General features: G+C 32.8%; 4 protein-coding genes and 1 non-coding gene across 9 annotated transcripts; 2 read left to right on the top strand and 3 right to left on the bottom strand.

Moving 5' to 3' along the window:
- Positions 1 to 26,429: 26,429 nt before the first annotated feature.
- Positions 26,430 to 30,498, bottom strand: NAC074 (NAC domain containing protein 74). The gene is made up of 3 exons (XM_007050205.3): positions 30,183 to 30,498; positions 27,800 to 28,065; positions 26,430 to 27,020 (listed from the first exon to the last, which is right to left on the bottom strand). Exons 1-3 carry the CDS (start codon positions 30,349 to 30,351, stop codon positions 26,640 to 26,642), a joined length of 816 nt encoding a protein of 271 aa, XP_007050267.1. The 5' UTR covers positions 30,352 to 30,498; the 3' UTR covers positions 26,430 to 26,639.
- A 9,125-nt stretch (positions 30,499 to 39,623) lies between these two features.
- On the bottom strand, positions 39,624 to 56,356 carry LOC18613120 (Serine/Threonine-kinase). Of its 3 annotated transcripts, none has more exons than XM_007050200.3 (10): positions 56,057 to 56,356; positions 55,875 to 55,948; positions 54,546 to 54,626; positions 53,765 to 53,857; positions 53,404 to 53,523; positions 42,980 to 43,051; positions 42,470 to 42,547; positions 41,545 to 41,807; positions 41,392 to 41,462; positions 39,624 to 40,072 (listed from the first exon to the last, which is right to left on the bottom strand). In XM_007050200.3, the coding sequence occupies exons 1-8, from the start codon at positions 56,142 to 56,144 to the stop codon at positions 41,616 to 41,618; spliced, it is 798 nt and encodes a 265-aa protein (XP_007050262.1). In that variant the 5' UTR covers positions 56,145 to 56,356; the 3' UTR covers positions 39,624 to 40,072; positions 41,392 to 41,462; positions 41,545 to 41,615. The 3 variants fall into 3 exon arrangements, with proteins under 3 accessions (XP_007050262.1, XP_017976810.1, XP_017976808.1); XM_018121321.2 differs by lacking the exon at positions 39,624 to 40,072 and adding an exon at positions 40,098 to 40,377; XM_018121319.2 differs by lacking the exon at positions 39,624 to 40,072 and having other exon boundaries at positions 41,244 to 41,462.
- Positions 45,784 to 45,876, top strand: LOC148764740 (small nucleolar RNA snoR8a). Its single transcript, XR_016024352.1, has one exon. It is a non-coding gene; the product is annotated as a small nucleolar RNA snoR8a (small nucleolar RNA).
- Positions 56,357 to 56,437: 81 nt separating the features above from the next.
- On the top strand, positions 56,438 to 61,374 carry LOC18613119 (putative methyltransferase PMT3). 2 transcript variants are annotated; one of them, XM_088807626.1, is made up of 9 exons: positions 56,438 to 56,711; positions 57,394 to 57,448; positions 57,570 to 57,881; positions 57,986 to 58,150; positions 58,259 to 58,441; positions 58,554 to 59,148; positions 59,844 to 59,956; positions 60,039 to 60,259; positions 60,777 to 61,374. In XM_088807626.1, exons 3-9 carry the CDS (start codon positions 57,636 to 57,638, stop codon positions 61,093 to 61,095), a joined length of 1,842 nt encoding a protein of 613 aa, XP_088663752.1. In that variant the 5' UTR covers positions 56,438 to 56,711; positions 57,394 to 57,448; positions 57,570 to 57,635; the 3' UTR covers positions 61,096 to 61,374. The 2 variants fall into 2 exon arrangements, with proteins under 2 accessions (XP_088663752.1, XP_007050260.3); XM_007050198.3 differs by lacking the exon at positions 56,438 to 56,711 and adding an exon at positions 56,965 to 57,130.
- A 1,661-nt stretch (positions 61,375 to 63,035) lies between these two features.
- Positions 63,036 to 70,889, bottom strand: HAP6 (ribophorin II (RPN2) family protein). Of its 2 annotated transcripts, none has more exons than XM_007050194.3 (20): positions 70,771 to 70,889; positions 70,458 to 70,602; positions 70,003 to 70,195; positions 69,816 to 69,905; positions 69,522 to 69,584; positions 69,201 to 69,270; positions 68,947 to 69,011; positions 68,068 to 68,122; positions 67,717 to 67,844; positions 67,509 to 67,624; positions 66,453 to 66,522; positions 65,964 to 66,068; positions 65,748 to 65,837; positions 65,516 to 65,664; positions 65,212 to 65,323; positions 65,049 to 65,132; positions 64,641 to 64,721; positions 64,327 to 64,551; positions 63,515 to 63,637; positions 63,036 to 63,417 (listed from the first exon to the last, which is right to left on the bottom strand). In XM_007050194.3, exons 2-20 carry the CDS (start codon positions 70,598 to 70,600, stop codon positions 63,301 to 63,303), a joined length of 2,079 nt encoding a protein of 692 aa, XP_007050256.3. In that variant the 5' UTR covers positions 70,601 to 70,602; positions 70,771 to 70,889; the 3' UTR covers positions 63,036 to 63,300. The 2 variants fall into 2 exon arrangements, with proteins under 2 accessions (XP_007050256.3, XP_017969398.2); XM_018113909.2 differs by having other exon boundaries at positions 65,748 to 65,849; positions 70,771 to 70,834.
- Positions 70,890 to 72,089: the final 1,200 nt, after the last annotated feature.

The raw sequence follows: 72,089 nt of genomic DNA, 5'->3' as shown, positions 1-72,089 counted from the left end.
AATGTCCCTTCTTTCCACAGTTAAAGCATTTCAACTTGGACTTATCCTTTTTCCCACCACGCTTGCCTTTTTAGTGCTTGGTGACTCCATCACTTTTGAGCCTTAGATTTCTTGTCATTCCTTTCTTTTGTTGTCTTTTTTGCTGGGGAACATGCCCTTTGCGATTTTCAGCTTGAACTATCAGGACAGTGCTATAGATAGCTTTTTTACGCTCTGCCTCGAGCTTTAAATGGCGAGAAATATCATCAAAAGTTTTTATCCCTTCATTATGTGTTAATACAAGTTTAACATGTCCCCATGAGGACTCAAAGAGTGACCTGATGACAGCTAAGACCTACTGCTCATCTATGAGATCATAACCAGCTACTTTCATCTCTCTTATCATGGTTGACATAGCCCTTAAGTGTTCAACCATAGTGTGCTTGGAGTCCATCACATTGATTGAACTTTAGTGTCAAGGCACGAAGGCTCGTAACTGTGGTTCCACCATATTTGAATTTTAGTTGTTCCCACAACTGTTTGGCAGTTAGGAAGTTCTTAAACTCCTTAATGAGATCATCATGCATGCAACTTAACATGGTAAAACATGCACTACGGTCTCTCTTATACCAAGTGTCATAGGCTTCTTGGTCATGGTGATGCTGGGCTGTGTTTTCAACTTCAGGTGGGCTCATCTCTTTAGTCAGATGATTAAGCAACTCTTGCTCATTGAGAAGATACTGAACCCTTTTATGCCAGATATCATAGTTTTTGCCATCAAGTTTGGCACCTTTGGTCAAATCAGTAATAATTTGTTTTGAAGCCATATAACTACATCATTGCGTAAGATTTAATTAGGCACATATCTAATTTTCTAATTAAGATTAGACATATTTAATTTCTACCTATATTACTAGTTCAAAAATTTTGCATGCATGCTAGTAATCATCACCAATAGTATACGCATAAATTAAAATGTCTAATTTAATTTAACCTTGGATTATGGGAGCAACTCCCATGTACCACATAATATAATGAGTTCTACTAAGGAACCCTTATGATATTTATAGGTGCCCATATCCAAAAAAAATTATGCATACAAAAATAGCACTAAGTAGATCATATTTTCAAATGCTTCCAAGAAAGACTATAATAGTTTCCTCGACAAAGCACTCTACTTCCACAGTAATTTCTAGCAAAAGTTGGAGGAGCCACAAATGGTCTCTTTTAAAACGCAATCTCCTTTGACAAAACTATTGAGATATATAATCACTGTGCTGTCTTTTTACAAACAAGTTTACTTAACAAATAAGTAAAATAATTACACTATGCATTTTATAAATTTTACCTAACAAATAAGTAAAATAATTACACCATGCATTCCATAAATTTTACCTAACAAAAAAGTAAAATAATTACATTATGTATTTTATAAATTTTACTTAACAAATAAGTAAAATAATTACATCATGCATTTCATAAATTTTACCTAATAAATAAGTAAAATAATTACACCATGCATTTCATAAATTTTACCTAACAAATAAGTAAAATAATTACATCATGCATTTTATAAATTTTACCTAACAAATAAGTAAAATCATACAAAATATATTTATATGGTACATAGTATTTTACAACATATGTAAAATAATTGAATTAACAGACATTTGCTAAATTCATATATATATGTTTTGGAAGAAAAATAATTTCTAATATACAACATATAAGAAAAAAAATGTGGTTAATTAACATATTAATTAACTATATTTAGAATGCATGTAAATTTAATAAAATAGTAACATGATAAAAGCATAAATAATATTCTGAATTTTTTTAAAAATTTACCAAAAAAAAATTTTTTTGGATCATTCTGTAAAAACAGAAACTTATAGGGTAAAAATGTAACTCAAAAAAATATATCCCTTAGTGTCATGTGGTTGCCACATGAGGACTTTTATGGTAGTATCTGGATCCTTTTGGTCTTTCTTATTTATAGAACTTTTATCTCAAGAATGCTTCCTTGGTGTAGTGGTTGAAGGATATTTTAAAGTCTTAATGACAGTTAGAATCCTGCTAGTTGCATTTTCTTTTCCCATCTTTTTTGTTGCCATCCATAAGGCATCGCGTGGCCTTAGACCAATACACTTATTTACACTGGATTGAAGCATACTCTTTTTCATATCAGTTTTAAAATTAATCAATATCGATAATCATAATCAAAACAAGCTTTCAAAGTATACGTGAATTAATAGGATGAAAGTAAGCCAAAACCTGACTCTGATACCACTGTTGGAATGTGGGCTTACCTTTTCAACAGAATATATCACTCCCTTTCTGATCGAAGAAGCTTGCCTTATAAATATTCTTTCGTGCACACAATAATTTCTTCACTCTCATTGTTATGGAGTGACTACTAAAGTCCTCCACAAGGAATTACACATTCCAAAACTCTTTGACCTTTGATGGTGCCTCAAGAATAAAGAGAAAAAAAAAAGGAGAAGAATTTTTTGATTTTTTTGACTTACAGAAAAACTAGCATTCACTATTTTTTTGTGTGTTGAAACTAGTATGTCTATTCACTATTTATGGACGTATTAGGGATATAGAGATAGGATATTATGTTTAAATTTAAATAAATTAAATTTAAATATAATTAATTCTTATTTAAATTTAAATATAATTAATCCTTATTTAAATTTAAACAAATAAATACAATGGATAGATAATTTAAATTTAAACAAATTAAATTTAAATTTATCCTATCTCAAACATTTATTATTAATTATTCAATTAAGTTATATCAGAATAATATCTAATATTAATTAATTGAATATTAGTTAATTATCCACAAATAATTAATAAAGTTGCATGCTATGTGGACGCACCACATTTAAATGCAACATCTACCATTAAGTTACCTTCTCTAAAAATATGCCTCAAAGAGATACACTAAAGTGAGATGATGAGAGCATCAATTTCGTTAAAGACACGTCAGTGCTCCCAAAGGCGTTGAGTGCTATTGGCAACCTAAGAGAGAGCTGTTTTTGAGTCAGACTCGATGGTAACTTGGGTGCCTGTATAGTAAAAAGATGAAAACAATCGAAGAGCATGCAATATAGCCATAAGTTCAACTAGGTTGGAATAGAGATGATCGAAGGGACCAACATAAAGCCCAAAATAAGGCCGTCTCAATTATAAAGCACATCCTTGCATCTCGTAGGACTAGGTTGACCTTTGGCCAACCCGTCAACATTAAGCGTGAGGCTACCCTCAAGTGGTGGGATTCAACAAGACATAGGGTCGGGTTTGATAGGATTCCTCAATGTTGTATTTGCCTCTTTATATATATTAATAAATTGAATTAACCCAATTACTTTTTTAGCTCATCCACTTGTTAGAAAATCCTCCACCATTTTCGAGGTTGATTCAAGGGATTTAGAATCCAACTTATTACCACACTTGAATTTGACTCTACTATCATAGTCTTTTTTCTTATCCATTTTGATTGATAGAACACCTCAAAGGTTACTTTAACGGTAATTAATTTTGCATAATTAGATGCACAAACACCAATAGGAACTAAAAACATAGACAACATATTGTCTTCTTTATCTCTCAGCATTCCTTCCATTTCCCCTTGATATGTAACCCAAAAATATTATTTTTCTAATTTCACACCCTAGCCTTACTTTTAAAAGTTTTTGATTTTTATCTCACTCCTTCACCCATCTCTCTATCAAGTTCTGCCTCCACATTGATTCCTTATTTCTTTTAGCTACCTATAGTTCTTCATTAAACATTTTCCTTGTTCCATCTCTGTTTCCTTAAGTTCTCTAGTATTACCTATTTAATCTAATTTCCTAATTTCTTTCTCAATTCTCTTTATGTTTTCCTCCACTCTACTAAACAGTTCCATATTCCATCATTTCAAAAGCATTCTTATCATTCCCAATTGGAGTTTCAAACAATACCTTAACCTCCATTCTACCCTAAAAGGCTTGCACTTTTCTTCCACACCTCTCATAAACCTTATGAACCAACAATACCTTAAAAGGTTTCGACCCCAATTAACTTATTTCGAACACATCATAATCGAGCAAAGATTTAATGTGGACTTATTCAAGGCAAATTGACCTAACATATTATATGTTATTAACCATTCCTCTATAACTAAAAACATAACAATACTACTTATTTTTAAATAACCATTCCTATGTGAACCTTTTCCTTATTAATGGGAGATTGATAAACTCTCTTTCCTTTATCATACTATTGAACTCTTCTACTCTTTCTCCCTCTCCCAAGTGCCTGCAATTCATCCTTTATATTTCACCCCTTACTATGTTGAAATTAATCTCTCCATACATACCATCCCCCTTATTGTTCTCCTTTAACCGAAGAATCTCACTTCATAATATTTTTTTTTTTACTTTCCCTTGTGGTGCATACACATTCACAATCACACACTTTAGATTTTTTTTTTCTTTCTACACACCCTTTAGACATATAACATTATTCAAAATTTCTATACTAGTCTTCTCAAAAGCACCACCCTTCCAAATCACAATAAAACCTCTTTGATCTTTCATTTGAGGTGCTACCACCCATCCCATTTTATTTACTATTCCTAGATTTCTAACTTCAATTTCCTTTCATATCTCTACTTTTTCTGCTTTCTTTACTTTTGTTTCTTGCACATCACCATTTGAATTTTATTCTTTCTCACTATTGTCCACAATGCCCTTTTTTTTTCTTCATTGCCTGAGCCTCTCACATTCCAACACAACACTTTTATTTTATGCACATAACAACTAGTACCACCAAACAAACAAATAAACAAATACAACAAACAAATAGCACCACCAAACAAATATCACAAACAACCTTCATTCTTTCTTGGACTAACAATACAAAAAATGGAAATAGTTCTTCATTCTACTTTATAAACTCATCCTATTCCATTTTTAATCTTATTACTATAACTTTTCTTTTTCTTTTTTTTATCTATTTTTTTTTCATTTTTCTTCCTTTAACTTTTTTCCTACTTTTTCGGTTTATATTCAACTAAGTAGCTAAAGATGAGTGATAAAACTTATCTGTTGAAACATTCCTATGCCATTTAAAATTGCTTAATCCTCTCTAGCATTTGAAGCCATTTTAGCACTGCTTCTTCATCTTAAGATGCCTCCAAGCCAAAATTCTTGATTAATTCTTAAATCTCGTGTGCCTCACCTTTAATGATTTTATTCCTATTGGCCACAACACTATATGTAAAACTCGACCCTATAAACACATGTCATGACATACATGCACTGAGTAGCATGTTATTACGTTAGGAAAGCACCTAACAATAGACGAAACCCGATATTGTACCTAACAGTACACTTGAGTTGATTTAATCTCGAACTAGTTCAAATAGGAATTATAGGATGAAATTTAATATTGTATAGTCTAGGAATGACTAAAAATAATTGTTCGGAGTTCGAAGGTTCATTTGGGGTAAAATTGAAAATTTTGATGTTTAGGGACAAAATCGTCATTTTACCACCTAAGATAATAATTTGATCATGGAGTGAAAATTTTGACCAAGATTAACTATTTAGAGTATAATTTAATGATAGGAAGTGAAAATTTTCAATTTTGGTAATTTTCAAAACATAGGGGCAAAACGGTAATTTGTCACCTCGGGGTAAAAACCATAATTTTCACCACCCAAAACTTGTCAAAATCATAGGATTTATTTATTTTTGGTATGAATAACTATGGTATTTTAAGTGGTGAAAATTTGAAGTTTAAAGGATGAAATTTTAAAAACTGGCCAATGGAAAAGTGACACATGGCACTTTTTAATGATTTAATATTATTTTAATGAAAAGTCAGCCCATTTAAACCTCACATCAGGTGATGGCAGGCCATAAGGAGAGAACAAGAGAGAAAATAGAGAGGAAAGGAAGAAAAGAGAAAAACCAAAGGAAAACTAGAAAATTCAAAGGGGAAATCGTGTTTTTCGTCCGTTTACGTGTCTAACGGTAAGATTTTTCAACTTTAGCTTGATTTCTACCTTTTTTATGCCTTTATTTCCATTTAGCATGGTTGAGGAGAGAGATCAAAAAGTGAAACCAAGGGCTGGCCGAAATTCAAGGGGGAGGATTTTGGAATTTTTAGGTTTTGATTCTTAGTTAAATTGGTAGTTTTAGTTAGTTAAATGTGTATAGAAATCAAATTGGGCAAGAAAGCATGAAATTTTCACAATACCCACCCTTGGCTGAATGTTCAATGATGATGAACTGATTTTTATTCTAAGAGAGATGAAGAGAAAATGATTAAAAATGGTTAAATGTGATATAAAAACAAAGTAGAAGATTTACCGAATTAATGTCTCATTTTTTGCCGAATTTTTCAAGGAGAAAAGTGAGCTGATTTTGGTGATTTTAGTGAGTTATTGGCTGATATTTAATGGTTAGAAACGTTGGAGAGAAAATGGGACAATTTAGAGCTAAAATGGAGCGCGTTAACAATTTATCGAGTAAAGTGCCAAAAATAAGTTAATACTGCGTTTAAGCCATTTTATACTATTGCATTTCATACCATGCATTAGTATAGGATTTAAGTCAATTATATAGTGATTTAGCATCAATGTGGTAAATTATGTAATTTTTGCAATGTATCTAGGAGGAGAGCCTTCCGGTAAAGGCAAAGAAGTCGTACCCGACGAATAGTGATCGGGGCACCTATAAAGTATTTAGTTTGTACAAACAGTGAGTAAACCTATTATTATTGTAAATTATCTAGAGTTTATTTTTAAATGCTTTGTATGTATTTTATGAAACGAAAATGAGATTAAAATGAGATTTTTGATGTTTTAGAAATAAATGTGACAAATAAATATATTATGTTGATTATCTGAAATAACAAACTTTTGATCATGAAATTGAGTAATTGGAGGCTGCCAATTGTTTTGAAAAATATATTTTCCTATGAATGGCTTATGATATATGAGTATATGTGGTTATATTTTATAATTGCATTGGGAATTTATGTAAGCTATCTTTTACTATGAAAGCTGGGTAAATAAATTAAAGCCACGTTATACTGTCGAAATTTTATTAAAATTGGTGGGTTTAGTCACTGCAGTGACGGGTTTTCGTGAACTACCTATTAAAGGGGTACGGTAAACCCAGTTACATAGTTACTTCGATTGTAAAGACGATGAGAGTAACTCTCGGGGTAGTGTTAGAGCTTATTTTACGTCGAACCCTCACGTGAATGTGTAACTCGGTCAACTCCAAAGAACGACTTGTTTTCAAAACTAACATGTGTTTAACATGTAAATATCTTAACAACATTGACGGACTCGGTTAGATGCCTCGGCCAAGGTATCCCCGAGAATTAGTTTTTGACTTGACCCCTGTTTTTAATAAAAGTCATAAGCCTTAACAATTGTTTTGGTAAATTACAAATATTTTATGGTTTAAGGAATAAATGGAAAACCTTATGAAATGGTTTGTGATTTGTTGTTTAAATTTACCTCCATTTTACTCGCATTTAGATATTTATGATAATGTCTGTTTACTCATTGGGATTGCAAAATCTCACCCACCTCCTTTCCAAATATTTCAGGCCTGTGGTAGCTTCTAGATACTGATTTTGTCAAGGATTTCAGTTGACCCCTCTATCTCACAGATAGTAGGTTTCTATCACCAACACTTAGTGTATTTATGGGCCACTTGTCATTGTAATTATTATTGTACATTATAACTTTATAAATTATTGTATGTATAAATTTATTTTACTTCCACGTTACAAAGGATTACTTACACGTGTTTCTATAAATATTGTTTTATATAAAAATGCTATATTTTGATCAATATTTTGAACAGTAATATTTAACTATAAATTTTTTTAAAAAAATTATCTTTTGATTTACTTGAGCCGAAAATGACTGGTAATTGTTTAAAACGTAATGTTTAACAATGATTGCTCACAGGAAAGGTAAGAAACTGAAATGTAAGCCTTGCGAGATTTCGATTGGCATTTCAGGTAATGAGTGTCAATCGGGATGTCGCGGTGGTTGTCATGGGCCCGAGGGAGGTTCCGGGTCGTGACACTATATGTTAGTGATGCTTTAACTACCTCAACCTTCTTCTTCTCCTCCATTTATGTCTTTTTTTATTCCATTTTTTCTTCATGACCCTTACACTCAATCTGACCTCAATCTCATTAACGAAACCTAATTTTCAATTTCTTAGCTTACCATATAGTGTGAGATTTGTCAAGTTCTTTACATTTGTACCCTTAGTCTCTAAATCATCTCCATTTAGACTCTTCTGATCAAACTGTATCACCCCATTCTCATTTATGTTTTGCAACTTTAGTTTTTTTCCTTCTTTTCTTTTTTTTCTTCCTGTTTTTGTTTCTGCCCTCCCCACGATTTGTCCCATACAATTACTTTCATGACTTTTTTCTTCTTTATTTCTACATATATCTTTTCTTAACTTATTTGTTTCTTGTTGGGCTTCTTTTTAACCTTTATTACCTTTCTCTATTTTTGACCCAACACTATTTTTTTTCTCTTTTTTTTTCCAAGCTCCTTTCCTTTATTTTTTTTTTGTTGATTTATTCATTCAGTTCACCTTAGGCCTCTATCCCATTGTGCTTTCTATCTTTACTCTCTCTAACCTTTTGGTTCGTAGCCTCTATCCCTTATCTTTTTTTTCTCTTAGTCCTATGCTGACTTCTAATTTGCCTTTTTTTTTTCTACTTTCTTTTCCTAAATTCGTTTTGCTCAATCATCAAATTTTATTAAGTACCAAAAACATGGGTACAAAAATGTCTAGATCACCGTGAAGTTAGGAAATCCATAGCATAAAATAAAGCAGAATGTTTAGTAAATATAACATCTTTCAAAACCCAAATGTCACGCCCTATAACAATAGAATAAAATGCCTAAAAAGACACATTAGCCACAGTTAATCAACACAATCATACGTTTTGAGCAACTAGTATCACCACCAAACAAAGAATATTTCTTATCTATCCACCCCAAATTTAGCAAGTCCATCAGCAAATGAATTAGCCTACCTTAACATATACTTGAACTCAAAATCCTCAATCTCTCTAAAGTAATTATCCACGATATTAAAGATTTTCCAATAAGTCCAAAGTCTTTCTTTTGGTTCTGTTACCCATGCTAGGGCCACTCACGAATCAAATTCAATCACCAACTTTTTTAGTTTCAACATATGGTGACGACAAAAACAATTACAAAGCATATTTAATTGCCATCAACTTAGCATTGTTTGATTCATTGACTCCCAATAGTCCAAAAAAAATCCCTATTATTGAGCCTTTATCATTTTCTTAGTAAACTAGAAAATTTGCCTTGCATGCTTTTGGTTGTTTTGTCACCAAATCCCTTTCATATGTGTCTTACCTTTCATCTAATTTCAGCATACCCTTGTGCCTCGTGCTAACCTCCTTAAGCTTTCTTTCAAATATAAAAGTGTTTTTCCTTCCTTTTCACTCTCATTTGCCATGTTGTCCCGTACTTGCCTATCACACTTTGCCACATCATCCTTATATGCCACATCATCCATTAAGGCCATATCATCATTTTCCTTACCATTTCCCTTACCTTATTCTTTATGTGGCCTTTAACCATCTGAAACTCCATAACAACTATCTGAAAAAATATGGTTGGTCATATGTAGTTCAATCATTTTTTTTATTTTCGCATCATCTTTGGTTGACACCAATAATATGCCCACATTAAAACTACTTCAATAAGAGGTTTTTTCTTCCATTTTAACCAGCCCCCTCCAACATTTAGTTATATTTTTGAATACCCCACAACACCACACATGCACCAAAATCCCTCTAATTGCTACCTACTTGTAATGCATTGGTGTTTCAAAAGCTTCATTCCACTCCTCCACCAATAAAAACCAATTCCAACCCCTCTCAACTTCCTTTCTTTATTCTCACAATTCCTTATTTACATTAAAAGACATCATATAGTGTTTTGGTACCGACCTTCTAACCATAAACTTTCGTGGTAATCTTATTTACAGATATGTTTGGAATGTGTCTACTCCATGTGATTCTCAACCTTAGCAACAAGACTCTTTTCCAACCAATGTAGATTTTCTACATGTACAACAAAATCACATTTTCTTCCTTTTTTTAAGTTTTCCTCTTTCTGTCATGCCAACTATAATGTCATTTCTTTCTTTCTTCCAACTACCTAAGTATATGTCACATTCTCTACATTTCTCTCAACCCCTACCTCTTAAGACCTTGTTGTCCTTCTTTATTTTCTATCACATCCCTCGTATCTTGCTAATTAAGTTCATTTTTATTTTCTATTTTAGCAACCATGTTCCATTCAAATTCATAAATGCCTTTTAGTTTCTATACTTCCACCATATCGTATAAATTCGAATTGTCTCCTGACCTTACTCCTTTGTGCACTAAATATACCCTTAACCTCTCCAAATCTCTCAAAAACTCTTTTCAACCAACTTCCATCGACTCTATCTAGTGTATTGTTTACAAGCATCATCACAAATTACTAATCAAACTTCACCATAACTATTTCTTAATCAAAGAGTGGCATCAATTCTACTTTAACTTTATCACTTAAGTTAGCTATCAATAACTGCAAAGACTTTACAATTTTATATAAAAGTGATGGGATTTGTCACACATGCTTTATCTTTTCATTTTGAAAAAAATAGATGAAGTTATTACTTAATTGTTAACCTTTTCCTTTTAGTTTTTATTCAATTTTAATAGATTATTATAGTGGAAACATAATAAAAATTTTTATAAACACATTAAATTTTTTTCCAAGGTTCCAAATGTATTTTTAGGCTTTAATTAAATGATGATAACAACATGAAAGTAAGGCATATGTATTATTTGCATAAAGTAAGATTCTAATAACCTTTTTCTATTAGAATCTCTAATAAAATAATATCATGTGTTAAAATTGTTCACTTAAGTTATTAGGGGCCAAACTAAGAAAATTAAATTAAGTATAGCTAGTTTTAACACATTACGTGATTTATTATTAAAAACCTTAATAATGAGCTTCAAATGAACTTCACCTAAATTTTATCTTGTATATAATCAGTTTATGTTTTGAGATATCAAACTTTGTTTAATTCATCCATTGTGTGACCACAAATTTTTATATTTATTTATTGGTTTATGTAAAAGGTAAAAGTAATAATCATCCATAAATCATAGATATTTTAGATTTAGACTTCAAAAGACTATTGTTTTTTCAAAAAATGTTGGAAAGAGTTGTTTTCAAGCCATCAAGACTCTTTGGATGAATGGATAAATCAAATAGTAGTATATTTGTTGCCAAAAATAAGAATGTTACTAGTTTTTATCAATAGTATACTAGAAAGGGTCAATTGGCGGAGGCTTTAGAGGATTTTTTACCTATATGGGAAGGTTAGAGACATTTTCATTTGAAGGAAAAGAAGCAAAAGTTGAAAAAGGTTTGGGTTCATCAAATATGACTCCGTAATAGAAGCAAGGAAACTTGTAGTTGGACTAATTGGTGGATAGCTTTTGAATCATAAACTTGGTGTTAATATTGTTAGATATATTGATCGAGACACATACTGAAGACAAAGGGAATAAAAAAATAAAAGTAACCAAAATCGATGAAAACATTAAGGGATCGGCCAATGGAAACAATGAATAGAAGTAAGCTCAAAACTTAAAACCATCTTATGCCTAAGTGTTGAAGCAAACTACAAAGCTACGATAAGGGGATTCAAATAATGAAGGGAAAGGTAATTTCAAAACTATGAGAAGGTGCATAGGTGAATTGAACATGGATTAACTCTATTGGCTTGAGATGAGCATCGTTGCAATGGCAAGTTATCATACAAATGCTAATATGTTAATAGAGTTATTTAAAATGGAAGGCTCAATATAGTTGAGTATGAAAAGTTTATCCTTTAAACAGTTTTGAATCACTTTTAATAAGATGCTAATATTTGATGAGATTAAAATGAAAGAATGGGATTGGCTAAATAAATGGTTTATTCATGTTGAATAATAGAGTGAAAATTTCAAAACTAAACTTAATAACATGAGGTAGATAAACACGAGTATTCCTATCCATGCTTGGACACTCAACATTTTTTCCAACTATAGTCGAAAGCTAGGGGGAGTTGATATAAGTGGATGATAAAATGTTGAATGAAGGAAAATATTAAATATGGGCTAATAATAATCTCTACATACAAAATAGAAGTGACTGTTGAATCCATTGAGTTAGTGGTGGCAAGCAAGTTTTTCATGGTCTAGGTAAGAGAATTTTAAAGGGTAGAAGGTCTTGTTCTTGTCCAAGAAAACGTAAAGATAGTCCTATTAAATACGTTAAGGAGTTTTAGACATTTGAAATGAGTTTAATGCAAAGTCTTTGATATGTCGTAGGATAGGAAAACATGGAGGAGAAAACTACATTGATAGCTTGCAGAATGGAAGAAAATAATGAAGAAAGATGTGAGCGATAAATTTCAAATTCAAACGTAGTGTGTTCAACTATACCTAGTGAGTCCTCATTTGCCAATGATAAAGTCAGGAGAAGATTGGGAACAAGGGAGTTTTTGTTGCTTGAGTTAAAAGAGAAAAGAAAAAAAAATGAACAAGAGGGTGAAAGATTAGTAGATAATGAGGATTGATGAAGATAAGATACATGGCCTAAGACTAGTGAGGAAAAACAATTAAATGAAAGGGATTGTGAAAAGGCCTATGCAAAAATTGCATAAATAAAACAAGTCATGAGAAATAAAAAAGGTGAAATGGGCTTTAGTGGGATGTTAATAGTGGGTGAAGTAGGCCAAATAAAGATCCTAAGCGTGGAAAAAGCCTTTGAAGCCTTTAGTGAACAAAATGAAAATTGATGAAGTCAAATTCCTTTAGTTCAATCAAGTTTGGACAAGATTTTACCCTTTCACATCAACTTCCATGAACTACTGAACTCAAAAAATCACAAATCATATTTGCTCAAGGAAACTGATGATCAATTATGTGAAGGAAATATTTTGAAGCTTAATGACAAAAACAACAAAGGCAAATAGAAGAAGAAAATAAGGATAATCTTGTAACCTTAGCAATAATAAACCAATCATTGTCAAATAATGACATAAAATATAGAAATAAATTGATTGCAAATGAGGCAAATGAGGTATGAAAGTTGGGAAAAAATCTCGATCTAATAGTAATTTCCAATGAAAATGAGATTTTGAAAAGATTAAAGAAGATGGAGGGAATCTCCTCAGTTGGAAAGTAGTAAAATAATTAGATAAGCCCAACTATGAACATGATGTCAATGTTGAAATTGATGCTTGAATTGAAAAGATTGAGCTTGTTCCTTTTATTACGTGCTGGTGGTGATAATTTTGGTTTTACTATTTTTTATTTTGATGTTTAATTATTTTATGTGTGCTAAATGGTGATGTTGATTTTAGAAGTTTTTTATTGATGCTTGGAAATTGAAGAGTGAGGGCTAAGTAAGAAGAACATTTTTTTTTTTGGGTTTATTATTAATTGGGATTTATACATGTGATAAAATTAGTAGAAAAGATGAACTATTGCACATGAAAGATAGAGAGAGGAGGATCTCTTTTATTTCTTTTAAAAAGGCTACTTAATGGACTTATACTATGTTGATAATTTGCATAATTAAAGGTAAATAAGGTTAATTTCTTACTTGGTTATGAGAAACAAATGCTTTGTAACTTGATGGTTTATGTCTACTCTTTTTTTAGGTAAAGTGTTGGCTTTTGGAATTGTGTTGTTGTTTTTTCTTTTTTATCTTTTTCTCTCTCTAGAAGAATACTATGTTTTAGATTCGAATCAATAGGTTTAGTGCATTGATGATGGTACTATTAGATGTTCTATTCTTATGGTTGTTTCCATTTTATAACTTGTTATTATGTTTGATGAAGGCTTGATGTTTGTTTAGATTTAGCTTAAATTTTTTTGTTGCGCAGTTTGTGATAATGTGCTAATTAAGAATTTGAAGACAATTAACTGTATTCTTTTCTATTAAATAGAGGAGTTAGGTAGGTTCCTTGTCTTTGACCATGGGAATTATTTTTTATAGAATGAAAATCTTAGCATGAAATGCTAGAGGATTGGTATATTTTATGAAGTGCAATGTGTCGAGGAAGTTGGGGTGGAATGTTAGAAATTTATGGTGTTGTCATTGTCGAGGTGATGTGCCTATCAGAAATTTAGGCTATTTAGAGTACTTCAAGAATGTAAAAATGATGTTTTGTGTCCAAGAAGTGGTTACTGTTTTAGAAAGGTGTGTTTTACATATAGTGGTTGGCATTTCACAAAAAATAAAGAAAGAACTACCTTGATATTTAGAAATATTTTGCTCTCTAGCTTAGTGATGTTGTGGGCCTGTTAATTGAATATGATTTTTTTTGTAACTTAGTTATAGGTAGCTTAATGTTGCTTGCTATGCTAAGGGGATTGAGCTATTCATAAGTGTATGCGTGATGTCAAGTGGGAAGGCTTAATGCTTGTTTTGACATTATACTTTTTGTTGACAACCAAGATGTTACGAGGTGGTTGGCTTGCTATTTTGATTTGGTGTTCATTATTAAACATATTAATTAAATGGTGGCTTAACCAAATAAAAAGAATAAGGAAAAGGTAAGAGCATTACGCCATAAACCTAAATTTTTTTTTAAAGAAAAACTTTAGGAATTCTTCATTAATTTAAGTAACTTTACAAAACTTACCCTATTTGGTAGTGGTACATTACACTGCCAAAATCAACTTAAGCCAACCAATTCTAGTGTAATATGTATACAAAACTGGAAAAGCTTATTCCCAACAAGTTGCATATGTGATCAAACAATCGGCAACTTTTAAAAATATACCACTTGATCCCGAAACCTAAAATATCAACACCTATACACAATATCATCACATAACAACCCAAGAACCACTAACCTGTATAGCAAAAACCAATTTGTAAAATGTGTAGCATTGTTTTACTCATAAATCTATAATATCTCATATAACCTATCACTTCCATGTCTAGTTAACAGATTTGCTAACCTGTTTGCTTCCTTTTGTGTGTGCTGGATTGTTCCACACTGTAGCATTTGTAATGGTTGCTTATGGGATCACACAGATCTAATTTTAGTACTTAGAATCCATAAAAAAAAATGTCCAAAATATAACAACCAACCCTATATACATTGGACACAATAACACAGTATTCATTTTGTTTCGACAGTTAGGTAAAATGTTGCCTGATTCGAACCTCCCCTCCAATTAATGCCTTTCTTATTGACATACTCTCGGCTCCTAAATTTAGCATTTAACAACTTGCCTTTAATATTTCCAACTTTGCCATATTTTTTTTTAAACAGAAAGACAAAAACCAATTCGCAGTCCACGTAACAACCAATCCAAACTCATGTAATGCAATACCGATTATACCTTCTTGAAACAAACTTTTTCTTTTCTCACCACTAGTTTATCTATTTACCAGAAAACACAGTATATTAAGAACACAATCTGATGTGGTAGTCAAACGTATTTTCAATTATTCTCTAAGTAAGATACTTGTAAAAACTCAACAACGAGCCAACACAATCCTATAGACTAATTTTCATTTGATAACCCATACTAAAGGTTTCCAAATCAATGTCACTTGCCAACTTTATCTTGTAGATAGCCCAATTTATCTCTATCTTATTTGTATCTTGTTTGTATAATTTTTTTTCTTTTTTTCTTCTTTATTTTCTTTTCATTTTATTTTAATGAATGAGTGATTTTGTCCTAAGCACTCTTCCCCCACTAACTCTCACCACTCACAACCTCACATAAGACACTCACCTTCCCCACCCAATAAGTTTTCAAAAAAGCTGTTCTATTAATTTGATAACTATTAACCTTTATTTAGTCCAAAATCCCTACCCTGCTCATCTTATACTAATTTCTCTATCTAGGCCAACAACTATCGTTTAATGTAGGCATTAATTTTCCAAACAAATGCGTCTCGTATCCATTCCACTCATCCTTTATTTCCCCCTCTCTAAATGTCAATCCATTTTTAGCCTATTTGTTTCTCCACACACTATTAACTATTTCATGACCCTTCTTTCCCTTATTTGTATACTCTAACACATGCTTAAGCCCACATTGCCACAACTCAACTCCAAGATTTGTGCAATTAAGCACCTATCAGATGTTATCTTACTCCCTCCTAATAACCTATACAAATTCCAAAAGGCAGTATCTCGTGCCATAACTCTTAGGGACATTTCATTTAAGACCAATAAAGTTGATCAAAGATGTTTTTTTTCCTTTTTTTAATTCTCTCTTTGTCTTATTTTCCTTTCCTTTCTTCTTTTCATTCCTCTTTTTTTTTTTCATTTTCATTTTTTCTTCACTTTTTTATTTTCCTTCTTCCAATCTTACTTTCCACTTTTCTGATGTTTCTAGCTTAATTCTTTTGGTTATTGCCTTCCCCTCGATTTTTTGTTCTTGAGATTTCTATGCTGTTTTTTTGCTCGATCAAAAATTATAATTTATTAAATAAAAGATAAAATTATAGAGAGTTCCTTTTGGAGAAGAAAGGAACAAGGTCAAAAATAACATAAAACAAAAACATACAAAACAAAAAAAAAACTACCAAGAACTTAAGTAGTAAAGAAACAAAGAACAGATAAGAGAAAAATCAAAATGTTAATAACAAAATAATGTGGCATCGAACTTTTTGAAAACAAGAGATTAGAAGGAATTATAGCTGCCCAGATGAAAGATCATAAAACCAGCAAAGAAAGCAGAGCATTAGAAAACTAGAAGGCAGAAAACCAAAAAGCTAGGTAAAAATCAAGAAGTTGAAAGATTATCACTAGGCTTTTATTAATTTTGTTCTCAAGCTCAACAATATTAGAGTCAATGTTTTCAAAAGAAACTTTGTTCCAACTTTTCAAATGAGATTATAAATGATGAAGCTTGGTTTTAAGACAATAACCTGCATTACCTTGGACATTAGTAGATGCCCACTTATTCACCATATAAAAAGAGAAACTACCATCCAAAAGCCAGCAAACAAGGAAGCGAAATGGACGAAAACCCCAATCAGACAACTCAGATGAGAAAAAGAGGGCACAATGATTTAGAAGTGTTTTTTTCAAGCACCTTTGATTGAGATTGATGTATTGAAAAAACCATTCAGAGGAGAGTAAGACCGATCAATTTTGCTTCACTTAGAATCAAGACCATACCAGGTGAATTTTTTCCCAAATGCAAAAAATTAGAAAGTTCACATGCTTCAATAAAATTATTAAAATCTTCAATGCCAGACCAAGATTAATTGCATCCTTGTCTTTACTTTACTAATCATATAGAATTGAATCTCCTGCACAACATCAATTATATATATAAAAAAAAACAAAATGGAAAAGGAGTAGTTTTTCTCATAGAACCTACTTTTCAACCAAATCGCACTGAGCATAAATATTAAATATGATACAGTTAAAATTTTTGGCCAACCAGAAACCATGAATGAGAATGAATCTTTCTTTAACAAAAGAAAAGATCAATGAAAAAAAAAACCTTTCCCATATTGTGAGAATGCCACCTGATCTACCCACAACAAAACTAAAAATCCATTTGAAATTACTATTCTACCATAAACATTCGATTGTATTAGTAGAAACAAAAAGAAAGGACTTTTGACAAGGAAAATGGTCAATAACATGCATATATGACAACATAAATAGTAGGGCAAAAAGGCCAAAGGTCTATCACGACCTAATTTCTCAAGCCATAACCGGCGCATGAGCTCAATGAGCATAGCTCACTAAACCCAAGCAAGCCTATCCATTTACCTTTGCTTAACAAATTTATCATATCATGCATACACACACACCTTTTCTCAGGTGTGAACATAGCCAAAACACAATGGCATTATCGATAATAATATACATGCACTATACCAATCATGTATTTAGCAATTTACATTGCATACACATTTCACATTGTTAGATTGTATTTACAATACAAAAAGACCCATGACTTCCAGCGGAGACATTTACAATAAAAGGGATTACGATCGAATGTCAGACACATACCCAAGAGATGCACTATGGGGACTTCTCAATCTAGGGTCCAACAGTCAGTTGATCTGAAAACATGAATTTTTATAAAACGTAAGTACAATACTCAGTGAGTGAACAAGAAGGGAACAAGCATACCATAAGGAATGTTTATCGAAATCATGATGCATTCATTTTCTCAAAACCATGCAATTGTTTTAACTCCTTTAAACCCCTCATGTAAATCCCACATGAGTAAATCACTGTACAAAAATCCATACTCAACTATGGTACCAAAGAAATGAAAAATATGGCAAAAACTCACAAGTTAGCAAAATGGATAGAAAGTTTCTCGCTGTAGCGAACTTCATTCTCGCTGCAACGAGAACCAAAACATCAAGGAAAAAGTCTCCTTTTTCCCTTAAAACAAGTCATCCTACTAAAATAACAATAGCAACATGTAACACATGTAAACTTCCAAATTTCAACAAAACAAATGCTTACATATTTGCATTTACAACCATATACCCATCATCAACATGCACACCATCCCATCATCATCATCATGCACACCATCCCATCATCATCATCTCATATGCAACGGCTTATGCTCATATAGCCGGGTCAATAACGACTTATGTGCACTCTCACTCACACATAACCGGGTCAGCAATGGCTTATGTGCACTCCTACTCGCACATAGCCGGGTCCAAATCAACATGCAAAGAAGCATCCAATGCATATCATGCATTTTATCATATTGTGATAACATATAAACCATTGTATAGCACATTTTCACAATATAAAATCATTATACTAAAAGCTTATTCCCAAGGTACATTTTCTAAGACAAGTTGGATAGAATCTTTCATATTCCCCAAAACAAGTTTGAAATGCAAATCCACTCACCGGTATTAGGAGTAGAAATACTCCTATTTTCAGTCCGCGGGTACAGTCCTTTACCGGTATCCAATGGCTCACCACCTAGCCATAATCCATGACACATATTCCAATTAAATTGTGTCTAATAGTCATAAGCTATTTCAGGCTCGATATATATATGATATGAAATGAAAAATGCACGGGTAGCCATCTAGACTCGGTATTGGCCTAAGTCGATTTTTCATCCGATAAATTGGCCAATGCGTCCAATTTCACTCCAAATTAATCCATTTCTCCTCTAATACCTTAATTTACCACATACCATTTAAATAAAGCCAAATTCAACATTAGAACCCTCACAGTTCCTAATAGAAAAATTTGATCATTTGGTGCACTAGCATCGAAAATTTTTCTACATAACCGTTTCACCTTAATTCATCATTTTCCAAGCCATTTTCCTTGAAATAAAAACAATCCCCCATTGATATTCAGCCCTCATGGTTCGACCAACAAGGAACCCTAGAGAAATTGAATATTTCTTTTGTGTTTTTGTTCATAACCATGCTTAACTATCCCTAAACACTAACATAGTCTAAAATCAAATTATTCCAACAACAATTCCTCTTCCATACCCATTTTTCAGAATTGAATTCATCATGATAACTTAATATTCAACCATGAAAATCAAGAACAAAAGCATGGGTAAGCTAGGTATCAAGGAGAATTAAAGAAATTCTAAATTACCTAGCTTGTTTCCTTGATTTCTTCACTTTTTCTTTGAATTTCCACTTAGGTTTTCTTGTTTTTCCCTTTGTTCTTCATTTGTTCTTGTTGCTGGTTGCCTAGGCAGAATATGGTGAGAGAATTGGGGATAATCAAGCATGAGAGAATTGCTGGTTTTCTTGTTTAATGGACTGATTTCTATAGAAAATAATAAAATAATCAAGCATGCCACGTGTCACATGCTTATTGGCCCAATTTTTTTTAACTTTTTAACTTTTTCTTCTTAATTTTCCACCACAAATATTCTGGTACTTATCCAATCCTACCACAATTAAAATCCCTTGGTCTTGACAAGTGTTGAGGCAAAAAATTTACCGATTTGCCCCCGAGGCGAAAAAATTATGATTTTGCCCCTATACTCCGAAATTTACCGGAATCACATTATTTCTACTTTTCAACCTCAAATAACACTAATATTGATCAATATTAACCAATTGGGGCAAAAATCATTTTATAAAAATTCTCGTTTAGTCCTCTAGTGACAAAATTATTATTTTGTCATTGTGCTCCAAAAATACCTAAAATCACAATTTTTCACTGCTAAACATCATTTTATACTCCAATAATCATAATTATATTTCATATAATTATTCTTGGTCAAATGTGATCAAATCTTGGCTAGAAATCTCCATTTAATCATCAAATGGTAAAATGACCGTTTTATCCCTAATCGGTCAATTTTTTTAATGGACTCCAAATTGGACCTTGAACTCCGAATCACTATTCTAAGCCATTCTGTGGGTTTCAAAATTTTCAATTTCCTCTTAGAATTTTTATTTGAACTAGTTCAAGACTCGATTTAACTTAGTTGTACCACTCGGTACAATATCGTCTTTTAATCGAGCTTGACAGGGTCTCACAAGGTCACCATCCAAAATCACAATAAATATCAAAAATCATATCAAGACAATCATCCAAAATATGAAATAAGCATGCCACATACTCGTGTTGAATCCTTAATTATTACATACCTCAAACAACATGGCTTTTAGTCCATCATCGTTAAGAAATCGCTAGCTCTGTTAATACCTTCACTAGTAAGTTGATTTGTAGCACTATTAGCCTCATTTAGTATTTGTTGGATCCACTAACCCTTCATTTATGTTCCCATGTATTCGATAAATGATATGTGGGATATAACTTCCATAAAGCAGTTGTAGGTTTGGTTACCTAGTTAACTGTGTTGCTCGAGTCACTCTTAGTTAACAACTAATGTGACATGACCCATTTAGACTTTGCAAACATCATGAAAGCTTTTTTTTTTTTTTTTTTGCTCAACCAATCAAGAGGATTGCATTAAATCACTAGAAATATCACTACAAAAAAATAAGCCTTTTCCAACAAAAAATTTCGTTGAAAATAGGCTAAATTTCGTTGGAAATGCCTATTTCCAACAGATTTCCAACGAAAAATTTCGTTGAAAATTCTATCGGTAAAAGCCTAGTCGACAATACTTTTCATTGGAAATGCGTTGGAAAAATGAACTGACTGTAGGATACCCGACTGGATTTTTGTTGGAAATTTTCAATAGAATTTTGTTGAAAACAATTCCGTTGGAAACAATTCTGTTGGAAAAGCATTTCCAATGGAATTTCGTTTAAGCTAGTACATATGATCAAAATTAAAATCTTTTAATATTAAAACAACGTAATTACTCAATTAGGTTTAAACTTGGTAAAAACAGAATAGTAAATGCAAAACATATACCAAGATCCACTATAATAAAGAATTGCAAACAAAAATCAAACCATGTCTAACAATGGAGATGGCAAGTTTCAAACATACGGCCTTTTATAGTTCCTAATGGTGGTATTGACCTAAGGTTTAATCGTCTTCCTCTTCATCACCATCTCCACCAGCAGCGTTCTTGACAGCTGCCCTCTGGTTCCTTCTCTGTACTCTTCCAAGGCGACCACCTCCAAATGGACTTGTGAAGGAGAAGTCAATATGCTTTTGAGAGTCCACCCTCACCATGAAAGATGGGATGTTGACCACCTGCCTCCCAACCCTATCAAGGAAACAAGAAACATCAGGATACAACATTTAATAGCATTTATAACATCTTTCAAGCAATGAAAGAATATGTTTATAGATATATTCAACTAGGCTAGAAATATGAAACAGCTCAAACAAGACAATGCATTAAAGAACATGCAAAAACATGGGGCAACAATTCACAATTTGCAAGCAAGAAGCCAAAGTGGCATCCTTATGCCAAGACAAAGACGCAAGGATAAAAGGATCAACAAGTACCATAAAAAACACCAATCAATAATCAGTCTAGAGATTTGATGTAACAACAATTATTGCAAATCTACCTCTAAAAGTCAATCACATAAATCACATTAGTGTTGAAGCAGAGGGAAGGAGTTTGCACGTGAAAAAGCCAAACAAACATACTTTTAAACAAATAGTTATGCACATTCATTCAAGGGATAGCTGACACATATAAAAAGTAATAACAATGGAATGAAACATAACAATTAACAGATATAAATCAAGCAGTAAAATATCACGGCAGCTTCGAATGATCAAACATAAACTCTGTAACCAACCACATAATGCTACCATCTCCAATTTAGCTACATAACACAATACTCTGGTTTATAACTAGATTAATAATATTTGAAATATCCAAAAAATATACAAAAAAAAAAAGAAAATGGGAGAGACGGCGGTGGCCTAGGATTTTGGGTTCGGATTTGTTTGGGTTAGGGAGATTTGTGATTTTTTTGGAGGGTTTGAAGGTAGGATAACCGGCACCGAAAAGGAGGGAGAAATCGGAGCTCTTTGCACCGATCAAGAACTGGCCAGCAAAAAGGAAAGAAAGATTCAAGTTTTTTTTGTCAGATCTAGGGATTGTCGGCGAAGGAAAGAGATATTTAGGGTTTTGGGTGATTGAGCTTCAAGCCACCGGTGAAAAGGAAGGTGAGAGAGAAGGAGAAAGAGGCAGCTGAAAAGTGTAGAGAGAAGTGAGAAGGTGGTTGCGGCTAGAAAGAGAAAGGGAAAGAAGAAAATGAAGGGAGAGGAGAAAAAGAGGAGTTTTTATACCTAGGGTTGGTAGCTATTAAACGGCATAGTTTTAAAAGATAGAGAAATTGCCTCATAAGCACCAAACGGTGCGTTTGGTGTGAAGCACACCAAATTGAAGAGACAAGCCTGGGCCGCTCTTGCATGGATCGGTTTTCTTGGGTCACTATTTAAGCCCAAGTCAGGTAAAAGCTTTATTTGTTTTATATAGATCTGTTGTGGCTTGGGCTGATCCATTTTGTTTGTTCTTAGGATTATTGTGTAATTGTGTAGGATTGAGTTCAAATTATTTTAGCATGATATTATAAAAAATCTCTAGGTAATATTTTTAGAGTTAGGAAATTAATGCAAACAAAAAAGTATGAAAATAATAATAGCAAAAAGTTAATAAAGTAAAAATATATATTTTTTAAAAAAATTTTAGTTATAAAAATGATTTGAATTTAGGAGAATATTTATAAAAAATATATAAACCTTGGCAAATGAAACATACATATAAAACAAAATAAATAAATGTCTAAATAAAGTATAGTTGTAGTAATGAATTTAGTTTAGTTAGAGAAATAAATAATAAAAAAAGAAAGACGGATAAAAGGAAAAAGAAAGGAAAAGAAGAAAAAGGACATGGGAGTAAGTAAATGATTAATAAAAATTAAAAATAAATAAACAAGTAAAATAAAAATATATAAAAATATGATAATAAAATAAAAGAAAAGTAAATATTTGTCAACAAGGGTTAAAATGATGACATAAAAATATATTAATTATAATAATAAAATTTATGTTTTGGGTCACTATTAAATATTAAGAAAGCATAGAAAATTGAGTTTTAAATATTAATCACAAGAATAATGTATATATTTATGTAAGATATTTAAATATCTCATATACATACATATATATATTAACTTATAAAGTTATATCAATTAAAGAATATAACTTGTAATTTAATATTAATACAATAAGATTTTTTCTTTTAATAATGCAGGTTTATATCTATAGTCTAATATAGCTATCATTCTAATTTGTATACATAGATATAATAAACTAATATATTGTAAATATATTAAATTAATAAGTTCATTATATATCTATCTTCTTAATTTATATATATTAACTAATTAACCCTAAAACATACATAAAGTATTAGTATTTTTTAAAATATTTCTTATTAGATCTTATCATGTGTTTTTTAAAATTTAAATATTTATTTTCTTCTTTTTATCAATTTTTTAATGTTATAGAATCAATTAATTTGAAATTATTAATTTATAATTTATGATTCAATAAAGTTTAAAAAAAGTAAAAAAATAAGCAAAAGAAAACATAATTAAACTTTTAAATATTATAAACTTCACATATGAATATATTTACTTCTAATAATATCAATTTTTTATAAAAGATTAATAAAATTAATAAAAATTTTAAAATATTTTAATAAAAAAATATAAAATTATTATTACCAACGGAATTTTCCGTTGGTAATAACTTTTTCCAATGGAATTTTCGTTGGAAATTTCAACTGGGTTTTAAATTCTTTTAAGTTTTAGAACTTTTCGACAGATTTCCAACGAAAAATTTTTCATTGGAAATTTTCAATGGAAATTTCGTTGAAATTTTCGTCGAAAATGGCAGTCTCTTGTGTTTTTGTTTTCCCCAAAAATTTTTCCAACGAAAAATTTTCCGTTGGAAATGGTGGTCTCCTGTTTGTTTTTACTCGCCAAAAATTTTTCCAACGGATTTCCAATGGAAATTCCGTTGAAAATTCCATTAGAATTGGTTGTTTTCTTTTTTTTTTGCTTGCCAATAATTTTTCCAACAGATTTCCAACGAAATTTTTCCGTTGGAAATCCGTTGAAAAAAATTGATCGAAATTTTTTAAAATTTCTGTTGAAAATTTTCAACGAAAATTTTTCCGTCGAAAAAAATCAAATTTTTTGTAGTGTATACTGTGAGTTTCAACCATAAGGTCATAGGTTCAAGCAACTACCTATAGTGTTAACAAAATAGGGTTGATGGTACACAGTACCTCTAAAAAACATAACAGCTTAGGATACAAATAACCAGCAGTATAATATCATGAAAAAATAGACAAAGCTACACTAATCTGAGACAAGAGAGTCCTCCACAACCAGTAATGTATCATGACAGAATAAAAGGTCACCACCAAGTAGAGAAAGTGGAGGACTTATCAACACCATACTTTGCCAAAGAGTTTGGGAAAAAAATTACCTTCCTTTAGGATATGTGCAAAAGAGACTATTCCAAAGGAGAGTTGCAGCAAGTCAATCTCATTGAAGATGTGCCATTTGTTTCAAGGTCTCTACTCCATTTTCATCACCCATGAAAGCGTAATTTTAAAATCTAATTCAATGATCAAGGAAGAACTTGTATAAGTGGAGACAAAAAAATGTTGCAAAGCATGAAAAATTGCTATTAGCTCTGCATAGTTAAAGTCACGTAAACTGAGAGGACAAAAAAAAACCCCAACCACAAAACCATTACAGTTCCTTAACATTCCTTCACAACCTACCAAGCCTTATTTGCTTCTAGTCGAGCCATCCACATTGAATTTATACTCACCCATTGACGGTGGTTCTTATGATACCCCAAGTCAACGGTGAAGAAAGATCCTTTCTATGGCAAAGTTTTGTGGCTTTGACCACCAATAGGACTCATCAATCACATCATTTTCATCACATGCATGGAACTAAAACAAAGAGCGCATTCTAATAAGGAAAAGAATTCCATATCCATCCCATAGCTTGTTATTAAAACTAGAATCATTACATGCCAACCAAAGAGACCTAAGAATTTTCCCACATACAATCATCCAACTCTTGCGAGTGGTGCCCAAAATAGGATAGTCAGACCATGCCTGAATGACCACGAAAGCTTCTTTTATAGCCAAGTAATGTGAGGAAAGCTTATTTAACTAACACCCCCCTCGCCTACACAAAAGGAAAAAAATATATATAAGAGAAGCCTAGGTGAGGCTGCATGATTTGTTTTTGATGCATCATGACCCGAGTTTAAACCTCCTATTTTGGATTTGCAAAGCAACCATGATAAGTTCCTATAAGAATTGTTTTCAAAAACAAATTGTACTAGCAATATTTATCTTATGATTATTTTATATTATTATAATTTTAGTGCATTTTTAACAATAAAATTAACCTTTAATTAATGAAATTTTTGGTTGAAATGAAATTAAGGAGAATGCTAAATCTTAAACTCAACAAATTTTCCTTACAATTTTCACAGCAATGATTTTACATTTAATTATAATACATATACATTTTAATAGTTGATAGTATAAAGTTATTTAAGCTTTCACTAAACATTTTAATTAGAAGGCTATAGTCTTATGATTATTTTTCAATACATTGCTAATGGAGTGTGAAATTTCACAAGCAAATTTGCACTCTTTTGTTTCCACTCTATAATAAATAAAATAATTTTTTCCATAAAAATTAATTAATTAATTCGTAATCATGAAGTTAACATATTTAATTAAATGTAAACATGGAAAAAAATTAAAAAATCTTGTCAGAGTTTTGCACTCTATTATCTATAGGTTGAATATATAATCCTTAAATTACATTTTTTTAATATTTGATTTAAAAAAATAGAATTTATTTAAAAAGATGAAGACCAATAAAGAATAAATATATGCTTTATATATAATTTTTACAATGCCCAATGTTGTATACAAAAAATAAATAAACCCTAAACTAAAATACACACAATCTTCTAATATCCAACGTAACATGATTTGTATCGTCAAAGGCAAACACCACACCAACATCACAAATCAACAAATGGTAGTTTTTTTTCTTTTTTCAAAGTATACAACATTTTTTATAGGAAAACCATACTGTTGTCAATCTCAAATCTCATGTCCTCCATGTTGGAAGCCACCCCATGATCTCCCAAGCTGTTTTCTTCCATGTTCATGTCCCACAAGAACTCGTACTCGTCATCAACTTTGGAGCTAACTTCGTTTGCGGGATTGTTATTGATCTTTTCCTGAGAATATTGAAGCAGGTTTAGCAAGCTTTGGCCGTGGCTTTGATGGGTAGGTGTGGTGGATAAAGAGCTGATTTGTTGATACGCACAAGCCATGGTTTGGTCTGTTAAAGAAGGGGCATGAGTTGAGGTCTCGAACATCATTGGAGGGCTGAGCTTGCTGCTGTTCTCTCCTTTGCTCTTGTGGAAAACTCTACAGAGAACCCAGTCTTCCTGTCAAACATAATGTCAACTTTATCAGCTACATAATAGCAGGACGAGAAATGTTAAAAGAGAAAATCGAAAAAAAATATGACCACTATCATTTAAAAACATTCTTTATTTTTGAATGATTTACGATTCATGTCACTATATATAAATGATAAGATTGATCTGATATATATTATTCTTATAAACAAAGAAAACCAATTTATTTAACCGTATTCACAATTGAGATACATATAAATAGATACATAAAAAAGTAAATAAAACAGGTGATGCAATTCTTCATTCAAATGTTTTACGCTTAACAAGTATCTAAACTTTCAACTAAGCACTCAAACCTAAGTAGAGTAGTACCAAATTGGCATTTATATAAAGAACATGCTTCATGGCTAAAAAAAAGAAAGAGGGGATTTTCAGACTTATAATTAAGATGGAGATGTAGGTTTAGTGAAAATATAGAAAAAAGACAAATGGTAAGCACACATATATGGTAGCCATCAAATTTGGGTTGGTGAAAAGCCTGAAACATCCCTGGACAATAATAATAGTATTAGCTGATTAAGAGAAGACAGTGAAGAAAAGTAAGTGGACAACTTGCATGCCCACTGCTTTATATTTGCTAATAAGTTCCCCTAGAGAAAACACGTTATTGATTTATTTATACATGTGTATGTGTATGCCTGGCTGCAATAGTGTCGACTCTATCTTTCTCTCTCTAGCAGTCATTGTCAAGATTACACAGACATATGATGATGAGTATAGTTGAAAACAGAAGCGAGGAAACTGACCTTGGGAGGCATATGTGGGGTCTCGAGGCGAAATTCATGCATGATCCAACCCGTCTTGATTCCATTAGGGGCTCGGTTCCTGTAAAACACCAAGGTCTTTCTCATCCCTACCACCTCTTGCGTTCTTGGGTCGACCACCGTTCGATCCTTCCCTGTTGCTTTCCAGTAGCCAGATGTTGTCGCCCGATTCGTTCGGAATCCCGTGGCATACTTTCGGTCACGAAAGCTGAAGAAGTACCACTCGTTTGCGTTAAGCTTCGCCACCTCTTTAATTTTAGTCCCATGCACACACAAAACAATAATACGTGGATAATTAGTTTTAATTTAATTGATACTCAGATAAAATAACTCTTCCATACGGTCAGAATATAATTAATTACTGTTCGTGCAAAATATATTATTTACCAAGGAGACAGAAACTTGGGTGAGTTACATCAAGCTTTGCCATGGAATGCTATTTTGCTTTCAATCAACTTTTTTAAAAAAAAATCAAAGAAATCATCTTCACTAACTTTTTCTCCTTAATTACTTGAATTACTGAGAGTGTTGGTAAGTCTACGTCACCCAATGAGTTATGTCTAAGAAAGCTAAGGATTTGTCTGGCATTACATGCTAAGGAAAAACAATAATTCCTATAATAACTAACAGTACTATTTTGTTTGCCTTGGACGATTTTATTAAAAACTTAAACGTGACGTTTTGGAGAATTGTGGGGAAGCAAACTCTCCCTTAGTAAATGATATAAAACAGCTAAATTAGATACACTTGTCTTGTATATACCTCAAATATCCTAGAAATAAACTTTAAAACAAAATAATTAATAGTTACGTACAAAATTCTTCTTACTGCTCGATTTATATTTAGAAAAATCTTTATGTTATAAACTTTTAAAGTCTTTAAACTAAAAAAAGAACTACCACGAGTCAAGGAAGAGTGGGAAAAAAAAAATAAGGAGACAAAAAGAGTAGCTTCTATTTCGAGGCCTCGTGTTATTCCAAGACCACACTCAACATTTTTAGGCATTATGTCTTGTGACACTTTCTCTATTATAGCAATCACCCAGTAATTGAATTACCTGGCATGAGATCGTAATGATCTTTCTCCCTAGTGTAGGACTTGCCAATTCAGACTATAAACAACATTATTCTTAATGAACACGACTGTATTAATTGGAAAGTGCACGAGATAACAGGAAGAGTGAGAAAGAGAGAAAAATTAAGAGGATATATGGGCCAAGGTATGCTACTTGCGTTTGAACACCATATATATATCTACAGTTTCTACTTTTGAAAATGAAAATATCACAGTTCCTGCAACAAAAGTGAATGCATTTAGGGGAAGGCAACCCCTTGTATTTACTTGTGGTGGCTAAACACCACGTAAACATGCAAATGCTAGCTGTTTTTCTGGCTAAGGGTTGGCATAGAAATAATTGATAGATATTTTAACTAGTAACTATTTGTTCATATAATTTATACGAAATCACTAATCCTAACGATAAGTTTAATTAATAATTGAGATTTGACAAAGGGGAAAAATGTAAAATGATGAAAAGTTGAAATCCTCACCACTTGTTGGTATTGAATGGAAAATATATCCGTGACATCAGGCTATAGTTCTTAAAATGTATAACCAGAATCAGACCATCACAAGGTTAAAAAACCTTTCATTTTAGTTCTTGCAATGTGCCAAAACATAAGCATAAGCAAATGAGAGAAAAAACAAACAACCTTACCTGCATGACTTAAAGAAGAAGGTGACAGCATACAGAATATGAAAAAAGAAATACTATTGGTGGATTCGTCCGAAGAAGAATTATACGTTTTAGGAAGTTACCACTTACCACTAAACAAGTTGGCATTCTGTATTTCTATTCAAGGGAATGAAGATGAATAAACTATATATATATATATAGATATACACATGCACGTGTATATGTTTGTGTGAGTGTATATACTCTAAGAAAAGTCATGTGCTTCCTTTCCTTTCTCTCTCTCTCTCTCTCTCTCTCTCTCTCAGAGGGACGAAAAAACGTGTTTATAATTTGTCTGCTGTTTCTAACACCTAACATGGCAGATGGCACCCCATGTTTGTCTGCCTAGTATCAGAAGAAGTCAATAATTTTTCTCCTTCCTGTTTGTCTTTAACATGTTGAAACAAACCAACAACAGCAGCAAGAGACTCCCCTAGTTTGCTTAAAAATTTCTTATCAAGCAATGATTGTTTTCTTCAGCTTTAATGGAACATTTACCGAAAAAGCCGAAAGGCAGAAAATATCCAGAATTCATGGAAGACCGAAAAAGATCAAAAGAGAATATTTCAAGCAACCCTAAAGGCAAACCGTGGAAGGAAGTAATTAATAAGAAAGCAGAGAGAAACATACCAGGAAGCTGCCATGGCTCACATGTATGCAAATCAATTTCCACCAAAGTACCCTTCAAGACTTCCTCATTGGCAATCTTTTTGTACAGATAATGGCAGACCAATTCCTCGTCGCTTGGATAAAACCTAAACCCAGGAGGCAGTGTAGCTCCAATGTCCCTTAGCCCCATATTTATGATGCTAAGAAGGAAAAGGGGGGTGGTGGGTGGGGAAAGAAAAGAAACTTTATTTCTCTAGGAGATCCTTGGTACGGGGGATTTTGCAAAATTTAAGGTAGGAGATGTAATGAAAATGAGCTAAAAGAAGATATGGTATGATTTTCTTTGTTTGGGACTTGGGAATATTATATGGAAGAGGAAGGTTTGTATCATAGATAATATATATATAGCTAGTTTGGGATGAAAAGTGGCTTTGCCAGTTAGAATTTCTTACAATATTCTAGCATATATAGGGGCCATGCTTGTGTAACTAGTTAGTTATAATTGGGAAGTTTCAAGAAAAACCAAAGTTACAAGAAATCTTGTTTATTGTGGGTGCTTGGAGGTAGGGGTAGAGCAATTGAGGCCAATAGATATATATATGGACAAGGATCCAAACAATTTTATTAGAGAAACACTCCAAAATACCCCTTTTTATCTATCATATTTTAAAACGGATTATATGTGTAAAATAAATAAATAAAAAGATCAAAATAAAAATGCTCATATTTCTTAGTGTTTGTAGGGAGACCCCTTTTAAAAGAGAAACTGTGTCATCGAACCCAATGATACCCAAAGATAAGAGTATTTTTCATGGTCATTATCATTTACTTTTGTTTTGGTAACAATTCTACTTTGTGTGGTTTATAAGTTTCATTAACCTTTGTGCAAGTTTTATCTGATTACATTGTTTGACTATCTTTACATATAGTTGATGTTCATTGGACCACTTGTGACCAATTAGGAAGAAAAAGGGGAAAACAGGATACGCAGAAATTTCCTATGACAAGAAAACACGTAAAATTAGAATTGGATTTGGAATTAGAATATTCACCACTACTCCCCTTAATTAGTATGATACAAAAGTGTTTGATTTCATTGGATAAAAATAATTGCAAAATATGCTAATTAAATCAACATGTACTTATTTTTCATACGTGGGAATAATAATTAATTGGTCGGACAATTCCATCAAAGGGGGCCATTATCATCTTCAATAGAAAGGCCCTCAGAAAACCTAATGTCCACGACCACGTGAACCATTTGATTGGTCTGAGCAACAACAGAGACAGCTCAAGAAAAAACTAAAACGAAAAAGAAGAGGAAATAAATAATCAAATATTAATAGCTGGAACCCTTTTTTTTTTCTTTGAATATGTTCATAATTATAATCATCAACTTCAGAGAGAGAGTCCCATCTGTTCAAATTTTGATCACACAAGAAAAATTCTGGATGGATGCAAAGCGAAAACCAGAGGGCCTGATGGCTTGTCTTTGATCTGGGGTCCACTAATGATGAAGGGGCATCAGACCCATCTCAGAAAATAAAATATAATAAAACTAAAAAAGAGTGAACTTATCTATACATTAATAATACTATTTGGTTGATCTTCCTTTTGTTTTGGTTTAGAGGTGAGTAATGTTAGAAAGGCAACTATTGCAATAAGTTAATAATAACAATAATAGAAAATGAGGACAGAAGGATATTTGTCACAACATGTGTCATCTGATGATAATAATTAAGGGATAGTATATAGCAGATGATGACTGGACTGGGGTCACCAAGAGCACACAATTAGATTGAAATAATGGAGCTCAAATTTCACTATACCAGTGAATGTGACAGAAACACACACCCAAAAAAAAAAAAAAAAACCCTAAGACCTAATTAAAACTTCTAGATATAGAGATATATTTATATGCATATATCCGTAGCCAAAAGTCGATATTGTCCTTGTGATTTAGCGTAGGGGGATAACTTGCATAGCAGGTCAAGTTGGCTGGCTAGCTATTGAGATGAAGGGTCATTTTCGCCATTAGCCGATAACTATTGCCCTCTTTATTAATTATGTGGCATATACGGGAAGAAGAAGAAGAAGCAGAGGCAGATGAAGAATGCGATGCGACAGTTGTTAAAAATGGGGGTTGGTCTCTTTTGATTCTTGTCGGAAAACAACGGTAATTTAATGCGTATTAATTTGCCAGCATATATTAATTTATCAGCTGAGTTAAGATATGAAAGTGAGGTTCTAGTCATAATCATAATCTACATATGTGTAGTTGTTGCACACTCTGATTAACTTGGGATATCAATCAATGTTTCATAAGTGACCCAAGCTTGGGCAGAAAATATTGACAGAGGAGTTTACGAGAAACGGAAACAAGTAAAGAAGAAGGAAGAGTCGTAAACATTTTCAAGTCAAAGTAGGTCATGGAGTTTTCTTACTAATCTAGAGGAGTAAAAACTGCCCAACATATAGTCTTTCAAGCGAGCTTGATGGATATCGATACACATGTATATTATAATGTTAAATTTGATTTTTATTTTTTATTTTTTATTTTTTATTTAAAAAAAAACCCTAAATTCACGGGGGGATATCGAAGGCACCAAGTAGTCATGTGATCCACATAAAAAGGTACACGTCATAAGGGGGGATGACGTACAGATTATTCTAAAAGAAATCATGGAGAGATCCCTAGCAAGGAAAGATAATTGAAATGATTGTGAGTTCCAGGGTTAGGGTTTTTTGCCAGGGAGGGAACTTGGGTTAGGTGTGGTTTGATGTTGGACGATGAGTGACGGCTTAATATTCCTCTTGGGAACCAATAATTCCAACAGTCCCTCGTCCCTCTTCCCCAAAATCCCTTTCAGAAGTGTGTCCTTTTTGCTTGATACACTTCCATAAGTTATGGGCTTCTTCTTTCATGGGATCACAACCCTCATAGCAATCCGTCCGCTTCCTCGCCCCTTTCCCACCCTCGAGATTTCAACGTCCTCATAATTAATTAGAAAGTTACATATTTTTCCTTGTGGGGTCCACCTAGACATCACCAGATTGCTTCCAATGGCGTCCCGCCAACTCAGCCGATGCGTCGGAACCCCCACGTGGCTTTCTCTAATGTTCTTTGGCCGCTTCTTCGTAATTGGCAATTGGCGTTTGTGATGGCAAATCATTCCATCCATGGGCACCTCCGCCTATAATAATAATAATACTTGCCTCCATCGTCCATAGTGCATATATAGTCTATATTTACGCGTAGAATCATGTATAAAATTAATACAATGTTATGATTTCAATGATTATCCTAAGATTTGCATACTGACTTGACAAGCTACAACTTTTTTTATTTATTACTCCCCTAGTTAAACGACGGTCGTATACCAACAAAAAAGAGGAATAGTTTTCTTCTTTCCTTCCACTTCCTATGATTCAGACCCCAACCTTGCGCCCCTCTCTCAATTTTTTATCTTCACAATTCTTTATTATTTATTTCCAGATGCAGCACCAATGTTCGCTATTCAAATATATAATCTCCATTCCTTCCATTTTTATTACACATTCTATTCTAAAGAGAGTGAGGGATAATATTATTATATTGATATCTCCAATTTATTTATTTTTTCCCTGGCGGCTGCGTGATTTTCTCTTCTTTTTTTTTTTTTTTTGTTTTCTTAAAGTTCCTCAAGAGTATGAAAAGGATCTTAGAAAAAACCAGCAGCCAGCCCAGGCAGGGGGCTTAAGTTGTAAAACGTTATCCTATGAACAACTATTTACAAACAGAAGTTGGGCATGCCATGGTGCAAAAGGCAGAGAGAGATTTACATCTTCACCCTCATCAAGAAACGTACTAACTTTTTGCAAATGTTTGTCAAAATTCAACAACTTTTCTGCGTATCTTCCATGAATGATAACTTTTTCAAAGAAAAACTGGAAAAAGTAATCTTTATTCGCTTTATGCACTTTTGAAAATTGTGGTAAGTGATGAGGATATCTTTGGTGAATGGTGACTAACACTATTGTCCAACTTTATCAAGAAACAACTTTTGTTTTGCTTTTATGAACAGATAAAACATTTATGGAGGCCGGAGATTGCTTTTTGCAAATCATCAGGGAAAAAAGATAAAGAGACTCCACTCGATGATTTCTTGTTATCCAATATTTTCTTAACCTAGGGCTGGGGTTAATTTGAAATTCCATCTGATCTCCTTCCGACTATAATTTGATATTTTTACTCTTCATAAACTCAGTTTTTTTTGTTTTGTTTTATCATCAAGCCTTTACCTCCAAGGCTTTATATTGTCTTCAAGTACGTTAAAGAACTAATCCACGCTTCTTCCATGTTAAAATAAAAAAAAAAACGTGTTGGTTCATGTGATTGTAATCCTTCCAATTCAATGTTTCGATCCAAGAATTTTTCTTTTAATTCAATCAGAAATCAGTTTTATTACATATCAATAAGTTGATACGTATATAGAAATGAGTTTAAAGCTGAACGAATCAAATCGAGAAAACAAAACAAAAATGAAACAGTATCTCAATAGATAGAGCTAGTCCATTACTTACAACACTTTGCAAACCACCATAATATAAAAACTGAGATTAAGCACAAATTGTTCAACCCAAGATTTGACTACTTCATTTATTTTCAATAATATATGCACAAGAAAGGAAAGATATAATTGCAGAAGCAAAACACTGAAAGCTAGAATTATTCGAGAAAATATATAATTTCATTCAATGTAAGATTAGGTGAATATGATGATTATTAATGTACCAAAGGGAGATGTATTTATATATGTATGTATATATATATATATATATATATATATATATATATCTTTCTTAAAAGATAAATCTTTCTATATCAATCTTATCGACATTGGTTAACAAGATTTTAAAACGATAAACTAATCTTTCAATGACTTAAAACAACTTTAATTATCATGCATGCACTTTTGTTTGATGATTAATTAACAGTCTCGTCTTTGGCTTTTGAAAGGATTGTTTACCTTTTTGATTTGAATTAAAAATCTCATCAGTTTCACAACCCGAAGAAAGATTTTGCTAAGAATGGGCATTGATTTAATCTGTGTAACCAAAAACATGATGCTTAAAAGTTAACTCTAAGATTCTTAGGTATAGGAACAAAGTAGACACCTCATTTGTCAACAAAGCTATGGTAGATTCGAATTAGTTTAGTGAAGTTGTTGGCGATTACACCATCAAAAGGAATTTCCCACAGTGGATTTGAAGCTGATTTGGAATTAAATGCCACCCTCAAATGGGGTACATGATTACTAGACATATACCTTCATCACACAGACAAGAAGCAAAAAAAAAAAAAAAAAGAAGAAGAAGAAGAAGAAATTCATAACTTTATGTCTTTTTCAATTCTCTCTCTCTCTCTCTCTCTCTCTTTCTCTCTTTTTTTTTTGGGAAGATGTAAGCACATCAAAAGATTCGGTTGATAGCTTGAAAACGCGGGAAATTGTTATCTACAAGTATAAGCATCGTTGATCACGCAGCCATGGATGTGATTGGCAGTCATAAAGGCTAACTCAGACAATTGAATCTACTAAGCTAATTTGTCACTCAAGTTATTTAGGGATTTTATGTTTGTTGATTTTAACACCAAAACTATTTGGCCGACCACTACATCGGCATTGGGCTTTTCTTTTCATAAAAAAGAAAGAAAAAGAGAGAAAATAATTTTGTGCTTTCCCAGGATTTGACGGGTATGCGACCAAGGGTGACGTTGCATGCTTTGTGTGGCGACAGCTGGAGACTCATACGGGGAGTAATAATAAGAAGAAGCTAGGTTTTGTGATTGCAGAGAAAGCGTGTATGGAGAAGGGTTGAGGTGATTTATGTGAGAGATAGACGCCAGCTCCTCCTTATGGGCGCCGCAAATGTTCCTGAATGAGCCCACAAATGCAGACACCAATGGAAGAAGAAAGAAAAGAGGAAATAAAGGCAAAAACAGAATCCCATGCATGACTATCATATGAAGGATTCTGTTCCTTTTTCCAATATAATTATTTCAATTTCAAAAGACGCACATACATATCCAAAAATAAACAACCCTACCCTGAACAACAACATCTTGGCTTCCTGTTTCCGAAGATGAGATCGCTCCCATCCATTCCGTTCCATTATTATTTGCTTGGTAATCTGGATTCCGGAAGAAGAAGAAGAAGAAAGAAAAAAAAAAAAAGAACCCTAGCTTTGATGACTTAGTGTACTGGCTTTTGAAAGCTATTGTTCACCTAACAATTTTGTAGAACACGCACACAAACTCTGTGATCTATTTCTCATCCAAAGCTGTTGTTTTCACCTCCCCACCCTAATCTATTTGAGGGTAAGCTGTTGAACTTGTTCTGAAATCTGACCTACGTTGTTTGTTTCCTAATAATCAGCCTTTCTTTCTCGCTGCAGGCTGTACTTGAGATGTTCAATAATGGAGAAAGAGAGACCTATCAGATTCAGCAGCTGTCACAGTAATCCGTGATGTTTAAGCTAAGCTAAGATAGATCATTAGTCTGAAATTGATCCTCTCGTGTCAGCTCAAAGTATTTCAGAGAAAGTGAAATTAATTACAACTTGAAACGTGAAAATTGTTATACTGCTACAGCTACGGCTCCTACTACATACATCATACAAACATCTTGGATTCTTAATTTTACATGTTGTCAGAGACAAAGAAGACGCGTGTCTTGTACTGCTTGGTTGTCGATAAATATTGACAAATAACAATGTTTTCACAGGCTATATCAATCAATCTGAGATTCTTATGTAAAATGGCCTACCATCTCCCATAATTAAAAGTAAGCATCTATATACAATTAGGGACGCCATGATATCTGCTCTAGTTAATAACATCTGCAGGTCTCTGATTGCACGTTGGATTTAACTCTGGGTTCCACATACACCCCTCCTAAAGCCTAATCCAAATCCAAATTATTAGTATTTTCAAATTTACCTATTTTCTTCTACCACATTAATGTTTATTTTGGCAGGTAGCTCTGATCTAACCTACAATCAACCCAACTTCATGTCATGCAATACCCTTTATTTTCTCTTCTACTCAAAGGCCAGAATGAGTGTTTAATTTAAACTGCTCTTTAGCCTCCAAATGAGAATGATCGAGTAAGGTATATGCCCCTTTAGTTCTTTACCAACTAGCTAGGACTAATACTACTATTCTCCTTTGAAAAAATCTTGGGAGTATTCTTTCTCAGTTTGGGTTTCAAGGGACCCTTTTTTCTTTTTTCTTTTTTTCCCTTCTCCCTCTCAAACCCCACTTCATCCTTTATTTTTTTTCTTGTGTCAGCTTAAGAGGAACACTGACAAAAGTTTCATACTCCCAGCCCCTCTGGAAACAAGCCAAAAATGGTCCCTCAACCCCCACAAAACTAAAATTAAAATTAGAACAACTGTTGACACGCCACCTCACAATGATACCAACAAAAAACAATATAAATATATAGAATCTTAAAGCAAACCGTTTAAACAACCTTTAAGAAAACTTATCCGCCTAACTCCACTCTGATAGTCTTAAAGCTCTTTCCTTACTACAGGTCAGAGAATTATTAAACAATCCCCTTCTGCCTATTATCTTGCGATTCTAATTAAATAGAAAATGCAACACAAAGAGTTATAATCAAACAAGAAACAAAATCAAGTATGTCACCAACATCTAAGATATTCCTACACCACCAGACAACAATTGTTTTTCCTTGTGTGAGAATATTTGCATTTAAATAAGAGATTTGAGATTTACAGATTACATGGGATTCGAGGAAGCTTGCAAAACTGCTGTTGCAATGTAATTTACCCCCACATTAATTCTCATGACGCTGATGCCTTTCTAATCATTATTTAAACTTAAGTGCAAATATTTTTGCAAGATTTTATTTGATTATTATGTAAAGGTATATCCTCTCTTCGTTTAAATTCTCGCTCTAAACGCGTATTCCCTCAAGGCTTTTTGTTAAATACCCTGTAGAGAGATTCCTATTCGTACCTTGATGAGGTCTTCTTTTTCCATTATGATTAACATTTGTCAACTTGATTATTGTCACGTATGTAAATGATAATGATACTTTTGTATAGATGTATTATTATGTTAAAAGGGAAAAAAGAAAAAGAAATTAAGTTCATTGAAGAGCTTACACGGAAATGTTTTATCAGGCAACTATATATATGGCCTAATTTGATAGCTCTTGATAAATCCAAGGGGGCGTGGAGAATTTTGGAAACATTACATCAACATGATTAGCTTAACACATATCAAGTTTTATTTGATTAAAAACTCCATGGGAGTAGAAAAAAAGGATACGCGGTGGGGAACGAAAATATAAGATACTCTTGCTTACCCGTCTCAATCCCCCGCTTGGGAAAAGAAGAAGAAAAAAAACCCAACACCTCTGAAATTCTAAGCCCACTTTGTGAAGAACGACTAAGAATGAGTAAACAAGTAGAATGAAGTTAATGGTGGCAAAATCATCATCGTTTAAAAATGGGAAAACAAGAGTTTAGCAAACCCTTTGATCGCCTAAGGACGAGCCTGAGCTGTCAACTAGCACCACATGACGTGGAGTTCTCGGCATTCAGCCCCACGGGCTGGCCTGGGAGGTTTTAGGGAAGGCATTTGCCCTTAGTCGTCAGCATCCAGATGAATGATGAGCCCACATGGATACAAACCGCCAACAACATGATTGTTTTCCATAGCATAAAAGGGCTCAATTTTGGCAGCAAGGGAAGGTGCCTGGATGCTGATTTAGTCGTGCTTTTTTTTTTTTTTCTTTGGCTAAGATTTAGTCGCACTTTTAGCTACCTTTATTTTCATATTATTGGAGCATTCATGTCCAAACAAAATTATAATTATTAAGTTCTCTAAACTTTAATAGTTTATAATAACATACATTGTACAGGGCATAGAAAATTAAAAAGAAAAAAAAAAACTGAATCACTTGCATATCATCCCTGGCATACTTTTGGATTTGATCCATTCCCTTGAAAAACTAGACAGCATCCTAAACACCCTATCTTAATACCTTTAGTCCTTAAAAGGGGAAATGTTGATTCTAAATTCAGGAAACTAATAATTCATGCCATTATCAAAGTGTTTTCAGATAAACATATTACCTATTGAGCATGGTACTAAAAATATGAAATCGGTTTCAAAACTAAAGAAATAAGTAAATCAACACACACTATTCAACAGCCGCCCATACACATCAATGCTCTCACTATCACAGGCAGAAATCCACATTCAGTTTTCACATCTAATATTTCTATGAGCAACCAACCCGAAAACAACTTATCAAAGATAATAGATTAAATCTAAGCAATCGGATGAATGGATAGGGTTGAAGCAACCTAGGTATATAGTAAAATACATACAGGCCAATAGGACAGGACGGATTTTTTTAATTGAAGCAAATAGCCAAGACATGCAAATGATGAAAGCTTTCCAACTTATGGCATAGATGAAAAGGTACCTTGCTTTAATAGGATTAAAGTTCTTCTCACAAATCTTATCACATTTATGAGAACTCAATGCAAATATGACAAATCCTACGGTTATTAATGACCATGCAAGTCTACAACATCATGGACCCCAAAAAATAATCATTCAACAATTAATTGTCCTAATTATGAGGAGCTGGCAACAGGAGTCCAGTTCTCCATATAATCCTACTTGAAGTCATTTCTGCACGGAGATCTCAAGAATCTAAAATCTTGCTGGTCCTACAGGTTTTCTTTCTTTCTTTCTTTCTCTCTCTAGTTAGTATGACAATACAATTGATGTAACAATAGTAGATACACAAAATTTAGAAGATGTAACATCAGCTCCAATAGATGGTGATACTCCAAACTCGATCAATGAGAAGAATTCACAGTAGAGACTGTTGGGGAAGTAATGACGGAATAAAAGCATAAGCTTCTCTAACATTAAATTCCAATCCAACATCTTCAATTAAATCAAAGGTCAGATGACTATTCTCACAGCTTGTCACCACAAATCATATTTACCAGCATAAGCATCGTGTTCCATTGAATAAACACATTCCCCTAACACATAGATGACTTTCTCAGGAATGCATTTGTTTCTGATAGAAGGTTGATATCCTTACTTTTGACCAAATGGTCATGTCACTGAATTCAACTGATGTTTTTTCCTCATGCTAAATTTCATCAACTACCTAAAATTCTGAAGCATAAGGCATATCAGCCAAGTTACTACCAGACCATATCATGGATTTTCTCTCTTAAAGTAGGTTTGCAAACAAAGCAAAACATTTTCCTTAGAGATTGTTACACCAAGATCAAAGATAAATTTAACACTAATGAATGTTGCAGCAGCATCAATATATTCCTTCTAATCCTTTAAGATTCCACTAGGTGGTAGCTGCACCATTGTCAAAAACCTTAATCCATACCAATGTCACAATTTGATTTGATTCTTTATCCCATTGATTCAAATCTTATATCTTCTCTTCTAAATTTGTTTAAAACAGTTTACATTCTTAAGAATTTCCTAATGAGCGAGAGAAAAGTCTTCTAAACTCTTTATTTGTTTGACTATTTTCAATATATTACTTAGAAATTACCAGTATTTGATCATAAGATCATTTAAATGTTCAGCATTTCAAGGGGAAGATGTTTCTTACAGTTCCCTTTTTGTTTTTCCAAACATTTAAGCACACAAAGACAACAATTACAAATATATATATATATATATACATGAAAGTGCTTATAAATGTGGTCAATGAGCATGAAATGTTTACCAACAAATTTTCACTTTCAAAATATTTTGCCTTCTAGTATGTATACAAATATGATATTAATAGTAAAGCATAAGGTTTTATTCTCAATTCAAGACTTTCAGCAGCCCTAACATTCCAATGTTCAAAATATTTTGTCAATGTCTTTGGTATATGTATTCAATTGCTCTCAGTTATGGTTTGGATCTGCATGACTGTATAATAATCATTTACAGTGGTTAACTTCAGTTTAAAGATGGGGAGATCAAAAGGGTAGTAATGAAACGTTAGATTTGCAAGTTGATAAAAACAAAAACAAAAAAGCTAGATGAATTTGCAATTGACCATGACATGCTACCAACTGAAGTATTATTAGTGTTATGCCTTACAGCAGTTTTAATCAATCATGGAAGGTTGCCGAATAAATGAATAATACAAGATTTAGAAGAGAAAAAACTCACTTCATCCTGCATTTGTCAATTCTGATGTGCATGATTGCAAGAAAGTTATTGTTTGTTCTTCATTCATCAACCTGATCAAAATTTTTCATAATTTTATTAACAGATGACATAGAGCATTAAAAGCTAATGACTCCAGTGAATTAGTAACTACACCTCATATTCCAAGCTAAGCCAGAAGAGACGCAATAATCGAGCTGTCACTACTAGCGGTATCCTCCTGTGATCTAATCTTTTGAAACCCGAACAACTATGCCAGTTGGTGAATGGGCAGTTTTGAGATGTCCAGATCCAATCAAGTCACGAAGGTGAAATCTCATATCAAGAGGAGACAATCGAAGGCGCTTCTTCTCCAAAGGGACCAACATCATCTCTTTATATCTTCTACGATTTAAAAGAGAGAGGAGTTCCTTCCTTCCCTGTGTACCGAGCAAAATAAGAAACTGTAAGTACGGTGCTGACAGAGTAGAGGACTAAAAACTTAAATATCTCCCTATAAAATATAAAAACATTCTAACCTTGCTAGACCTAAACAGCATCTAAATTATTCAAACCGTTTAAAAAGTTTTGGAGGATAGGTATCTATATGTATGCAATTCATACTCAAGTATAAGTCCACAGGTTTAATATTACACCCAGTTCCTAAGTTCAGGCTCCTTCTGACCTCTTAATTTGATGGAACTCAAATATGCAAAACCACAAGTTTTGACAACTGGAAACCCAAAATAACATAAAATAATTCAATGGGATTCTAGGTTTTAAATATCTGTTTTAACTCCTTTTCATTATCAGCAAAATGGACCATTAGATTTACTATATAGTTCCAATAGTGCGTTAGTATTTTTAGAAATCCAAGCACCTAATTCACAATATGCCCACAACTTGGGATACATCAGTTAGCAACCTATCAAGGATAAACATTCTCCCCCTTCTTGGCTATTGCCTCAGAATTATAGGAGCCTAACAGACCTGGTGAGTGAAAACACTTAAACTCAGCAAACTTGTAAAAGATGGAATATGACAAGCAAATATTTACATCCACTAGTTATTGCAGAAAAATTAACTAAAAGAGGTTATTTACCTGGGAGATGCCTTTCAGTATTGAACCAATATTTGGGATTGCAAACCAATACATACTTGGATCAATCAATTGGCGAGTCTGAAAGGAAAATGTCATTGTTAGAACAGAAACAGACTCAAGGGGACATCAAGCATGTTTAAGAGCAACTATGCATTAAGAGGAAAAGAAGAAAACTAAAGGGAAATGGAATTGCATAAGTACCATCTGGGGGAAAATTAAAAAGAAAGAAAAAAGGAGTTATAAAAACCCCGATATGCATTCAACTACATACCAATATAAAGTAAGTGAAAAGCATTTTCATGCGCAAGTTTACACTTGTCCATTCTAGTAAATCCGTCCAGTGACATTAACAATATAGGATGTAATTCTAATTTGATCTAATTACTGAATTTAATAAAGGAAATCGCTTTTATGATGTAACACAGCAAGTAGTCACATGATATATCCAATCATGGAATTCCAACAAACTGAAACAATATGACAAATTCATCAGAAGCAGAGTTCACTTACAAGAAGGCCAGCATTGATTAGAAGGGAGATGTGATCATCTTTCACCCTTCCTCCTAGTGATAAGAGTGAACACTGCAGGAAAGAAAGAAAGCTATGAAACTACAGAGACAAACATGCATGCACATGCAATTGGTAACTCAAACAAATAAAGGTAATAACATTCTGCAAAGAATATTACTAACAAAAAGTAGGAGGAACATAATCCTGGTGACAAGGCATTCTTCTTAAGGAACATGAAAATTTCATGATATAAGATCTCAGAAGTCATCACATTTAACCCACATGTCATGTATTACACATAAATAAATGAGTCTGCCACCATATAAACAACTTGATAATCAGTAACTCAAAATTGTTTTAAAATTTTCACATCATAAGGAGTTAATAAGTGTGTCAAGCACACCAAACGTACACTTACCTACAACTAAAATAACTGAAATATATCAGCACCCAAAAATAATAATAATGTTAAAGACTGATATATGTTGTTATGTGTTAGGGCTATTGTAGGTTTAGGACTGTTTTAGTCTTTTCCATATTCTCTATTCTATTATAAATAGAATAACCATATTGTGGAAAAAGACCTTTATCAAATATATGAAAGTAGTTTACATGATAATAGAGCCTACCTATCCAAAACCCTGAAAAAAAAAACCCAAAACCCTAAAAAGAAAAAGTCCCAAAACCAAAAAAAAAAGGAAGAAGAAGAAAGAGGTACTCATCGGATCATTGTAACTATGTGGATTGGGTTCTATTAAGATTGGTAGAGCCTGTTAGTTCAATATTGGGTTGGTTAGTTTTTGATGTGTTAATTTTTTTTAATAGTGGTGGATGGCATCAGGAGGTTGTAAGAGTGCGGAGGTTGTGTCCTCACATCACAAAATAGTTGATGTTATGCTAGCTAGAGATGGTTCTTATTTTGTAGAATGGAAGTTTCTAGTTAAAGTTAATGTAAGAGGACTTGGGAAGGAAGCACATCTTACTGAAACCTATCCAGATAAAGAAGATGCTACCAAAATATGGATGACAGATGATGGAAGATTGTTTTCTTAGATTGTTAATTATATTGATAGAAAGATGGTTCTTTCAATGCAACATGGTACGATGGTTAAAAAGTTATGGGAGTTATTGCATGAGTGTTTTCCAGGCACAAAGAGTATGAAGAGATCGTATGTTTTACCACTAGAGTTTAGTCATCCAAGTCAAAATGGACGTACAATTATCGAATATTACTATGATTATAAGTGTGCTATTGAAGATTTTTACACTGCCATGCCGCTTCCTACTAGTGTGGCTCAAATGAAAGAATAGCGTGAGAGATTGTTTGTCTTTGGTTGGCTGCCTGGTTTAAATTTAGAGTATGACATGATTCATTCTCAACTCTTGGCTAACAAGGATGTTTCTTCATTGTTTGATGTTGTTACCACTGTTCTAAGTGCTATCAAGGAAAGTGTTTTTACCACTAATGATGTGTCTGATCAATCTCTGCCTTGGTCTCACGGGGTAATAAGGGGTTTGGCTATGGATATAGAGGAGGATCAGGTGCGGGATAAGGCAATTTTAGAGTAGGTCGTGGTGGAAAAGGAATAGATGCTCGTGGAGGTCCAAAAGTGCGTTATAATTATGGAGAACAAGGTCACCTCAAGAATCAATGCTCTAAACCCGGCAGAGACAACAAAATTATCATTATCAATCTACTTCACAAGGGTAACAACAACAACAGCAGCAGTATCAAGTCACCTCTAAATTTGCTAATGCAGCATTACAAGTTGGCAATTATACTACACCCCGCATTGAAGGCCATATGACAGGAGTTTTCTAGATATACCCAATTCCAGAAGTCTCAGTAGCCTTCATCCTCTTCTATTGCAACCTTAGTTTAAGTCAGGTAATCCCACAACATGTCTTTCTTCTTCATTTCGTCACTGCGTCATTGACTTAGGTGCCATTGACCATATGACAGGAAAAGGTCAAAAGACCTATCCAGTCCCTGTACTCTTTAATTTTGTTCAATTTAATCCCTGTACTCAAAATCGAAGCAATTTAGTCTCTTGATTTTGGGAATTGCATCAATTTAGTCCTTCCCCCCAATGGCATTCAATTTTGCCGTTAAAAGATTACGTCAGGTTGACGTGTCATATTTTGATGACATAATGTTAAGTTGATGACATGGCATGCCATGTGGTACCGAGTGATGACGTGGCAATGCCACGTGGCACTATACGATGACGCAGCAATACTGACGTTAGCATGTCAGTGCCACGTAACAGATCAAAAAAATTTCCAAAAAAAAAAATTCTATCACGTCATAGGGATTAAATTGAACAAAAATATATAGTATGAGGGCTAAATTAAACAAAATTGAAATGTTAAGGAACTAAAAAAAATATTTGAAAAATACAAATCTTTTAAGTATATTATTGATATGCTTATTAATAAGTCAAATATTTAAGTATAAAAGATTTATAGTGTTAAAAAACATATATAAATATTTTTTTACTTGATTGCTTGATTCTAGAATATGTAAATTAATTTATCTTTTTTACAAAAAATTAAGTTTGAATTCTCCTTCTACAAAAAAAATTTGAAAAAAATTTCATAACTAAAATCAAATTTAGATAAATAACTTATATTACATTAAAATAAACTAATATTAAAAGACTAAATAAATTCTTTTTTCTCTTATTTATAATAGTATAAAAATTTGAAATTTATTTAACTTAGTTTTTAACTTAAGCTAAAGTCAAATTAGCAAAATATATTGATTTGATTTTTTTCTAAAAAAAATGAAAAACAGAGATATAGAGTTAACGATGATTATAAAAATAATTTCTCGTTTTGACTTGCTTAATTTGGACATGATAAACCTCTTATTACAACCATAGAATTTGAGCTCCACCCTTCTAATTTTTTATGCTTTTATTTCATTTAATATTTCAAGTTATATTTTTTAAGTTGAAATTTCCTAGATTAAAGACTGCATTTATGGTTCATAAAGTTAAATATAAGTATAAATATTTGACCATTTATTTTATTAATAAATTTTTTTGTAAATCCAAATTAATAATTTAAATTTAAATTTAACAAAATTTGATTATAATATTTGAATTTAAAGAAAATCGTTTTATAAGAAATTTTGAGTAAATTTAAATAAAAGATAAATTAGGTAAAAGTTGAATAATTTCAAAGGAATGTGTATTTGTAAATTGTGAAGTTGTAACTAAATCAACATATTTTGCTAATTTGAGTAAATTGAATCAAAAGGTAAATTGGGTAAGAGTTAAATAATTTCAAAAAAATATCTATTTATAAATTGTGAAAGTTATAACTAAATCAACATATATAGTCATTTTACATTATTTTATTTTAACGTAATACAAGTTATTCATCTAAATTTGACTTTAAGTATGAAATTTTTTTAAATTTTTTTTAAAGAAGGAAAATTCAAACTTAATTTTTGTAAAAAAAAATTAATTTATTTATTCTAGAATCATATAATCAAATAAGAAAATATTCATATATATTTTTTAACACCATAAATCTCTTACACTTAAATATTTGGCTTATTAATAAGCATATAAAAAATCTACTAAAAGATTTGTATTTTTCAAAAAAAAAATTTCAATTTAGCCCCTCAACATCTCAATTTTATTCAATTTAATCCATGTACTATATATTTTTATTCAATTTAGTCCTTATGAGGTGGTAAAATTTTTATTTTTTAGAAAATTTTTTGATCTGCCACGTGACACTGACATGTCAACAATGCCACATCATCGTATAATGCCACATGGCATTGCCACGTCATCACTCTGTGCCACGTGGCACACTACATCGTCTCAACACCACATCATCAAAATGTGACGTCGGCGTTGACGTCATCCTTTAATGGTAAAATTGGATGCCGGTAGGAGGAATAACTAAATCGACGCAATTTTCAAAATCAATAGACTAAATTACTTTGATTTTGAGTACATTGACTAAATTGAACAAAATTGAAGAGTACAGAGACTGGATAGGTCTTTTGACAGACAGGAAATTCAAGTATTTTTATCCATTTATAGACATTCCAACCACTGTACAATGTCACTGTTGCTAATGGGTCATGATGTAGTCGAAAGGTTTAAGACAATTAGAACTCAACAATTAAGTGTGAATGGGGTTGATTGTGTTCGAAACAATAAAAGATAATTAGGTTTTAAAGAAACCTCCTGAATAAAACTTCAGAATAAACAAAAATTAATAATAATCCTCTATCTAGGATCACCTATTTATACTAGCTAAGATAAATCTTAATTCTAAATAAAAACTTAAAGTACTAAAATTTTAATAAAGAAAGGACAAAGAATCTCAAACTAAATAAAATCCTAAGGTAACGAAAATACTAAATAAAATAGAATACTTAATGCACCTACATCAGTCCCCTCAAGTTAGAAAAAAACTCAACTCCGACGAGTAGGCCTTAACAGACTCCTCATAAATGTTTGGATTTACTTGTTACAATTCCTCTTCATTACCATCTTCAATTACAAAATTTTCAGTAGATAAATACCTAGCAATTTTGCTGATATTGCTACTTGTGGGGCTTGAAGTTGCCAATTGCTTAGCTTTTTCTTTAAGAGGATATGAAATATACCTCTTATTATCCTTATAGAAGGAATAGGTATTTGACTACGTTTTATAATCCATATCATGATCATACAACCAAGGTCTACCAACAAGAATATGACCAACATCCATTGGCACAACATCACATAAAGCCTCATCATCTAAGTTACCTCTCATAGTAAATTTCACCAAACATTAAGTAGTTACCAGTCCCTCACGTCATTTCTTTAACCACCAAATCTTGTAAGGATGAGGATGTTTGCTTGTAGGAAGCTTCAATTTTTCTACTGCCTCTTTTGAAATAATATTTTGCATCTTTCCTCCATCAATAACAAGATCACACACTTTACCTTCACAAACAACACGTGTGCAAAAAATACTTTGCCTCTTCCAATCTTTTGCTTCCTCATTAATTGTTGTAGTCATCACTCTTCGTACTACAAAGGACTCACCTTGTGTAGGGTACACATCAATTTCCTCTATTTTCTCATCATATTTATCATAAATGGGTTCTAAATCCTAAGGCATTATACTCTTGCCTTTATCATTCTTTTCAACATTGGTTGCACCTCCATTAATTTTATTGATTGGGGTAGCCTTTCGATAATTTTGTAGGGATGTTTGGTAACCTTGTCTTGCTCCAGAATCATTTTGCCAATTGGTGCGATATAAGGGCTTTCTAGCACCATAGCGTGAAACTCATTTTTTTTTTGCCGCTAAAGCATATTGACAAGCATCTTCAATAGTGTACAAATGAAATACTCTCATCTCATCTCTAATAGAATGATTCAAACCAGCAAGATAACAAGAAGTAATTTGTTCGTTACTCTCAGTTAACCCAACCGAAATTGATAGGTTATTGAACTCCGATGTATATTCCTCAACAGTCATGTTATTTTGTTTCAAGCAATGAAACTTTTAATATAATTCCATAGTATAATCAGCAAGTAAAATTTGTTTTCGTAATTTACTTTTCATGTGCTCTCAAGTGATGATTTTAAGCTTCCCTTGTCATGCACGTTGCTCTTCAACTCTCTTCCACCATTGAAGTGAAGTACTCTTCAATTTCAACTTTACAAATAACACTTTTCGATTTTCTACCATGGGTTTCCATTCGAAGTAATTTCCAAACTAGCTTCCCAATCCAAATAATCCTCTGCATGAAACTTCCCATGAAAACCAACTACTTCAACCTTGATTCCTCCACCGTTTAAATCAAGGGCGTGTAGTAATCGGCCTTCCAATCCAACTCTTGCCGCTTGATTTGCAGGTCCATCTTAATGAAAGGGGTTCTCATTCTCAAAATCATCATCATTCTCGAGATCTTGAATCTCAAGGGGGTTGTGGTCACCTTCCAAATTCTCTATTTGGGCTCCCATTGGTTCCTGATGCTGCAAGGTATGCACAGCCCAAGTCAAGTCATCAATCATTCTCCTCATCTTTACCAACTCGTTGGGGCTGATTACCTCTACCTTGACCTCTGTCTCGACCAACCATAGTCTCCTAACTAAAATCCTTATACGATAACAAGATCGTTTGCTCTGATATCACTTAATATAGTAGAAAGGTTTAGGACAATTAGATTTGAGTGGGGTTGATTGTGTTTGGAACAATAAAAGATAATTGGGTTTTAAAGAAACCTCTTAAATAAAACTTCAGAATAAACAACAATTAATAATAATCCTCTATTTAGGATCACCTATTTATACTAGCTAAGATAAATCCTAATCCCAAATAAAGACTTAAAGTACTAAAATTCTAATAAAGATAGGAAAAAAACCTTAAACTAAATAAAATAAAGAAAATAAAATCCTAAGCTAACGAAAATACTAAATAAATAAGATTGTTGATGCGCCTACATCAGGTCAACTACTAAAGTTTTAGGTAATGGTAGTACATTTGTTACTTTGTCATTTCCTTTATCTTCAGTTTTGCATCTTCTTAATTTTCTATTTAACTCGATGTCTATTAGCCAAATAACTAAAGCCTGAAATTGTTGCGTTGCCTTCTTTCCTGGTTATTGTCTATTACAGAATCTCTTGACTTGGAAGATTATTGATAGTGGAAATGAATCAAACAGATTATATTTACTAGATGAAGTTTTTACTGCTTCTGGTGGTGCTTCAATTGCCTATTCCAGTGATCTTTCCCCTTTCCAACTTCATTGCCGACTTGGTCATCCATCAGTGTTGAAGAAAATGTATCCTAACTTAGTATTTGTATCTAGTTTACCATGTGAATCTTGTGAGTTTGCCAAGCACCATGTGTGCCATATGTGTCTAGAGTTAATAAGAGGCTACGTCTCTTTTTGACTTAGTTCATTCACATGATTGAGGTCCATGTCTTGTAACTTCATTCAGATGATTGAGGTCCATGTCTTGTAACTTCAAAAATCAATTTTAAGTTTGTAACATTGTTCATGGTTTTTCCATAAGTACTTGTTATATTTAATAAAATCTATATCTGAGTTATTTTCCATCTTTGTTACGTCTTATGCAAAAATTCATACTCATTTTCACTCTAATATTAGTATCCTTAGTGATAATGCTAGAGAGTATTTCTCTTATTGTTTTAATTCTTACATGATACAAAATATTATTATTCATTAGTCTTCTTGTGTTGTTAATCCTAAGCAAAATGTAGTAGAGAGAAAATCGTCATCTTAAAAGTTGTTAGAGCATTAATGTTTCAAATGAGGGCTCCTAATGTTTTTTAGGCTGATGTTCATACAACTACTTTTCTTATTAGTCACATGCCTTCAGCTGTTCTTCAAGGTCAAACACCATATTATATCTTTTCTCCAAATCAATCCTTATTTCTTATACCTACCAAGGTATTTAGTTGTACTTGTTTTGTTCAAGATATGCAAACCCTTGTTAGTAAGCTAGACCCTTGTTCATTAAAATGTATATATTCTTAGGTTACTCACGTACACAGAAAGGTTATTATTGTTACTCACTAAAGTTAGGCAAGTATCTTCTTTTCTTGTGATGTCACATTCTTTGAGCATAGTCCTTTCTTTGCTGGCCCTCCTTCCTTTGTTTTTGAGACTGAGCCAATAGATGATTTCTTGATTTATACAATGAGTACTCCTAGTCTTGATACTGTCTGTTTCATCTTGACCTCCTATCACACAGGTGGTACACCCATCATCATGGCACTGATGCAACAGTTCTTCAGCCCGTAGATACGTCATCGGATTCACTTTTTGTACTGACTTCTATGTCATCAGATCTTGATCTTGATCTCCCTATTGCTCTTTGAAAAGGTAAACATCAGTGCACTCATTCCATCTCTTTTTCTGTGTCCTATGACCATCTTTCTCGTTCTTCTCGTTCCTTTGTTGCTTCTCTTGATTCAGTTTCACTTCCAAACACTTTTACTGGGGCATTATCTCATGATTGTTGGCAACTGCTATCGAAGAGAAAATGTTGGCTCTTCAGACTAATAGTACTTGGGATTTAGTTTCACTTCCATCAGGCAAAAAGGTCACTGGGTGCAAATGGGTGTATACAATAAAGGTGAATCTTGATGGAACTATTGCTAGACTGAAAGCCCTATTGGTAGCTAAGAGTTATGCTAAAACTTATGGTGTGGATTATACAAACACATTTTCTACTGTAGCTAAATTAACTTTTGTTCAGATACTTCTTTCTTTAGTTGCTACTCATCGTTGGCCTTTATACCAATTGGATGTGAAAAATGCATTTCTTTATGGTGACTTAAAAGAAAAGGTGTATATGGAACAACAACCTAGGTTTGTTTCTTAAGGGGAGTTTGGTAAAGTATGCACGTTGAGAAAATCATTGTGTGGCTTGAAACAATCTCCTAAAGCTTGGTTTAGGATGTTTAGTGATGTGGTATTGGAGTTTGGACTGTCGCGGAGTTCATGGGATCATACTATGTTCTTTCGACATACTGAAAATGGTTGTATTTTGCTGGTTGTTTGTGTTGATGATATTGTGATTACAAGTGATCAACAAGGTATTCATGATCTTCAGGTTTTTCTTCAAGCAAAATTTCAAACGAAAGACTTGGGTTCCTTAAAATACTTTCTAGGGATTGAAGTAACTTGCTCCTAAAAGGATATATTTCTCTCCCAAAATAAGTATGTACTAGATTTGCTCAAAGATGTTGGATTGCTTGGAGCAAAGCCTTGTAAGACCCCAATGGAATCAAGTGTGAAGCTTATAGCAAGAGTAGGAGGCATTTGTATATCTTGAAAAATATACAAGGTTAGTTGGTAAATTGAATTACTTGACAGTGACTCGTCTTGATGTTTCTTTTCTAGTGAGTGTACTAAGTCAATTCATGTCAGCACCTACTACTATTCATTGGGATGCTTTGGTTCGTATTCTAAAGTATTTAAAAGGGACACCAGGCAAAGGGGTCGTATGTGGAGATCATGGACATACTTGAGTTGACGACAATTCTAATGCCGGTTGGGCTAGGTCACAAGCTGATAGAAAATCTACTACTGGATATTGTCTGTTAATGGCAGGAAATTTGGTATCATGGAAGAGTAAGAAGCAGAATGTGGTAGCAAGGTCTAGTGCAGAGTTCGAGTATTGCACTATGGCACTAACTACTTGTGAGCTTATGTGGATTAGCCATTTGTTGGAGGAAATTGGTTTTGCAGATTCATCTCCTATGAGTTTGTGGTGGTGATAATCAAGCAGCTCTGCATGTTTCTTCTAATCTAGTGTTTCATGAAAGGAAAAAACATATTGAGGTTGATTGTCATTTTGTACGAGAGAAAATTCAAAAAAAAAATTGATATATACTTCCTATATGAGCACGGGAGAGCAGTTAGCAGATTTGTTTACTAAGAATCTTTCTCAAGTTAGAATTGATTATATTTGTAACAAGCTGGCCATGATCAATATCCATGCTCCGGCTTGAGGGGAGTGTTAAAGACTGATATATATTGTTATGTGTTAGGACTATTGTAGGTTTAAGGCTGTTTTAGTCTTTTCCATATTCTCTATTCAATTACAAATAGAATAGCCACATTGTGGAAATAGACCTTTATCAAATATATGAAAGTAGTTTACAAATAATAACAACAAAAAACCACATGGCAATCAACATCCAAAACAAATTTCAAAACGCTATTGAAATACGAATTACAAGTTGGCTATAGATCGGTAATGATTACTTAAGGAAATGGTTTGAACCACTTGAAATACAACACAAGTAGCAAATTTATCTGTAAAGGACATCGACAGATTAAATACAAAAAGCTTTTGGCATGTCAAATCTCCAAGTGAAAGGAAGGTGTGGTAAGAGATTAAACTTAGGTACTATAGTTGCATCATAAAGAAAATTAGGATTACTTGAACCTATGCCCATTTTAACAAATGTTAACCTAATTCAAGAAAAAGATATGTGCATCTGTCTGTTCTCTGCATCAAAATTCAATAAAGTAAGAGACCAAAGAGAAAAACACAAAAGCTGGAGATCCAAACTAAAGATTTAATAGACTTCTAGTGGCTAGGATCTATTAATTTGTAAAATATTTTTAATTATAAAAACCAATGTTCCTCAAAGGAACTTTCAAGACAATACCTTATAAAGGGGGGAAAACTAGGTGCACCACACATGGATTATAATAGACAAGCATGGTAAACACAAAGAATAAGCACCCAGACATACAAACACAAACAGACATGGAAAAAATGTTCACACAATGACTCAAAATTGTACTCACAGAATGCAGTTGGTGACTGAGGATTCCAATAAACACAGTTATGTCTATCTCGAGTAGAGTAAAAAGTAAATAAAGAACATATTTCATTGGTGTTTGGGTCACTCACTAGTTCTTGATGTTCAATGCTAGGTTCCAACTTGGATTCAATAACATACACTTTAAACCACTCAAAAACTTTGAGATCACGTTGTTTCCTCTCTTCCATTCTTTTGACAGCATGTTCTATCTGTACAAATATTATGGGACACAGAAAATTGGTCAAAATGTAACTCACATAGTTAGCATTGCAACAAAACAAACGTCCCTTATCAATAATACTGAGCAACATAGAACCTAATTTCTCAATCAGAGACCAGTCCAGCTTGTAACAGACTCTCACTTTGAACTATTGACATTAAAGTTGCAAAATAAGCATGACAAGCTAATCATCCTTAATCAAATGAATTCACAAACATCAATCAACCAACCTGCTTTATATAATCATCTAAAAGCATTATACCATGATCATCTTGCCCGGTATTTAGTTTGAAAATGCGCACTACTTTCTCCCTCCTTAGAGACTGCAGAAAAGAGAACATATAACATAAACCACATGGGACATAAAGAAAAAGTTATTCCATACATAACTGCAGGAGAGAAAGTTGCAAAAAATATGGCAATCAAAGAAACTCCTAACAAACTAGAACATATACATGCTTATTCCACAAAAACCAGGCACTCACTGTACAGACAGTTAGAATCTTTTCTTATCATTTTTCAGCCATAAAACATGTCCCAAATATCTATTTTACCAAGAACCACACGATGTATTAATCATGAAACAAACACGTCTAACTAAAATATGCAATATCCATGTGGATCTAATTCGAACTTGTAAAGTAGGTGATACCTTTTTCTCCTGAAAAACCACGTGATGCCCTAGAGAAATACATAAAGTGCAGAAAAACAACTAGAATATATATATATCATAAAATAAAGTCCAACAACTTGGATATAAAATTTGAGGCTTCAGCATAAAATGCAAGAATAACATGCCAAACACACAACTAATTATAATAACTTGTATAAAATTTACTTCAGATTGCAACAGCATTTAAACCAAAAATAAATAAATGAAAGCCTTTTTAATGCTACTCTCAAGATTCAATTAATAAAATAAACTTTTGGCCCAACTTAAATTGAATCGTAATTCCGGAACAACTTCGTATGCAAAGTAATTTTCCAAATTTCAAGGTTAGAGAACCAAACCTCTAGCTCCCTATCCACTTGAGTTCTGTCTTTTACACTGCTATACAATTGTGACTGCAAAATGAAAGGCTGAATCGCAACCTACGAAACAGAACCAAATCAAATGAACAAATTTTAGCTTTATAGCTTCACACAAAAGTTACATAATTAAAATTACACATTACAACCCAAAAAACCTTGCTTTTAAAATTGAAAATTGCTAAACAAACTATTTTTATAAGGAAAGGTGGAAATTTAGGAAAAATACAAAAGCCACCATGAGGTTTAGTAGAAAATACACTTACCCTCCCTTACTTAGAAAATATCCTCTTACCCCCATGAAGTTTCGTGAAAAATAGACTAATGAGTGTTAATTACAGAATTAACATTAAATGAAAAGACAAATATACCCTTTTTAATTATTTTTTGTCTATTTATTTTGTTTTTCTTTCTCTTTTCTTTATTTTTTCTTTTACACAAGATTTTTTTTAACTACAAAATTATGAGATTAGTTAGTTGTGAGATTTTATTTGTTTTAAAATGATCTTTAATTAGTATTAAATTAAATTTTAATTAAGTTGTACTCTATGTCAATTACATATTAACATTTTCAACTTATCTTTAATTCAATCACATATAAACTTTGAAATGAATGTATAAAATTATATTTAGTTAAAATAAACCAATTACCACTACTTTCCAAAAAATAAGGTTTAGTGATAAAGAATTGATTAAAACTCAAAAAAGAAAAACCAAAATGACTGTATTTTTGGTATTTAAAATAAAGTTTGAACAAATATTAGTTCGGTTAACAAAATCCTAACACCAGTTACATTTTTGAAAAAGATAAAGAGTGTATTTCAAACTAATGGGGTAAGTTTATATTAAATAAAAAGCTCATGAATAATAATTATTTTTCTTAATGAATTATATATAATTTAATCCATAATTAAGTTCTATTTAAGCTAACTATTCAATTTGATAACAATTAAAGATGATTTACTTTAAAATTAATAAAAATTTTCAATAGTAATTATAATAAATTAAATCTCACAATTTTGTAAGTACGAACAAAAAGCTTTGGACAAACAAAAAGAAAAGAGATGAAAAGGAAAAGAAGGAAAGAAAGACAAAAAGAAAAAAAATTAAAATATGAAATGGAGAAATAAATAAAAAAACATATGTTGTCTTTCTGTTTAAAATTAATGAAAAATACACCACCATTAACATCTTAGGATAAGTGTATTTTCAAGGGAATTTTTCAAATTAATGCGATAACTGTAGTTTTAACCAAATCTCAAAGTTGCTTTGTATATTACCCAGAAATTGAAGGAGAAGTAGAGAGCTGACCTTATCAATTTGAGGAAACTGAGCTCGCATTATACGAAGCGCCACCAAAGTGTCGCTGAAGGTAAGATTTTGCTCTGCAAAATAAGAGACCAGTCATGATAAACATTCGCTATAAATCAAAAGGAAATATTATGTTTTTTGCTTAAGTAAATTTAATGGAATGGAAGCGTGAAATTTCATACCAAGAGAAAGAGAATGATCAGCATCGCTACTTTCGGCCTCGATCTCTTCCTTGTTTTCTTCTCTTGTGCGTTTTTTCCCTTTCTCCATCTCTAATGAGAGAAAAAAGTTCCCTTTCACAACCCTAACACGGCGGGAATACGAACACTGGCGGCGGAGCTCACGTCTCGGGTTTTGGACTTTTCGGTTTGGATTCTGTTGTTCAGGGCTGTGACGTGTAATTATAGTTAAAACGAAGTTTCTTAATTACATTTATCCATATTTTATTTATTTATTTATTTATTTGGTTAAATTTGAGCTGCATTTACGTCAGTTCCGTGCCACACTTCCACTATTATAGTTAGTTTGACTGAAACAAAAAAGGGAAAACGAAGAGATTTCTTCCAAATCTCTAACGAAAAGCCCAGAAAAAACCGCCGTCTACACCTGAATGCTGAAACCAACCAAACGACCACCTTCATTGTCGTTAAACTTAGTCTCTTTTTCTCCCGCTAACTAGACTGACAGCCTAAAAACGGAAACCAGAAACAGCTTTAACATTCTGGAAGATCTAACAAGAAACAAAAATTTTCCCTTTCTTGTCGTCCGTAAACGTTTCTTCACTGCTCCTCACGCGCTCTTTCCACTTTTAGCAAATTTTAATTTCTCTCTTTACAGGTATGTACATTCATTGATTCATTCAGCCGTTAATTATTAATTTTTTTCCGCTTTTTTGCCCATGTTGCCGACAGCATTTCTTTTTATATTTAATTATTATTTTTAAGGTGTAGAAATGTTGAAACTTTGAAAGACTGAACTGGCTCTATTCTATCCCTGTCAAAGCTTTTGATTTGGATGTCACAACGTAGTCGACAATGCAACTGTCGGTGCTTTACTAGTTGTTACTGTTATATTTGATTCCTTTCTTTTTCTTTATTTCCCTTTTTGCCCCCTAATTCTTTCTTCACTTGCGCTGTATTAATTCCAAATTTCAATGCTTTGATTTGTCTATTTACTGTAACTGCCCAACTGTTTGTTCTATTTGATCTGGGTTTGTCTTCTTTCATCTCTGCAGTATCTTTCTCTTCTGTTTTAAGGTAATAAAGAATCCTTTTTCATGCTACCGCTTTGTTATTATTTCACTGCCAATGCTTCTTTAATGTGTTCTGTTGGATTCAATGTCTGTAATATGATAATGGTTTAGTCCTCTAAATGGTCTTATTTCGTGCATTTTCAACCATTGATTCTTGGAATGAATGGTTTTGTATTTATTAATAGCCGAGGAGCTGAGGGTGGGTTGTGTGGGTCTTTTTTATATAATGGCCTTTGAAATTTTGGATGTATTTTGTTTTCCTGTCAGTATCCTGTGAATATGCGCGTTGGGGAAGATTCAAAAAAGACACTGCTAATTTGAGGTATTTTCTTTGAGTGAAATATTGACTTGGTTGTTTGGGTATTAAATGTACAGTTAGTCTTTTGAATCCAATAATTTGATTGGTAAAGATTCTGTCTTTATTTCCTCTCTGTATGTTGAAGTCAAAGTAGTAGGGAGATCCTTTTCCTCTTTCTTCCCGGTTTGATCGAAAAGGAAAAAAAAATAATATGACAAGGGGAAGAGCTGATGCGAATCCAAAGAAACGGCTAATCACTTGGATAGTAGTTTTGGTTGTCTGTTGTGGTTGCTTCTATGCATACACCCGAAACAACAGTTCATCTGCACTAGAGTATGGAAGTAAATCTTTGAGGAAATTTGGTTCTTCTTACTGGCATGGGGATGACGATACTGTTGATACTTCTGCTAAACTCGATGAAGATGGAGATGATGGTGTCATGCTGAGGAGTTTCCCTGTGAGTGAAATTTATATGAGCCAAATTCTTTACCATTTTGCACTTGTATTTTTTTATGGATTACCTGATATAAATTGTTTTTGCTGCTAATTGGTTTGTCGAAGGTTTGTGATGATCGACATTCCGAGCTTATTCCTTGCCTAGACAGGAATTTTATATACCAGACAAGATTGAAGCTGGATTTATCTGTGATGGAACACTACGAAAGACATTGCCCACAGCCCGAAAGACGCTACAATTGTTTGATTCCTCCTCCACCTGGATACAAGGTGAAGCCTTGCTCTAGTTTTCCATGTTAAATGGAATTATAAAAGTTCATAGGTTTCTGGTCGTGCAGATTTAGGCATTATAAAGTGTTTAGTTCTTGATGGTTTCAGATACCTATCAAGTGGCCCAAAAGCAGGGATGAGGTATGGAAAGCAAATATACCACATACCCACCTTGCAACGGAAAAATCTGACCAGAATTGGATGGTTGTCAAGGGTGACAAGATTTCATTTCCTGGAGGTGGAACTCACTTCCATTATGGGGCAGACAAGTATATTGCTTCGATGGCAAATGTAAGTGAATTGTCCTGTTCAGGAAGGAAAAAGGACAAAATACTGGTTATTTGAATATATGAAACTCAGTCTGATCATCAGCAGTAATCATATTCATGTTTTCAACTGGCAGATGCTGAACTTTCCAGACAACATTTTAAACAATGAGGGAAATATTCGAACTGTTTTTGATGTGGGTTGTGGAGTTGCTAGTTTTGGAGGATATCTTCTTTCGTCTGGTATCATTGCAATGTCTTTAGCACCAAATGATGTTCATCAAAACCAGATCCAGTTTGCCCTGGAGAGAGGAATTCCTGCATATCTCGGTGTTTTAGGGACAAAGAGACTTCCTTACCCAAGTAGATCTTTTGAACTTGCACATTGTTCACGTTGTAGGATTGATTGGCTTCAAAGGAATGGAATCCTTCTTCTTGAGCTAGACCGGGTACTCAGGCCAGGAGGTTATTTTGCCTATTCATCTCCTGAAGCATATGCCCAGGATGAAGAAGATTTGAGAATTTGGAGAGCGATGAGTGCCCTTGTGGAACGAATGTGTTGGAAGATAGCTGCTAAAAGGAATCAAACTGTTATTTGGGTCAAACCCCTGACAAATGACTGTTTCATGCAAAGAGAGCCTGGTACTCATCCTCCCATGTGCAAATCTGATGATGATCCAGATGCAGTTTGGGGTGTTCCAATGGAAGCTTGTATCACTCCTTACTCCAGTAGTGAGTACTTCTGCCCTTTGTCTTGTATATGTCATCTGATCGTCTGCTTTGCCTATCTATGAACTATTGCTACATAAATATTGTAGAGAATTTTGTGAAGTTCCTGCAAATTTAGACTGAAGTAAGTATCCAATTGATTCTTATCATCTGCAAGCTAGAATTAAACATGGACTACTGCTACATGTATGTGTTGAAGAGACTAACATAAAGCTCAAGGACTTTAGACTAAAATAACTTTTTCTACCAAATATGCAAACTAGAACTAAACATGTTGACACAGCACTCTTTTTTAGATAGAAATGACTTTTAACTTTGAAGCCATTGTTTTAGAACGAAAAGCATACTTCAGAGTATAGTTACTCTTATGCTCAATGAGATTCTCTACTTACCTAGTGCAATCTTCTGGTATCTTAATGTTATTGCTTTTTGCATATGTAAGTTCTAAAAACTATATGCAGAAAGGCAGAATTAAGCATGTGTTAATGATTGATTTTTATCTATTCTTTTATAATTTATGACAATTAGAGAAGTAAACCTCTATTATCAATATTAAATAAGGAGGTGAATTTCCCATAAAATTTTTATTTCTCAAAAGAAACATTGCTCTGCACCTTGCTTTCCTGTTGCATTATAAGCTGTTTCCATGCTAGAAGAGATTAATACTGGAAGTTGACATGCTGTTTCGATCCAATCAGAAATTCAGAAAGCAAGAGGGAGTGGGTTGGCTCCTTGGCCTGCTCGTTTGACTACTCCACCTCCCCGTCTTGCTGATTTGGGCTACTCTGATGAAATGTTTGTAAAGGACACGGTAATCTGTTTCAAAACTTCTACCTATTTATGTGTGCATGCATTAAAGAAGCTGGTTTATGACAGTGGTTGATGTGTTGCAGGATCTTTGGCAGCGAAGAGTTGAAAACTATTGGAATCTTTTGGGTCCACATATTGAGTCTGATACAGTGAGAAATTTAATGGACGTGAAGGCAAACATGGGTTCATTTGCAGCTGCTCTGAATGACAAAGATGTTTGGGTGATGAATGTGGTGCCAGAAGATGGACCTAACACTCTGAAGATAATATATGACAGAGGCCTGATAGGAACCGTGCATAACTGGTATGTTCAGAATTTTAATTAGACAATTAATTTGACTTTGTTAGTTTAATATGCAATGGCTTCTTTTAGCATAGTCCTGCTTCGAGGGGGGCAAGGAAGATTGTGGTGAGGATTTCAAAATAGACATGCTAATACTTAGTTTAGCTTCAGAAAGGTTAATAGTTAGTTTTCTCGGAGACTAAAGAGTGCAGTAGGCAGGGTCTAGACTCCATAGGTTCCAAGAGACCAAACAGTTTCAGCTCCCAGATCGAAGAAGTTATTAACAGCTAATATGAAACTGAGTAATCGACTGCTGCAATCAATTATCAGAAATGTTCTAAAGCCCTTTTATGTATTCTTTACCTAAGCGTAAGCAGTTTTTGCTTTACCCTGAATGAAATAAGGGGAAACCCCTGAGGTGCAAGATTTCACCCCCCACCCTCCCCCAATTTTCAGTTCCATTTTCATATATTTCATTTTTGGTCTTGCTTGAAGTATCCTATTTGTTGCTAAAATTCGTGTGCCCGGCAACTAACAGGTGTGAAAGCTTCTCAACTTATCCAAGAACTTATGATCTCCTTCATGCTTGGACTGTCTTCTCTGATATTGAAAAGAAAGACTGTAGCATTGTGGATTTATTAATAGAAATGGACCGCATCTTGAGGCCTAAGGGTTTCATCATTGTTAATGATAAGCGACCAACAGTGGAGTTGATAAAGAAATATTTAGGAGCATTACACTGGGAATCAGTGGCAACAGCAGACTCTCAGCTGGACTCAGAGCAAGATGAGGACGTAGTGCTCATATTTCAAAAGAAAATGTGGCTTACAAGTGAAAGCCTTAAGGATTCGGAGTAAGAGAGCAAAGTTCCAATTCAAGAAATGCCTTTGACTTCATAAGGTCCCATCATTGGAGGGTGGGCACAAACAATGCCCATTTCTGCAATTTTTGTAGCCTTGTCTTCTTTTATATCTCTTCCATCTTCAGTGTAGAACATAGAAGACAGCTTATCCAGAATATTGGTCCTATTCCTCTCTTTTTTTAACCCATTTATATTGGATAAATTTATAGATTGTGTAAGATAATTATTCTTTCGTCAATTAATTTCCTTGAATAATAAATGTAAGATTACGCACTGTTGAAGAGTTCCCTTATTCAATTGCGTGGGAAAGGAGATCTACTCTCCATGTTTATTTACATAATTCTCGAAATTGATTTAGTATAGTAAAATTTTGATAAATTAATAATCTCAATTAAATAATATTTTTGATCTCTTGATTTGGAATGAATGTGATAAATTAATAATTCGTTAAATTTATAAGATAATATATTTTGAAAAAAAAAAAATCTAAGTTTCACTTGATATATAAATTAATAATTTCCTTTTATGACTTAATTAGGAGGATTTTATAATATATGATTTTAATGTTACTTGTTTCTTCTTGAAGCTGAAATCTCGTTAAACCTCATCTTTAACTTTTTTAATACATTAAGAAGTTTTGGTATACTATTCTTATATTGTAAGAGAAAATTGATATTGATTGATAAATAATTAACCTCCTTATCGTATTTAATATTATTGCTTGGCTCACTTGTAAGTTAAACTTTTTTGACACTTTCTGTTGCAATTACTTTTGAATGCAATTTGGATTTTTTATGTTAAATTCACATAATACTTTTCGTATTTTATCTGTCATTATTGATGTCTTTATATCTTTAAAATGAGAAACCAATATGTTTAGTTTTACCATTTGTAATATTATATGTTCTTTATATATATATATATATATATATATATTTTAATAATATATATTTTTACGTGACTCAATGTTCATGAAATATGTTAATTAAGTATAAATCAAATGTAATTTTAGTTTGTTATAAAAATAGATAGATTCATGACTTCTATTTAAACAGACTAATTCATTCATAAATTTGTTTTGGTTAAACAAATGTTAATTCATAATTCGATAATTAGGTAATATTTGTATAATCACAATACACAATATATGCATTAAGTTCAATATTTTGAAAAACAAAATATCTTGATAAATTAATTTTTTACTAATTAAAGTATAAATTAATAAACTATTAATTTATCGATTAAATAATATCTAGGTTAATTAATAAATTTTCAAAGTCCTAAGAATATTAATTTATAAAGATTTTACTATACTTCATTTCATCATTGAAAATTTGATTACAGAATCTTTTCAAACTATTTATTTTTTAAATATGGATGTATATTTATTATTTTTTAATATTTTAACTAAAACTTGTTATCCAAATTTTCTAAATAAATATCTGATTCAATTTTCATATTACCGTCTGAACTTGCACTCAGATACCTTAACACTATGTACTAAATATCTAAATAAAATAAATTTAAAATTAATTTTTACATATATTATGAATAAAAATTAAATTAATAAATTAAAATTAATTTACAAAAATTAAAATTAAAGCTTAAATTCATATGTACAATAATTAATTAACTTTAATAAGTATTACTTTAAATTTATAAATAAAAAATAATATATATTAAAACTTAAAATTTAATATTAAAAATCACTATGTACAATATAAATTGAGAAAAAAAATTTAAACCCGTACCAGGTAATAATTTTATTAACTAAATTAAATTACAAAATATTCTAATTTCTTTTAATCAAATCTAATAATGCGAAATATTCAATTATAAGATACCATTTGACATTCCTATTTGATATATATATATATATATATATAGCCATTTGAATTACTTGTTTGGCAGAATCGAAGGCTCTAACAAAAATGATATCGAGCAAGTAATAAATCTTAAAGGGTTAGAAACGTACATTGACTCCAGTCCAGTGGCAGGCATCCCAAAGAAGCCACGAATGTCTCAAGTCAACTCAGCATTTTAAATTAGAAATATTTTTGCTACCAAATATGGCATCGACACGCAAGTAGCATTGTATTTTCTTTTCTGTAACACTAATTACTAAGATTCGAAGCAGAAAATATGAGCCTACAAAATTGAGCTAAAATGTAGGAGACAAATCTTTTCGTTTGTTCTTCAATCAGGCAGATTTCACCTTGGCTGATGCTGCAGCCAGGTGGGAAAGGATTCTATGTCCAACCAACACAAGGAAAACTCCCAAGAAACCAAGTAGTTTCAGTGTTTGGAATAGATCCAACTGCACCAACAACATCAAATACAAAAGTTAATGAATGAGACACAACATAATCAATTTTGGCAATTGACTTTGCTAACCACTACATAATAATACTAACCTTCAACCAGAAAAGCACATACAGCAACAGAACTGCTCCAATTCCAACATGGAAGAGAATGGCAAATGTGGCAGGTATGGCTTTGCTGGGAAAGTTCTTCAGGTTCACCCCTAAACGTAATACCTGTCAAACCAAATTCACCCTGTCACTATCAACAAGTCCAAAATAGAATGACCACGCTCTACTAAACTAAATACTACTAAGATATGCACGGATGCAATAACTAGCCAGAAACAGTTTAAAATCATGCCTCCAAAATTGCAACCCCCCATATCTTAACAGCAACACTGCCAATTGAAATGCCAGACTTCTACTGAGATCATTTAACAAGCTCCAAGAATGCTATTAAAACACAAAGCTTTTTCTTTTCCAGGCCCGAGACCAATGAGCTCAATAGCTCCAAAACCTCATGTTAAAAGACTTTCCTGTTTTCCAGTCTAATAAGTCCTTGTTTCTAATCTATGAAACACCCAATGACCCCCCAAGAAAAATACTAAGAAGCAACGGCAGGACAGTGGCATGCAACATGCTACAGACACACAGAAATGTGAGGAGTTGTGAAAATAAGTCCACGAGCCAGGTCCACAAGAAATGTTGATTCAACCTAAGATTTAAAATTTTCAAACAAATTTATAAGTTCACATGTAGAGTCAGGAAGACCCCAGCCTGAGTTTTGGACCAGAACTCAAGAAAAAGTCAAACAATTCAACAAACAAGCATAAAAGATTTAAAACATAAATAAATTAGAAATTCAGATATCAGTAACATTCTGGTTGAATGAAAATATAAAAAGCAACACATGCAGGACTCACCCCAACTAAGAATCCAAGTAATGGCAAGATAGTAAGACCCAGGAAAGCAAGAGAAAGCTCCTTAGGTGGATGCTTTTCAGGAGCCCTGAAGATATGTGTTATCTCTGCTTTGGGCCCATATCTTGAGTAAGGATCAACAGGTTGTGGAGGAGGGCGGGGTGCCTTCTCTGGTGGTTCTGGTAGATCTAACTCGATATGTCCAATAGCTCGTAACAAAGAGTTCTCCTGAAGAAAGCAAAAGATATATATTTATTTCAACATATTTGTGGACTCATACAAATTGAAAATTTTCTAAGAGTAAAAGCAACACTTACCATAACAGCATCACCAACTGCGAGCTCGATGTCATATCTACCTGAGAGATAGAAGAACTTCTCAACCAGCCCAAGAAAATTCTGCAAGACAAGCCATATAGGATTAATAATAAAAAAATGATTTTATAATCCACATAAAACTGAATATTTTTCATCTGATAGTAGTCTCAAATCTTAGAATAGTGCAGTATAAGTTGAGCCAGCTGAAGAAAATTTTAATTTGGGAACAGCTCTTAATAATAGAATAAAACTATAGACGTCTTCTCGTTTCCCAATGAAAAGACCAATTAGTCATTATCATTTGCCATAGGAAATAAGAGAAATCTCAAACAATACTTTGATAATAAGATTTTAAACTGACATACAACCCAAAAAGATACTCAACCTATGAACAAAAAGATACTTAACTAGAAGAATCTCAAACTGCTTTCCAGAGTTTCCAACCACAAAGATGTGCTCAATCTTGCTCTCATGCCTCAACTTGAGCAATGCCTACAAGCCAGCAAACTTAGCAACAAACTGCTGCAAAGAATACAATTCATTCAAAATGAAGACATGTAGATGTACAAACCTGATGTGGCTTAAAAGCACGTCCACGAGGAGTTGTCAACTGAAAGGATATACGCAGCTTCTGGAGGTGGTTTGCTGATAATGATACAACATTTTGTCCAGCTAAATCTAGCCTATATATATAGGATATAAGACCATGAATAAAACTACAGGTCATTGAAAAAAACATAATCAAACACACTAGTCACTAACTTGTGAAAGTGTCGTGAGGACATTATATAGGTATCCAACACAGTCATCAACTATATCAATTATAGGAATTATAGAAACCAACAAAATATAAGTGAAAGAAAAGGTAGACATACTTTTTCTGTGTTTCTATGCTCCCAAGATCACCATCAAGTACTGTAATTTCTGCATTTTCAATTTTGATAAGTCCTGTGACAAATATTGGTACTTTTGTTTGGTTCCCCGTAACATAGACCTTTTCATGCTCCGATTCATGAAGCACAATCTACAAAGATTCAAAGTTCATATGTCAAGGAAAGCCAGATCAACATAAAGCTTCAATCTAAGAATAAATTACAACAACAATACCTCAAAAACAAATGTGTAACTTCCAACATCAATGCTCTTCGGCAAGCTGCTCAAGATATGTACCCCAGTTTCAGCGTCAAACTTAAGTTCCTGCATTTCATACTTTTTGTAAACAGTGAATCATATTAAACAGAATAAAAAAAATGCAAAAATAACACTTGTAGGCAGCAGAAATTACATCTAACAAAATGAACACTACTTGAGGGAACAACAGACCTGGCTTTCAACTAGAGATGCATCCTTTGAACCAGAACTAAAAGCTCCAACAAGCTTCACTGTTAGAGGTGGTGCATTTGAACCAAGCACAGTGTTAACTCTAACCTGTTAACATTCAAAGAGAAGAAGTAAAAGTCAGTAATAACAAAACCCTCTAAACCAGATTAAGTGATTCCAAATCTGGTATAAATCAAGGAGGCTTAAGTATGTGAATGGATATGAATAAAGGGTGGAAAGCAAGTCAATGGACCACTTATATGCATCATGAATTTGATGCAGTTGAATGAGACTTACAAGAAGATTCCTTTTTTGATTAAAAGACCAGAACAGGGATCAGCATACACTACCTCAAATGACAAAGTATCTTCATGAAGCAAAATGGAAATGCCACTAACATTAATACCATCAATCTGGGTGGTAGGTTTTGGGCACTTTAGAGGAATTTAAGTCACTACTTATTCATGTGAAAGATTTTAACTTGGGACAAACCTTGAGTGAGTCTTTTTTAGTCAAAGAAAGCTCTGTAGATGGAAGTGATAGTATCAGTGGGATGGAAACCCTGCATGGCAAATGAAATTTAAGATCTATTAAGTTCCAGAGTTTCATTATACAAAACCAAAAAAAAGGGAGACATTGGTACACTCAAATTATTACTCATCTCTCTGAATATCATAAGATGAAATGCAATCTCTCTGAGCCTCAAAAGACATAGAAAGTGAGAAAACATGTTGAGAAACACTAAGGGTGCATTTGGATGAGGGAATTTCTTTTGTAGAGAGAATTTAAAAATTCTGAAATAAAATTACCTTGTTTTGCAAAATAAATATAAGAATTGTCAAAATTCTTGGAATTTAAATGAGGAATTTATTAATGGGTCAAATTCTACCATAAGAGGTGGAATTTGTGAAATTCCTTGGTCTTTTAATTAGATATCAACATTTATTATGTTCCCTTTTTTCTCAACTTTTACTTCCTCTAACTCTAACTACAAAAACTCATTTTAAAATATAGTTCTTGATTTTTCCCATATTTATTAGTAATACTTATACATTTTTAAAAAATCTAATGGCACCCATATTGCATATTTTTCTCAACATTTTTCTTCATTCTATCCCTAACATAATTGTTTTCTTCTACAATTATGTTTTCCAATACTAAAAATTTCTTTTTAAAAAGTACTTATCCAAACAATGCAAGAACAAATGCCATTCTTTTGAATTGAGGCATTCAAAATGCCTTCATTTCAAAATTCTTCAAACTTTCAATATTCCTCGCACAAACACACTCTAAGCTCAATTCCAGCACATACACAATAAACCTAAAACTTCTGCAAACTAGAGCTATACAAATAGGCATGTTCATAATTTCTTGCTTTCTTTCCAGGCACAACCAGAAACTGTATTATTCAAGAGTGACAAAAACTCAACCAAGGTTAAGATATCACTATCATTAAAAAGCTATTGAAATAATCCCATGAGCTAATATCATCATCAAATCATATGAAATAAATGCAATGTATTAAAACTGCCAAAAGAAAAACCTTGCCTGTTGCTTTCCAAACAAGCTAAGGAGTCTATTTGGTTGAAGAAATCTTTGGCATCACCAGGAACTCCAATACCAAGGAAGAATTTTGCCAATCCGAGTATTTTGTCCCCTGGAAGCTGTAGACATAAACCAGAAGAATAAGTACACATTTCAAAAACATAAGATAAGTGGACTAAAAATGCATGATGAGTGAGCTCTCTGTACAGACATTGACACTTCCAGCAGTCACAGCCGCAAATGCTGTTAGCCCTCTAACAACAGATGAGGTGGTTGACAAAGGACCTTGATGTTCATGTCCATCAACAAGTTTATCATCAAAGTAAAGGGCCCCATCATCTGAAATAAGAGATAACTTGATTAACACAGAATGATATTAGAATAAAAACAAATATCAAACTAAATAAGATTTAAAAATAGCAAACAATTCTCTCTTTTTTTTTTTTTTTAATTGAGAGATGATGAATGGAATTATTAGGAGCAAAAAGATTTTGAAAAAAAAAATCAAACAAAAAAAATAGAACATAGAAAGAACCTGGGAAAAAGGAGAAAATATACATACCATATTTCTCAATACTGTCAAAAAGCTTGCTTATATCATTCTTTAGAGTAATGATCTGCCAACAGTATGCAAACATATATTATGGCATGCCCAGATTAACAATAGAAATGATTGACAAACACAGATAAGAAGGAACAAAAATAAGCGTTAAAATGAAAGCATAACCTTTTTACTAAAGCAGAGATAATTGGATGTCAATAGACACCAAGATATGATTAAATGAAACAATAAACTGAAAACATTTAAAAATATTCATAGAAATGTTGATGATTATGAGCTCATTTGATGAGTCTTGCATTGTTTATAGACCTAAACCATCCCTCTGCGACTTAATATGTTTTAAGAAGTTTAATCAGACTGCCTAGAGTTTTAATATAGCCCTCATCACTACAGAAAGTGGTAGTTCTATGCTTACAAGAAGGATAATCCAATTTTCCTTCTAAGAGTTGTAATATAGCCCTCATCACCACATAAGGGATAATCAATAATCCACTTTTCTCAACATAATAATTTAATAATTAAATAGACACACATAAGAATTGGAGATCTAGTAACATATACTAATCCTTACTTATATTGCTTTTAAAAAACAATAATTTAAGATCCATCCAAGTCTATGAGCTAGATATCCCACATGATATGACTAGCAAATAAAGTAAACCATTTGTAAAAAGACATAGGGCAAGAAAATAATCAATCCAAATTTGAAACAGCAAAATATATACAGATAAAAAAACTGCATATGCCTACAAAAAAGGGGGGCAAAATGAAGATTAATGGGAGAACATGTTAGCATCTATTTAGAGCTAATTAATGTATCAGACTCATGAACTGATCAAAACTTTGACCAGATCAAAGCAAGCAACATTGACTACTTACCAAAGATTGGTCCATTTCTGAAGATGCTAAAGAAACAATTCCAGCAAGTGTTTCAAGTGCTATTCCTGCAAATATATTACAAAGCCTAAGTGGATTAGTATCACACAGTTTGATTAAACTTAATAAATGGGAGAAGAAGATAAGCAACATTAATCAAAGAGGTAACATCATGATAGAAACAAAAAAGCTATATGGTCAGCTTTACTGGACATCTTCTTTGAAAAACAAGTTGTAGAATCCAGATAAATCATTACCAGCGGCAAAGGCACTAGACTCAGGATTATTTGAACTATAACGCCACCTGCCATCACTCTGGCTGAAAGCCTGGCAACAATTTATAACATAAAATCAACCATTCATGACCAATATACGTTGCAACACAAATCAAGCCATAATATTGGCTGACGTGAAAAGGAAAATATAAATATAACAATGGAGGTTTGAGTCAGTTCAAGTAGTGAGCCTCCTCCACAAACCCAAATCTCACCACATGAACAACAAATCCCACCAAAATGTTAGGCCCAGCACCATATCTAAGTCTGACCATAAAAATAAAGCTAGTTATAGCAACAAACCTTGACTGAGCGGAAAACACCCTCAGCATCAGTAAGATAAACATCAGCTTTAGAAGTCTGATCCTGCATTGACAAACAATGCATTAGAAAGTAGGGCAAAAAATGAGAAACAACTTAAAGGTATAGACCCTGTAGAACAGAAGCTAGGTTAATAAGGCCCCTTGATCAACATAACAAAACTGAAGCAAATTTAGGGCATACACAAATCATATACAAAACTCAAAAAATTTCTTAAGCTACATGCATAAAAATGAAGTACATCATAATTGTTAGTATCCCGCATGCATTCATTACCTTGATGAGTACCAAACCTCCTATCGAATAATAGAAGTCCAGCAACGAACTTGCACCATTGACAGCAGTATTAAGTCTTGTAATAATACCCTTTTGCAAAGTAAAAAAAAAAAACTAAATTTGAGAAGGGTTAAACAAAGTTAAATGATGTTGAACCATATGTCAACACACAAAATTCAAATAATACCTCAGAAGTTTTCTCGTTTATCTTGCATTTCACTATGCTATTTGCTTTTAGAGCATAGAAAAGATCCTTTGGGGTTGAAGTCAATAAGCCTAGGGTTTCCGAAATGGAGCGGCAAGCTGTGGCAGTCACGTCAGGCTTCTTTCCAATTCCGAGAACCTCAAATGTTCTTAGCGCCTCGTATGTCTCTTCTAAGCTGGTAATCAATTGCATCGAATAAGATAGGCATTGTAAAACCTCATTCTCAAAGATCTCTTTTCTACTTCCAATTCAAACAAAAAAAAATACTAAAATCTTAAATTTCACATCACTAAAATTATTAAGAGAGAGTTTAAATGTAACTGAATTTGACCTTCAACGGTATCTTTCCATTTTCTCCTAATTTCTTTTCTGAACAAACAAACACCAAAAAAAAAAAAAAGAACGGTGTGCTCAAAAAGATTAGGGTTTAAGAAAACCTTTTGAAGGATCCATGGGTTGGAGTGAAGAGCTCAAGAGCGGCAGATCGATGAGAATCCGAGATCGGTTGAAAAAGAGAAGCGGCTCCGCAGATCAATACGAAGAGAAAGAGAGCCAGAAATCCAGCTAGACTTCTGGCCATTCCTGCAATTAAGATCCAAGACACACACCCTCAGTCAGTCAACCGCCTAAAATCTGACGTTTATTTTGCAAAGAAAATTTTTTATAGGATTCAAAAACCAAGAGGAAACTGGTGATAATTTGGGAAACCCGGGTTTAAGAAATATTTAGATCGAGAAAGGGTAAACGTACGTGAAATGTGGGAGAAATTCGTCTTCGTTTGTGTTGTGTTTCTTTTTTCGGTGAAGTCTTCGCAGAAGTGACGGACTACTAGCAATGGAGTGAGTAGTAGTAGGAGAAAATAATGTAAATTACCCTATTTGTCCAAGTTGAAGGTGAATTTACCCAGTTTGTCCCACGTACATTTCGCACCAAGATGGTATGGGCTGGGCCCAACTGGAGAAGCCTCAATTTTTGTAAAAAGTATTTTATATCTAACTAGCTGGTGACGGACGCTAGGCCGTACGAGTCCTTACTTGTCAATAATATTTACAGATTATTTTAAGTAATTAAATAATTTTATAATAAAGTGAAAGCACCAAACCATGGTACAGCAAAAGCTATCATTGCAACTGTGCCTGTCAACAAAACACGAAGGCCCTTAATGGAAATTAAGGCCATGATCCCATGCTTTGCTTTTGTACATAAATGTATACACAAAATAACAAAAAATAACGTGATAGTTTTTCATGTATAACAGTGCTTGTTAACAAAAATAGAAAGCATTTTAGGGCATAGGTCTCTTTGTAGTTCCAAATGCTGTCAACATCAAATGACTGGTGAAGATTCTTCCCTGATTTTGTTTTTGGGTGTGTGAATAACTTTGGAGGTAACTTTGTAAAGAAAAAAAAAAAGAAGTAAGAAATTTGATTGTTAATTACTATATAAGGTAAGGAGTGTTTCAATCAATGCCGATTTGAGAAAAACTCACTTAAAAATGTTAGGAGTTGAGAGAGTTTGAAGAAAGGTGAGTCGCGGGATGAGAGAAAATGAGTCGTCAAAGGCTTAAAACCCCATAATTTATCAATATATGTGCTCGTGTATCAATACATATGATAACTCTATTATATAGAGTTATTTTGATAATTTTGAGAAGCTTAAATATCTAGATCTTTGAAATTTTAAGTTCGAATTATAGTATTTTAAATGTTTTTCTAGTTTAAGTTTAATTAGATATTGAGTAGTTAATTTAAGTTTTTTTAGTTAAATTTTATATTATTTTGTTTAAATTACTTTAAGAGTAGTTATTGTTGGTTTCTCTTATTGCTTTTGTAGAAAATTTAATGAAAAAAGCTCATTTGATGAAAATTCGTGCAAGTATGGTGATGGCTTCATTTGTATATATTTTGGTATTTTGACCATATCTCTCTTTACAAAACTCCAAATGAACTTAAACCACTAGAATATTAAGAGGAGGGGCTACAAGATTTATGTTTACCACTTCACCCAATTCTGATTGGATCATGGTCAAAATATTTGTCTAAGTCGGAGTGCTGCAGTAGTATGTACGG

The sequence above is a fragment of the Theobroma cacao genome, chromosome 1 (assembly GCF_053813885.1).
Source record: "Theobroma cacao isolate CCN51 chromosome 1, ASM5381388v1, whole genome shotgun sequence".
Taxonomy (NCBI): domain Eukaryota; kingdom Viridiplantae; phylum Streptophyta; class Magnoliopsida; order Malvales; family Malvaceae; genus Theobroma; species Theobroma cacao.
This window is presented reverse-complemented; position numbering and strand designations above follow the sequence as displayed.

Bases quoted from the DNA above. Each gene is read 5' to 3' on its own strand.
- NAC074 (XM_007050205.3), bottom strand. From the start codon at position 30,351: ATGGGGCTAAGGGACATTGGAGCTACACTGCCTCCTGGGTTTAGGTTT. The intron at 28,066-30,182 runs GTATGTTTCTCT...CTAAAATTAAAG, and splicing joins TGAGCCATGGCAGCTTCCTG to AGGTGGCGAAGCTTAACGCA. The intron at 27,021-27,799 runs GTCAGTTTCCTC...TATGTTTGACAG, and splicing joins CCCCACATATGCCTCCCAAG to GAAGACTGGGTTCTCTGTAG.
- LOC18613120 (XM_007050200.3), bottom strand. From the start codon at position 56,144: ATGGAGAAAGGGAAAAAACGCACAAGAGAAGAAAACAAGGAAGAGATC. The intron at 55,949-56,056 runs GTATGAAATTTC...CTTATTTTGCAG, and splicing joins TGATCATTCTCTTTCTCTTG to AGCAAAATCTTACCTTCAGC. The intron at 43,052-53,403 runs GTGAGTGACCCA...TCTTTCCTGCAG, and splicing joins GCATTGAACATCAAGAACTA to TGTTCACTCTTATCACTAGG.
- LOC18613119 (XM_088807626.1), top strand. From the start codon at position 57,636: ATGACAAGGGGAAGAGCTGATGCGAATCCAAAGAAACGGCTAATCACT. The intron at 58,151-58,258 runs GTGAAGCCTTGC...TGATGGTTTCAG, and splicing joins CTCCTCCACCTGGATACAAG to ATACCTATCAAGTGGCCCAA. The intron at 58,442-58,553 runs GTAAGTGAATTG...TTCAACTGGCAG, and splicing joins ATATTGCTTCGATGGCAAAT to ATGCTGAACTTTCCAGACAA.
- HAP6 (XM_018113909.2), bottom strand. From the start codon at position 70,600: ATGGCCAGAAGTCTAGCTGGATTTCTGGCTCTCTTTCTCTTCGTATTG. The intron at 66,069-66,452 runs GTTTGTCCCAAG...GAATGTTAACAG, and splicing joins CTAAAAAAGACTCACTCAAG to GTTAGAGTTAACACTGTGCT. The intron at 64,722-65,048 runs GTTAAGTATCTT...CTTGTCTTGCAG, and splicing joins AGCAGTTTGAGATTCTTCTA to AATTTTCTTGGGCTGGTTGA.